This window comes from Nicotiana attenuata, unplaced genomic scaffold (assembly GCF_001879085.1).
Source record: "Nicotiana attenuata strain UT unplaced genomic scaffold, NIATTr2, whole genome shotgun sequence".
Classification (NCBI taxonomy): domain Eukaryota; kingdom Viridiplantae; phylum Streptophyta; class Magnoliopsida; order Solanales; family Solanaceae; genus Nicotiana; species Nicotiana attenuata.
In genome coordinates, this window is record NW_017670290.1 from 191,958 (window position 1) to 263,300 (window position 71,343).

At 37.9% G+C, this 71,343-nt stretch overlaps 5 protein-coding genes across 5 annotated transcripts; 2 read left to right on the forward strand and 3 right to left on the reverse strand.

Annotated features, from left to right (window-relative positions):
* Positions 1-8,296: 8,296 nt before the first annotated feature.
* On the reverse strand, positions 8,297-11,411 carry LOC109237322 (protein BOLA4, chloroplastic/mitochondrial). The gene is made up of 3 exons (XM_019403617.1): positions 11,105-11,411; positions 8,949-9,016; positions 8,297-8,828 (listed from the first exon to the last, which is right to left on the reverse strand). Exons 1-3 carry the CDS (start codon positions 11,357-11,359, stop codon positions 8,681-8,683), a joined length of 471 nt encoding a protein of 156 aa, XP_019259162.1. The 5' UTR covers positions 11,360-11,411; the 3' UTR covers positions 8,297-8,680.
* Positions 11,412-14,730: 3,319 nt separating this feature from the next.
* Positions 14,731-33,723, forward strand: LOC109237323 (dual specificity tyrosine-phosphorylation-regulated kinase 1A). The gene is made up of 18 exons (XM_019403618.1): positions 14,731-15,401; positions 19,687-19,886; positions 20,393-20,546; positions 20,640-20,749; positions 20,835-20,904; positions 21,001-21,083; positions 21,166-21,244; positions 21,322-21,362; positions 21,910-22,032; positions 24,702-24,852; positions 28,292-28,406; positions 28,518-28,600; positions 29,727-29,801; positions 30,283-30,357; positions 30,486-31,285; positions 31,635-31,796; positions 32,678-32,961; positions 33,101-33,723. Exons 1-18 carry the CDS (start codon positions 15,243-15,245, stop codon positions 33,175-33,177), a joined length of 2,841 nt encoding a protein of 946 aa, XP_019259163.1. The 5' UTR covers positions 14,731-15,242; the 3' UTR covers positions 33,178-33,723.
* A 1,417-nt stretch (positions 33,724-35,140) lies between these two features.
* Positions 35,141-41,355, forward strand: LOC109237324 (RNA polymerase sigma factor sigA-like). Its single transcript, XM_019403619.1, has 10 exons — positions 35,141-35,330; positions 35,995-36,807; positions 37,603-37,801; positions 37,924-38,016; positions 38,295-38,423; positions 38,513-38,566; positions 38,641-38,718; positions 39,137-39,199; positions 40,268-40,380; positions 40,894-41,355. Exons 2-10 carry the CDS (start codon positions 36,119-36,121, stop codon positions 41,000-41,002), a joined length of 1,527 nt encoding a protein of 508 aa, XP_019259164.1. The 5' UTR covers positions 35,141-35,330; positions 35,995-36,118; the 3' UTR covers positions 41,003-41,355.
* Positions 41,356-45,471: 4,116 nt separating this feature from the next.
* On the reverse strand, positions 45,472-48,117 carry LOC109237325 (probable folate-biopterin transporter 7). The gene is made up of 2 exons (XM_019403620.1): positions 47,540-48,117; positions 45,472-46,845 (listed from the first exon to the last, which is right to left on the reverse strand). Exons 1-2 carry the CDS (start codon positions 47,868-47,870, stop codon positions 45,788-45,790), a joined length of 1,389 nt encoding a protein of 462 aa, XP_019259165.1. The 5' UTR covers positions 47,871-48,117; the 3' UTR covers positions 45,472-45,787.
* Positions 48,118-53,118: 5,001 nt separating this feature from the next.
* On the reverse strand, positions 53,119-53,660 carry LOC109237314. Its single transcript, XM_019403609.1, has 2 exons — positions 53,541-53,660; positions 53,119-53,427 (listed from the first exon to the last, which is right to left on the reverse strand). Exons 1-2 carry the CDS (start codon positions 53,658-53,660, stop codon positions 53,119-53,121), a joined length of 429 nt encoding a protein of 142 aa, XP_019259154.1.
* Positions 53,661-71,343: the final 17,683 nt, after the last annotated feature.

Below are 71,343 nucleotides of genomic sequence, written 5' to 3' on the forward strand. Positions count from 1 at the left end.
CTGCGTCGACCTTTAAGCGCAAGTGGCGACCCTGCGGGCTGAGCTTGAGAAAAGATCAATTAGAGTTGCCGGCTTGAGTGGTGAGTTGACTGAGAAAGTGGCAGGGCCGAGGAGGCTCGGGTAGCAGCTTTGGCAAAGGCAGCGGCATTAGAAATCTCTATCGCGTCCTTAGGTATGAACGTGCAACTGATGCAAAAACGACCGCGCTAAGGGAGATGCGGCTTGATGAGCGAATTGGTGGGCTTGAGAAAGAAGTTTTGAGCCTAAGTGAGCAAGTTGCCGCTCTTATGGCTGAGAAGGCACGATTGTTGGCTCGACCTTCTTCCTCTCATGCTTCTGCTTTCCCCAACGTTCCTCGTGATTTATACGAGATGTGGATCCATGCTGAGGCAAAGCTGGACATATATAGGAACTTGATGGCGGCGGGGAAGGCTCCTGAGGCCGACTTTGAAGATGCCCGTGTTAAAGCACGTGATGCCAGGCTTGCCTGTGGTGATGACCCCGCCACGCCGGGGAACAGCGATGATGAAGAGGACTTGGACGGGCTTGCATCTGATGCTTGGTACGACGATAAGTATGTTGATGGCGTGGGTGATGGTGGAGATGGTGCTGCTGGGCTGGGCGGTGAAGGTGGCGATGTCGCGGGCGGAGATGATGTAGTGTGGTACTTGTGTACTTAGTTTTTGTTCCTTTTCTTTATTTTTTCTTCTTCTCTTTTTTTTTTAGGGGGGGGGGGGGGTCTTTCTGGACCTTTGTAAGATACTTTATTTTTTGGAATGGAATGACCGAATTTTTGCTGTATGTTCTTGGCTCTTTTCGCTTTTCTTCGAATGTTTTTCCTTTGTAAGAGTTATCGACTCTTAGTTGATTCGAATGAGTTCGAATGTTAATTAATTCGAGCGAAGTTGAACACTAGTTGATTCGAATGAGATCGAATGTTAATAAATTCGAACGAATTCGAATGTTAAATAATTCGAACAAAGAATGTGAGCTGATTCGAGCGAGGTCGAATGTTGATAAATTCGAACGAAGTCGATCGTGGGTGGATTCAAGCGAAGTTGAATGAGTCGATACGAGTGAGGTCGAATGTTGACCCAAGTGATTCGAGCAAGGTCGAATGTGAGTCGATTCGAGCGAGGTCGAATGTTGACTCTTAAGTGATTCGAACGAGGTCGAACGTGAGTCGAATCGAGCAAGGTCAAATATTGACTCTTAAGTGATTCGAACGAGGTCAAATGTGAGTTGATTCGAGCGAGGTCGAGTGATGACTCTTAAGTGATTCGCACGAGGTCGAATGCGAGTTGATTTGAGCGAAGTCAAATGTTGACTCTTAAGTGATTCACACGAGGTCAAATGTGAGTCGATTCGAGTGAGGTCAAATGTTGACTCTTAAGTGATTCGAATGAGGTCGAATGTGAGTCGATTCGAGCGAGGTCGAATATTGACTCTTAAGTGATTCGAACGTGGTTGAATGTGAGCCGATTCGAGCGAGGTCGAATGTTGACTCTTAAGTGATTCGAACGAGGTCGAATGTGAGTCGATTCGAGCGAGGTCGAATGTTGACTCTTAAGTGATTCGAACGAGGTCGAATGTGAGTCGATTCGAGTGAGGTCGAATGTTGACTCTTAAGTGATTCGAACGAGGTCGAATGTGACTCGATTCGAGCGAGGTAGAATGTTGACTCTTAGTTTGGCGTAATGTATGAATTTGGTAGAGATAAACTCGTGTGTTTGCGTATTTCGCTTTGTTTATACATTCATTGGAGAAGTTTACATGTTTTTGCTCTGTTCATGCATACATTGGAGAATTTCCATACAATGGAGAAGTTTATATGTTTTTGCTCTGTTCGTGCATACATTGGAGAAGTCCCAGTCTATCTAGTCCCTTCGTTGGTCGACCTGGAAAAGTAGTTGAGAGGTCGAGCGATGAACTTATACTTAACTTCGAGACGCTCTCTTCGTCGCCTCGTTAAAAACCTCCCCGAGAAACCCAATTGGGACGAAACTCGGGTAAGGGAAAAAAGAGTACGACTCGGGAGACGTCTATCCTTAAAATTTAAAGTATTTGAGGTGGGTGACGTTCCAATTATTTGATAGCAGTTTCCCCTCCATTGTTTCTAACTGGAACGACCCTTTGCTTACCGCCGTCGTGATTTTGTATGTCCCAATTGGTTCCCAGTTTGCCTTCTCGTGGGTCTTTAATTTGCTTGCTTGTGTTTTGGCTTTGAGTACATAGTCCCGACCTTGAGTGGACTGATCTTGGCTTTCTTGTTGAAGTACCGCTCTGCCTGTTGTTTTTGAGCTATCATTCTTATGTAAGCCATGTCTCTCTGCTCTTTGGCTTCGTCGAGATCTTGCCTTCTGCTTTCATCGTTGCTTGGCCCGCTCTCGTTTGAATACCTTAGGCTTGGTTCACCGACTTCAACCAGTATTACTACATCGGTACCATAGACTAGCGAATATGATGTTTCTCCTGTGCTTGTTTTCGGCGTAGTGCGGTATGCCCATAGCACTTCCGATAGTAGTTCCGGCCACAGTCCCTTGGCGTTCTCGAGCTTCTTTTTCATGATGTTCAATATTGTTTTGTTGGAGGATTCCGCCTGTCCATTGCCTACGGGATGATATGGCGTGGAGAGTATTCTTTTGATGTGCTATTTTTTGAAGAACTCGGCGGTCTTTTTTCCAGTGAACTGGGGACCATTGTCGCAACTGATTTCTTTGGGGATGCCGAAGCGACATATGATGTTTCTCCATATGAATGTGATTACTTCTTGCTCACATATTTGGGCGAATGCACTTGCTTCTACCCACTTGGAGAAATAGTAAGTTAAAACTAAAAGAAATCAAACATTACCTCATCCCGCTAGGAGGGGTCCGACGATGTCCATTCCTCATTTGATGAAAGGCCAGGGCGAGATGACTGAATGAAGGTGCTCGCCCGCTTGGTGAATCATGAGGGTGTATTTTTGGCATTGCTCGCACCTTTTGACGAAGTCGGCAGCCTCCTTTTTCATCGTGGGCTAACAGTGGCATCGGACGAGGGCTTGATTACTGGTGTGAGCACCGTAGTGGCCTTCGTGTACTTCTTCGAGGACACGCCGCGTTTGATTTGGTCCTAGGCACTTTGCTAGGGGACCACCAAACATTCTTTTGTACAAATCGTTATTGACGATGTTGTACCTGGCCGTTTGCATTCAAAGATTCTTGGCTTCTTTTTTATTGGGTGGTAGCACTCCGTCCTGCAAGTATGAGAGAATACGATTACACCAGTCCCAAGTCAGGTTTATGGATCGTACCTCGATTTGATCTATTGATGAATGGAGGAGAGTGACCACGTCCCCCTCTCCGGTTATGCTTTTGGTGGCCGCTGCCAGTTTGGCGAGGCCGTCTGCCTCGATGTTCTGCGCTCGGGGTGTTTGGTCAAGATGGAATTCGTAGAACTTGGGTAATAGTTTGCAAATTTCAGCCTGGTATTTCTGTAGTCGCTGCTCCTTAAATTTGAAAGTCCATGTGACTTGGTTGACGACGAGTTGCGAGTCGCATCGAAGGATGACTCGCCGTGCTCCGTACTTGAGTGCCAACATTAACCCTGCAATCACGACCTTATACTCGGCCTCATTATTAGTCATATTAGGGCACCGTATGGACTGGCGGACAATTTCGCTTGTTGGGACCTCGAGCACGAGTCCTAGTCCAGATCCTGATGCGTTAGAAGCAACATCGGTATACAAAACCCATTGGTCGTGTATTTTGGCGGAGATACTGACGGTTTCCCTTTCGACTTCGGACATTATCTTCGTACTGAAGTTGGCAAGAACTTGCGACTTTATCGTCGTTCGTGACTGATAGGTTATATCGTGCTCGCTCAGCTCTATGGCCCACTTGGCCAATCTGCCCAACAATTCGGGTTTGTGTAAGATACTCCTTAAAGGGAAAGTCGTGACCACCGAGATGGGGTGGCACTGGAAATAAGGTCTAAGCTTTCGTGAAGCTACGACCAGGGCCATAACTAACTTCTCGAGGTAGGGGTACCTCGTTTCAGCGTCGACCAAAGTTTTGCTAACGTAATAGATTGGAGATTGCTTACCTTTATTTTCTCGTATCAGGACTGCACTTACTACGACATCGGACACACCCAGGTAGACAAGGAGGCGTTCTCCGAGTTTTGCCTTAGCGAGCAACGGTGGTGAAGACAGGTAGGCCTTCAGTTCTTTTAAGGCGTTGGCGCACTTGAAATTCCATTGGACTCCGTTATCCTTTTTGAGTACGCCAAAAAATTTGTGTCACCTATCGGAGGACCACGAGATAAATCTTAACAAGGCAGTTATCTGACCGATTAGCTTTTGCACTTGTTTATTGCTGCTTAGATTTTCTAGGATTCCTTACTTTGATTTGGTCGGTATTGACCTCGATGTCTCGTTGTGATACCAAGAAGCCGAGGGGCTTTCCAGATGTCACGTCGAAAGCATATTTCTCGGGGTTTAATTTTATGTCGTACCTTCTGAGTATGTCAAAGGCCTCCCTCAAGTGGTCGATATGGTCTTCCTTTCTTTTTGACTTGACCAACATGTCGTCTATATATACTTCCATGGTCTTGCCGAGTTGATCTTTGAACATTTTGGTCACTAGCCTCTGGTACGTAGCCCCCGCGTTTTTTAACCTGAACGGCATCACCCTATAGTAGTACGTCCCCTGGTGGGTGATGAAGGTGGTTTTTTCCTGGTCCTCCTCCTCTATGACGATTTGGTTGTAGCCTGAGTAGGCATCTAAGAAGATTAGCAGTTCGTGCCGATTATGGCGTCGATGAGTTGGCCGGTGTGGGGCAGCGGGAACGAGTCTTTTGGGCAGGCTTTGTTCAGATCTGTGAAGTCTACGCACATCCGCCACTTACTGTTCTTCTTTTTCACCATGACCACATTGGAGACCCACTGAGGGTACTTCGATTCTCTGATAGAACCGTTCACTAACAATTCCTCGACCTCTTCACGAACCACGTCATTTATTGCAGAGTTGAACATTCGTCTAATTTGCCTTACTGGGGGGTAAAATGGGTCGACGTTCAACTTGTGAGTTTCTATCTCCTTTGGGATACCTCGCATGTCTGCATGAGAAAAAGCAAATAGGTCTACATTACTTTTTTAAGAAATGGTGAAATTTACCTGGATCTTGGAGTTTATGGACGATAAAAGCTTTCTTGCTGTGGCTGTTGTCGTCTAATTGGACGGGGTCGAGGTCCTCTACGGTTGACCCCGTGGCTTCTATGATTTCAGGGTCACTGATGACGTCTTTCCTTTCATCGCCATCTGACCCCGACTTTGTTAATTGCTATGGTTCCTTGGCCTTTCCTTTCAACTGTTAGGTGTATGTGCAGTCTTGGGCGATGCAGTAGCATTCTCGGGTCGTGCATTTCTCTCCCCGGATGCAGAATACTGCCCAGGAGGTGGTAAGTTTAATGACTAGGTACAAACTGGAGGGGACGGCTTTCATGGCGTGTATCCATGGTCGGCCTATGATGGCATTGTACACCGTATCCTGGTCCATGATGTGGAACGTGGTCTCCAAGGTGACGCCGCCGGCCAGGACGGGCAGTGTGATATCTCCAGATGTCCGCTCAACTGCAATGTTAAAACCTGTTAGCGTGATGCAAGGTGGAACTATCTTGTCCTCGAGCTCCATTTGGGTGAGAACTCGAGGATGGATGATGCACGCGCCGCTTCCATCATTGACAATAATACGTCTTCTATCAGTATCAAAAACACGTAAAGTAATGACAAGGGTGTCATAGTGAGGAAAGACCAAACCGTGGGTATCTGACTTATCAAGATGATACTTTCTTCGAGTTCGTCATACCGTCCGTGAGTGATTGACCGCTTGAATTTGTGGGTGGTGGTGAACTTCACGCTGTTGATAGATACGTCGTCGCCTCTTCCGATGATCATTTGAATGGTCCGAACTGGAGAAGGTGGTTTGGGCGGCCCCTGGTGTTGTTCTCGTCCTCGGGCGAAGTTGGCCCTCCCATGATCGCTCATCAGCTCTTTTAGGTGCCCTTGATGAAGCATGTTCACGGCCTCCTGCCTAAGGGCGATGCAGTCCTCGGTCTTATGACCCCGTTACTGGTGGAATTCGTAGAGGGCATTTGACCTTCTGGTGCTCGGGTCGGACTTCATCTTTTGTGGCCATTTTACCTTTGTGCCGAGCTTTTCCAGTGCGTAGACTATTTCTGCGGGGGAAACACAAAAATTGTGAGCTGATAATAAGGGGGCATACCTCTTTCATTTCGGTGGATTTTCGCGGCCTGGAAGGACCTTCATCGTGGTGTGGAGGAGGCATGAGGGTTCCTTTGACATAAGGTTGATGTCTTTCTCGATTAGGTCGGGATCCTGCTAGTTCTCTCCTACTGCCGTTTCTTCGTTCTTTCCTAGACTCCATTTGGACCGAGGTCAGACGTTGGGTAGGTCCGTTGAGATCGTCCTCGTCGGCTCTTACCTCGGCATAGTAGGCGTTGTGTATCTCGTCCCAAGTGGTTGGACGGTATTTCATGAGTCGGCTCAGCAACTTTTTGGTCGCCCGCGACCCACTTCTGCTTAGCCCATTCTGAAAAGCGGCTACCGCCATTCCTTCAGATACATTCGGAAGGGTCATTCTTACAAGGTTGAACCGGGCGAGGAAGTCCCTGAGCCCTTCGCCAGGCGATTGCTTAATAGCAAATATGTTGTTCACCCTTGCCTCTGCTTTTTTTGGCCCTGGCATGGCCGGTGACGAACTTGTCTGCCATTTCCTCGAACGTTTCTATGGAGCGCGCAGGTGGCTGTAAGTACCAAGTCAGGGCTCCGCCGGTTAGGGTCTCTCCAAACTTCTTCAGCAATATGGATGATACTTTTTCTTTTGCGAGGTCGTTGCCTTTCACCGCAGTGACATAGTGGGTCACATGATCCTCCGGGTCCATCGTGCCGTCATATATTTTCAAGTATGGTGGCATTTTGAAGGTTTTTGGTATGGCGTGTGGTGCAGTCTCGTCACTATATGGTTGCTCGACAAAACGACCGGCGTCTCTTTTTGGCAGAAGTTTTGGGGCACATGGTATTTTGTCTACCCTTTCTTGGTGCTCCTTCATTTGGCTATGGAGCATTTTGTTCTCGTTCTCCATTTTCTCCATTTTCCTCAAAATGGCTGTGAGGGTGGCATTACCTGCATCACCAACATTGTGAGTAATACCTGATGCAGGGGGAGCGTGTTGTTCGTCAGTTGCTGATGCGGCACCAACTCTTGTTTCTTCCCTATTCGACCTCCGAGCGGGCTTGTCAAGGAAGCCGGTAAGCGTATTTGTCAACCATGCCTCAAGTAACTTTTTCGCTGCTGGTGGTGTTTCTTCTGTCGTGGACGTAGAGGCACCCTTTCCGTGCGAGGTCATGACGCTATCGGGAGGTGGAGGCGAGCTGTTTCGCCTGGGAGAGGTGTTTGGTGTTATGTCTTCACCCTATGTTTCGTCTACTTCGTTACGGTGTTGAGGAGATTGGCGGTGAGATCGGCTATTGCCTTTCTCTTTTCCTCTCCATTGCCTGCCATGTCAGATTTGTGTAAACAAGGAAATACGAGATTTTGCAAAGTTTTGTGCGTTCTTTTTTTTAGATATAGAAGAAACTAAAATTTTAACTAAAAAATCTCACAGACAGCGCCAAATTGTTTGACAAGAAAGTGTTAAGCCTTTTAGCTAAACTAATATAGAGAACTTTATCGGATTTGATGTGAGAAAGCTTGGGACAAACAACAAATCGAATCTTGTGTAAAGATAATGTTTGTAGTTACTTGAGAGTAAACTTTTCTAGAGAGAGCTTATCATATAGAATATTACATATCTCTTTTCTTTCTCTCTCTCTTCCTACTTATATGGGACATATCCCTTACCTACTAGCCGTTTTGGCCGATCCGAATGCTCGACCTCAACCTTAGCTGCTCGGCTCGCCAATATTACTTCTTAAGCATGACCTCGACCTAATTGATTCTTGATTGCCCTCTTTCAGGTGAGGTCCCCTTGATCAGATTTTGACCCATACAATCGTCACTTTGACAAATATATCAAGAAAATTGGGTTTTACGCATATGTTAGCTGTGCCTAAACCATCTGATCACTTACCAGAAATGATTAGAAATTTTCGTCTTTTTCACTTCTAATCAACACTACAACAATACAGCTATTTTTCAAATGCAATTTCCATTGGAATTCAATGGATATCTAAAAAACAATCAAAAAGGAGTAGATATTTCGTGCTAATATATTGGCAACGACAGAGAGCTGATAATTTTCCAACTCCAAATTTCTGTATATATTCAGCCAGCAATGAAATCAATCTCTCAAGCTTCTTATTTTTCATCAGAATTTCAGAAACATTGCACAAAGGCCTTAACTTGTCTTCCTTTGGGTGGGGCATATTCGACTATTGTTCTTCAACCACTAGTACGGAAGAACTAGATTTTGAAAATGAGCCAACTGCTGTTAAAGATGGCAGGTATTCATGCCCTGTCTCATACTAACAATGTAAAGCAAACACTACTTTAGAGTTGACATCACTCAAAGTTATCTTTGTTCATTGTAACATATCTGATATCAATTGAAAAGTTGTCACTTGAAAATAGAGTAGTTGATGGAGGTGGTGCTTTGATACTCCTCGGTTGTGCCTTGATCACTTCCCAGCTTCGGTCGGTGTTTTCGTAGTCATCTGGTCAACTGCATGCACAGTGTTCTGAAGCTCTTCCCATATGGCTTTGTAGACCATCCTCTGCCTGTTCACAGCAGATTGTCCCTCAAAAGCTGAAGAGACTACATCAATGCTGCAAAGAGAAGAATAACAATGACATTACAGAGTTAGCAACAGATACACTCACCGCTTGAATTAGTAAACCAGCTTCATTTTCCATCCAATGCACCATCTAATAGTGAAGAAACCTCACCTGACATGCCGACCATCACCATAAGCATCTTTAACGATGACTGAATCCGCATTCAACTGTTCCTTGATCTGTTGACATATATTTAAATTTCAAATGGACCATTTTAGGCAGAAGCGAAACCAGCACAAAATACATGAAGGTAAGCGCATTGATGTCCCCAGTAGAAATGTAGCCTAAACTATTGGAAATATAAGAGCATGGAATTTATGCAGCTAAATGTGCATAGCCAAGCAAATTGTGCTATCTTTATTAATGTAATAGTAGGCTACAACCTTGTTTATGTAACTCTGACAAGAATGACAAACATGCAAAAAGGTCAATCATCAAAAGTTTCTGTAATGTCACATTTGAATGGAATTCTTGAAGAAAAATCTACTCCAACCAATATGCCCTTAGGCACGGCCACACATACATAGAGATCACGCTTGGAAATGGTGGACAATGAGCTACAGCAAAACTGATTGCGAAAGATGGGACAAGGAAGAGTAGTTCTTTACCAGAACTGAAATTGTGGACATGCTGCGCTTTAGAGCTTTTGCTGCTATATTTTAGTTAAAGTAGGTGCTAATATATGCCATAAAGAAGCAGCATTCTACAGTTCGTTCTTATATGACTCCGACGTTAATGGCATTTGATCAATATGAACCACCTGCGTTGCACCAGAACCAGTTTGCCAACAAAATAACTTATACTTACTATGAGGAAAAAGAAGAAAAAAGTAAACTATATCCGAGTAATTGAGAATATTGTAAACTAACATGTAAGGATCCTCTAGAAGGGATTCACGTAAATCCAAAATCCAGACCTTGCTTTCTTATTTGGTGCAATGAAGTCTTTCTATAAGCATAGTTCTATTAACTTTAATACAACACAGCGACAAATAATGTGAGATTCTCCTAATATTTGATAATTGCTTGCACAATAATCCTCTCCCCACCCACTAACACTATCGTCAACAAATGTACACTCCCTCTATATTTTCTCTTCTCTTTACATAGTTCAAGTAGTTTTCAGCATCTATATCTGCCTTCCTTTCTCATTCAGCCACTTCCCGCATCCAGGAAACCACTCAACCTCATCACAGCTCTGGTGCCTATAAAATTCAATTTTTCTCTTAACTCTTACAGTTCACTGCACATGGATCAAGGTGTTGCACTGCACCATGTCAGTAGCTATTTGATATAATATGCAACATCTGTGATCCTAGGGAGGTCAGTTCAACTTAACCGATAAAATTCCAGAGGCTAATGGCGCACGGTTTGAAACTCGGTGGATAATTGGCCTGCCCCTCTACCCTTCTCCACTTAAGTACCAAGCTTATGTTTGCAGCACGGTTAGACGCACGTCACGAGCTGCGCTCTTATCGCTAGACCAAAGTCCTGAGAGCAAGGGGTTTCATCGCATGCTTCACCGAACATCCAGAGGTTGCTTTATTCACTGTTTTTCTTGATCCTTCTTTTCTTTTCAAATCCTAACATCTTCAACTCTATGAAATACCATTGTAATAAATATCATAAATATTTTGTAGCTTCATGATGGCACATACTCATCATTATCAGTTCCTTCTATATAAATTATATTGTAAGATGGCACGTACTCAAGGATGTTTTCTACCCAAACTGAAAATCTCACTCCTCTACGTCCCTACCAACGAATTGAACCCCGTACGTAAAGCCCCTTGAATTTACACCTCTTTTTTCGTCCTTAATTTTAGACCTCAAGTTCTTCTTTTTGGTCTTTAAATCCCTCCTCCCAATTCTCGTTCTTCCTTTGAATCTTGATAGTTAACGTACTATTCTATTCACTCTACATTTTTTTTTGGGATCAACACTATTCAGTCACTGTACTTATCTTTCATAACTACTCTATCAAGTAGTGAGGCTCGTTTGGACTCGGTATTCAGATGCTTTAGAGTTTAACAAAAAAAAAAAAGGTAACGGCGTTAGTAGCAAAAAGAAATATGCTTCCAAGAACATTTCTCGGGGTCAAAGCCTCAGTAATCCATAAAGTTTTAAGCTTTAGAAAGAGATACTAGCAATGCCCAAGATATAGAAACCACAAAACAGATAATACAAGCCCAATTAAACAAAATTGCAGTTTTATGGTCAGAAAAGGGGCAATAAACTCATTCCTAAAAAAGGGTCGATAAAATTAACCTTTTTCTGCATAGACTCCATAAGAGGAGAATCAATTGAGCCAGTATCGCTAGTTGCACGAGTAGAGAAAGTCCGACGACCAGCGAAAAGCTCAATCTTTGAACCTATTTGGGGAACGAGCTTCATCGGCCTGTAGGAACGAGCAGAAATAGAAACGCATTTGAGCAATGAAGGTACACGTGGCTGAACGGAGCTGCTCAATCGCCGGATACACAGCGCCGCCACGTTTGGCCTTACAAACAACGCCTTCGTCATCTCTACTCTCTTTCCTGTTTGGCGTCAAAGCGAATTAACACCTTATTCCTTTTATCTCTTTTTTGATATCTTTATTATTGTTATTGTTTTTAAGAAATATAAATATATTGTTGAGTTAACTCGGACTAACCTTGACTTGTTTAACCATACAAAAAATTCATCTAATTTTTCTTTTTGTTTAGATTGAGATTTGAAATTTTGAATCCTAATTTTTTAGTTTCTATCCCACTTTGTCACATAATATTTAATCGTAATCATGTTTATACTAAATTAAATAATTTAATTTTTAAAATTAAAAATTAAAGTATCGTGAAAAAATCACTAGTTGTAAGTATGTTTTTTTTACAATCATGAGCTATTATGTCAATTGTCAAAGTTTCAAATGCTATGCACCTCTATTATTTCTCCAATTAAAAAAACAGTTTTGAACTTTTAAAAAATATATAGAACTAAGTACTGTTTCTTTATACACACAAATTATCTTTTTCAAAATTGTATCAGTCTATGTCTGCTTTTGACAAAATAAATAAATATAAAATAAAAATAAATTGTTTTATAAATTCTCTTGGCATCTTTACTTGTTCTTTTCCTCATTGTTTATTATTTAAAGACAAGAGTTGAAGCTTTGTATTTGGACGTACTATTTGTGGTTATACATTGTCAAGCAAAATAAAGAAACAATTGATGATATACACATTTTCCTCTAGTATACCATTTTTCAGAATTCAGAAATATATAATATGAAAACAAATATAGTTTTGATCAAGATAAAAACAAACATAATTTAAAATTGGATAAACAATAAAAATTCTTTTGCTTGTCTTTGAACTGTTATCATTTACAATAGGGATGTTCATAAAAACCCGAAAAATCGAACCAAACCGAAAACCAAACAAAACCGACTAAGAAAACCGATAATTTTTGGTTTGGTTTGATTTTGGTTTTGAATTTTAAAAACCGATCAAAAGGTTTGGTTTTGGTTTTAATCAAAAAATAAACCGAAAAAAAAACCGAACCAAACCGACTATAGGAGTAGCTATTTCAAATTTATTATTACACACACACACACACACACACACACACACATATATATATATATATATATTTTTTTTTTTTTATACAAAGTTTCAAAAATTCCAAATTTATTATTACACCTATATATATGTATATTTTTATACAAAGTTTCAAAATTTTTATGGTGAATGTTAATCGTTTGCACTTTTAGTACGGTTCTTTACCTTTAGGCCCCGTTTGGCCATGAGTTTTCCCAAAATAAATTTGGGATTTTTTTTCAAAACTCATGTTTGGCCATAAATTTTGCTCATATTTTGGCCAAATCCCAAATCCCAAATTTCAAATCCCAAAATCACCTATTGAGCTGATTTTGGGCCAAAATTCCAAAACTTGGGAATTATATACATATTTTTCTAAAATAAAGTTGGAAAATATGTTTTGAAAACGTATGTCCATAAACATTTTCATCTTCAAACGAAACTTCACCCAAATCAAATTTTTCAAAATAAATTTGGGATCTATAGCGAAACGCTAGCTTATATTCTAGTTTGGTTGGTAGTTTTCTTTGTTAAGTGTAAGAAACCCTTTCATGTTAAGAAAATATATTTTTAATTGAGTCCTTAAATTATTCATCACTATTTGATTCAATTATCATCAATATATTTTAGTAAATAATAGATTTCTCGAAGGGCAATTGATTTGATAGTGTTATGTGGAAAATGTGGTCGCTGGAATATGTATTTGGTAGTGTATGTCTTATATTTAAGAAAAAACCGACAAAATAACCGAAAAAACCGAAAACCCGACAAAACCCGACATAAACCGAATCGAGAAAAATCGACTTAATTAGTTTAGTTTGGTTCTAATATTTGAAAAACCGACTTACTTGGTTTGATTTCTCATTAGATAAAAACCGATCCAAACAGTATCTCTCACCTGGGGCTTGCTATTTCCTTTAAACTTTTAAACAATATAGCAAAGCTAATCATTTTTGCACTGTTAGGATTTTGTAGTTATGTTCATAATGTTGTCACTATTATAACATTTATGTAAACACCACACCCGTGTTAGAATTTTTTTTGGAATGTAATTGTTTGACCTTTTTAACTAGCTTTTTGCATGCTTGTGAGTTGTGACGTTAATTAACTAATGAATCTATGAAATTTAATACATGTAAATATAAAATTAAAGCATTTACATAGTCATTAGGGAGAGAAAAAAGAATTTCATAGTTAAATATAGTCTTACTTACAACAACAACAACAACAACAAAAAAGCTAGTGTAATCACACAAGCATATAGGGGTGTTCATGGTTCAGTTAGGGTCGGTTTTTCCCTAAAAAAAAATCAAACCAAGTAAGTCGATTTTTTAAATATTGGAACCAAACCAAACCAATTAAGTCGGTTTTTTATCGATTCCGTTTTTGTCGGGTTTTCAGTTTTTTCGGTTATTTATCGGTTTTTTTCTTAAATATAAGACATACACTAACAAACGCATATTGCGGCGACTACATTTTCAACGTAACACTATTAAATCAATTGCTCTTTGAGAAATCTATCATTTACCAAGATATATTGATGATAATTGAATTAAATAGTGATGAATAATTTAAGTACTCAATTAAAAATTGATTATTTTTGTCATGAAATAAATTCTTGTACTTGCAAAAGAAAACTACCAATCAAACCAGAATGTAAAGGCAAAGAATTAGATTATTATAATAGCAAAGAACTAGACTAAAAATACAAATGACTAATATGTACGATAAAATTTTAGAAACTTTATAATAAAATATATATATGTAGGTGTAATTATAATTTTAAATAGCTACTTTTATAGTCAGTTTGGTTTGATTTTTTTTCGCTTATTTTTTTTATTAAAACCAAAACCAAACCAAATTTGATCGGTTTTTAAAATTTAAAATCAAAACCAAACTGGTTTAGTTTTTCGGATTTTTATGAATACCCCTACAAGCATATGTTATAAACGTAAAAAGTTTGTTTCTGATACACTCTGGACTCAAGAAATAATGAAAATAAGCACCTTTATGTCTTACTTCTATAAGTTATAAAAGAAATTTAATAATTTAAAAAAATTCGGCAAGATAAATAGAACTCTTATATGAAATAAATACTGCAAGTAATTTACTATAACAGATAAAATTACATAGAATAGTGTAACCAATTTTTACAATTGAAGAAACATAAATTAATTCCTTTTAAACACTGTTATTTTTTGAATAATAAATACTAGTGCGCTATAATTGGAGAAACAAAAAGATAATAAAAATGTAAACGGCGGAGTAAAGATAGAAGAATAAATAAGTAGTAACTAAATAGTGCTAATAATAAAAGATTTACATTAACTTGTAGCTGTGACGCAGCCGGGTTTTTGCCCAAAGAAACAAAACAGAAAAATCCCAATCCGGAGCAAACTCCACCGAACGACGGTGGCTTCCTCTCCATTTGACACTTCTTCTTCTACCTCAGATTCACTCGCCCATTTCTATTTAATCGCTATTTCTCTTTTCGCCTCACTACTTTGATCAATTGTCACGCCGATACCCTCCCGCAGTCTTCTTTGTTATCTATCATCATCACCTATGAAGACCAGTTTTTTTTTTCGAAAAAGGGGAAGAGATATTTGAGTTAATCGACGTAGAGGAATAACTTGAAAATCTTGTGTGGATGGATCTATGAATGATAAAGATCATGGTTTGACTGTTGAAGAAATTGGTTGGTGAATGAGGATGGGATTAGAATCTTCTGGTGAAACTAATCCTCGTGATTTCCGGAAGATTATTGTGATGATTCCTTTGCTTTAGGGTTTCGTTTCTGTTGTAATTTGTAATACTAATAATAGTTATTAATGGATGAGGGCAGTAGTAGTTCTAAGGAACAGGCGGCAGAGGAAGCCTTATCATCATCATCTTCATGGCGACCCAGCCAGGGAGTGTTTGGTCCTTATTTTTCTGTTCTTCAGCCAAATGCTAAGCCCCAAAGTTTGCGGGTAGTTGTTAGAAGACCTGTAAGTGTTTCTTTCTCCAATATTATTTAGAATTCTTTACTTTGTTTACTGTATTCCACTTTGCATTTGAGCTTTATTTGTTGGGGGTGAGATAAAATTCCGTCCATTACTGCATTCTGGATTTTGAGTTAGGAGGAGTCAGTGGAAATACATTTACAGATAATAATTTTTCTGTATCCGTAGAATGTCCTAAGTAATTAGAGTTAAAAGTTTATCCTAAAGCTCGTCATATGGTAGTCTAAAGCTGTCCTGTTTATACTGTCTGGTTTCTTCAACCTCGGGTTAAATGACTAAGAAAGGAATCCATTTGAGGTTTTGAGCTAGTTCAATCTGGATAATTGGGTTGCTAGTAATAAGAAAGAGTCTTGGTCTATTTGTCTTATGGGTCGCATGTAACAGCTGATTGCTGAAGCAGTACCGCTGAGAGTTAAAAGTCCACTACATGGCTGGCCTGATCTGCCATATTATCTTGGGTGGACTGAAGATAACTGTTTGTTATATCAGCTCTAAGGAGGGGTGAGTATGGTAAACGTGTTTTTGGGATGATCAGTGATAAGGTTTATGACTAATTAACTGGAATGTTTGCTGTATTTACTCTTTAGACTGGAATTTGTAGCTATACCAGCGACCAATGGTGCTCTGACTCAGTGTTGTCAAAGGCGCGCTTAAGCCCTGAAGCAAGGCTCAAAACATGTTGAGCGCTTTGCCTCGCTTTGTGGGCGCTTTAGTGTCGCATCAAGGCTCTAAGGCATGTTTTTCCTTGCCGATGAGTGTAATCCTGAAAATGCGACATTAAACATTTGATATTTCACTTTATCGTAATTGTTTTTTTCAATTTCTTTGTCCATATATTTGTTATTCATGCTTATAATTATTACTCTTGGACTACATATACATATTTTTACTTTTTCTCTAGTTGCGCCTTTTTTCATTAAAGCCCACGCCTTATTTGTGCTTTGCGCTTAAAGCCCCAACGGACCTTAGAGCTTTTTTGCGCTTTTCGCCTTTGATAACACTGCTCTGACTCTTCTCCCCACAGCTTGCTTCTAATTATGATCAATGAGTTGAGAGGTGTCTCTACTCCCAGATAATATGCCCTTTAAAGGTGTCATATTGTAACCCTCACCCTGTCCTGGAAAAGAAAAAAAAGTATGCAGCTTTTGTCTGGAAAAAATTCACATTGTTAAAAAGAATATATCAGGAACTAGCATACAGAAAACAATAAAGTTTCAATAATAGAATCAATTGCATGCTTATTGAGGGAGCCCTTTCTTTAGACAAAAGATGACTTTGCAAACAGGTATACTCGTGTTAGCTGTTACTGATATCTCTCTTGAAGAGCGATTTGTTTGGGTTTAGTTTCTTAGGTAAGAGGGATAACCTCGCAATGTTTGGTTTCCACGGCCCTGGGTAGTGCTCTGAAGCTGTAGAACCATGCAAGGAACGTTAAGGGAGCTAGTTTCACAATAGTGTAAACATCTCTCAAAAGGAAGTAGACTTACTTTCCTGAGGTCCACTTGCCATCTAGAACAAGGAAGCACTTCAGCGGCCTTTTGAAGAGGATAAAGTGGAGCAAGCAGTGATGAATAATAACGGGAAAAAGGCATTGTGTCTGATGCTTTTGCTCTCGCTTTCTTTTGTCATTGTTGGAAGTTAAATGAGGATGTTATGGATTGTTGGAGCAGTTCTACCGCACTTGTGCTTTCAAGAGAAGCTTCGACTCTCTATTCATTGTCTTGATCCTTACGAGGTGCTATGGCCATCAAGAATTCTCGACTTATTAGCCTAAGGAAGTTTCTACAAGAACAATGCAAAGGTACTTGCTATGAGATTTAAAGGTGTTATAGATAAGGTCATACCTACTTCACATATGCTTTTCTGGTAGAAGTGAGATATTTTGGACTTTAGTCTTATGGCAAATGAAGTTGTGGATCCTAAATTGGATATTGGCAAGGTGTATGACCGTGTGGATGGTAAGTTCCTACTCTATCTCCTTCGCTTGACAGGGTTAGGAGATTAATACATCATTCCCTCCCACAGTCTCGATTTACACAATTTTGAATAGTAATTTTTTTTGCAAGTACTAGGGCTTAGAAGGAGGGAGGGTCCATTATCTTGGATGCTTATTTGTTTTTTATGGAGCGAGACTAATCCAAGCTTTTGGTCCCTGGTTTAATTTAAGGTGGTGTGCTACAACCGCCGAATCAACACGAGGATGTTTGAAGGGATCCGGTGGAGCGGGGTACGCAAAATTTAATGTGTTGGTGAGGAGGAAAACTTAAGGTTATCAAACTCCACATCAAACATTTGGATGTTGGAAGGATAATATAAAGATGATAGACTTTAATTAACGAATGATTTAGAAACTCGAAAAAAGAATGGAATGGTGGAAAAAGCATTATCTCTCTCGAAAGGAAGAAGAATCACCTCGATAAAAGCAACAATGTCAAGTATTCACACTTATATCATGTGTTTTATTCTCAATTTGTCATGCAAGAATAGAGAAATTGATCAAACTATTTATGACACAAATATAGATAAGAAGCTCCACCTTGTTTGCAGGAATAAGGTAAAGGAGAGGGGAGGATGACTGGGCATTTGGAGATCGGAAATCTTGAACATGACATTGTTAAAGAAATTGCTTTCGAGATTTGCGATAAAAGAGCGGCCTATTGTGAAGGAAGGTAATCTCGTGGAAGGAAATGATTAAGGTAGAGAGGTGTAGGGTTTAGTTTTTTTTGTCAATGGAGCACATTTTACACCTTAAACCTCATAGGTTGGGGGGGGGGGGTGTAGGGTAGAATTAGCAAAAAAATGAAACTAGTAAGATGCCATGATTTTGGGGAGATAACTTTTTGGACTTTGCATGACAAAATATCATGCTTTTGGAGAGAGGATGGGAATGGCTATTTACACTTTGCATGATAAGAAGACCTCGCTTTGCTACTTAACTTTTGCGTATCTTTTTGAGTGTTCCATTTCTCTACTTGGGTCTTATTTACGCATTACGCGCTTTTTCCTTGAAATGATGTTGGATCTCTATTAATCACCACTATCAACATTCTGGCTTTTTAGATTAGCTATTTATCTAGTTATCATTGTAGTGTAGCTCAATTAATTACCCATTATTTGTCATTCTCAAAAAAAATAAAAATAATTACCCATCATTTGTATCTTAACCTAGTTATTTTTTACGCCATTAAAATGTTTGAGGAAACTTTGATCACAAGTACTTGTTGGTTCAACGTTCTAGTGTTTATTAATTAGATTTAGGATGTTTAATCTAAACTAAGTTTGCATTAGATGATGAAGAGAAAATGTAAGCCATCATTTTATCCCAAGACTTTTTACTTAGGTATGAAAAACTTCGAGATAGCACTCCCTCCCTTCCGCCGCCCCTGGTATTATTGAATGTAAATCTTTGCACGAGCCTATGCAAACAGGGTTAAAAGCGGTAGATAGCCAAGGGAGTGGTCAATAAAGTGGGAGGAGAATCATGAGGTCTTAGGTTCAAAATTTCAGCAGAAACAAAAACACTAGGTGATTTCTTCCCATTTGCTTTAGCTATGGTGGGTAGAGTTACTCGGTACCAGTATTGGTGGGAGGTAGCAGATGCTCGGTAGAATAGCCGAGGTATACGCAAGTTGGCATGGACACTACCATCATAAAAAAAATGTACTCCCCCTTCCATTTTGTGTTACTATCTCCTTATTATTCCATTCACAAAAGAATGTCACCTTTCTATATTGGGAAATAATCTAACTTTAAACTTCCCATTTACCTTTAATGACATGCTTTTATAGCCACAAATATCTCGTTGCATGTTTAAGACCACAAGTTTCAAAAGTTTTTCTTTCTTAAACTTCGTGGCTTGTAAATTGAAATGGTGAGAGTAGTTTCTTTCTTTGCTAGAATAACATTGTGTAGAATATTTTATTAATTCACTTTGGTGTATCCGTTTCAGTTAAATGATATATAAGTTACATGGTAACTTGATGGCTGTATGTCCTCCAACTTATTCATTTATTTCACTTTGGTGTATCTGTTTCAGTTAAATGATATATAAGTTACATGGTCATTTGATGGCTGTATGTCCTCCAAATTCCACCTTTGCTTTTTTTTTTGGAATGTAAAATGCATCTAGTTTGTGAGCTTATGTAAATTATTTGGCATCTTAGCAATTGTGCTTTATCATTATTTTTTTTTAATTGTTAATTTAGCCCTGAAATCTAAGTTTAATCATCAATAAAGCGTTTTCCATCACACCATGATCTCAAAACTGCAGCTGGTGGCAAGGTTGACTAAAGATATCGTTGAGACATACCGCATCTGCAATCCTCAGTTCAACTACTCTGAAGAATTGAATCCAAAGAGATTCCTGACTTCCCCATCGGTTGGAGTGTTGAATGATGGCTTTGATAATGCAAACTCAGACCTCATTCTTTCAGTCAATCTGGAGTTGGTCAATTTGGACACAAAGAGAAGGTTGGTTATTCTTCCCCGTTACACAATTTTCTATCATGCATTTTTGGGTCCTAATTGCTTGATATGCAAAACCTTTAGAGAGGAGGAGATTTGTTTTATACCTTTCCCCTGCAAAAGCTTCCGATTTGGTTAAATCGGAATATTTTGCTGGTAGTTGTCTCATTATCGCTATTGAGTATTTTTTGTTGTACATTATGTACTTTCTGGTTTAGTGCACTTTATTTATGTAGCAGTGCTTCGGCTTTGCAGGCTTAACAAGAAAAATAAATATTTGATTATCTACTTAATGACCTGAATCTGCACGCCTTTCTCTTGTTTATGAGTAAATTACGGTAGTGGTGCTGTGTGATTAGTCTGAAGTGCTTTTCTTTCCATGGAGCAATTCGATGATCACTAAAGTTCTACACGCTCAAATTGGCATATTTCATTCTATTCGTAGTTTCCTTGTAAATCCTCTCATTTGTCACAAATTGGTCTAATTTCTGTACTGTTTTCACTGTATGCAGGTATGTTATCAAGGATATGCTTGGCCATGGAACTTTTGGTCAGGTTGCGAAGTGCTGGGTTGAAGAAACACACAGATTTCTTGCTGTTAAGGTCATCAAAAATCAACCAGCTTATTATCAACAAGCACTTGTTGAAGTTTCTATCCTGACAACAGTAAAAATCCCTCAGCTGGTTTTGTACTTTCAGTGCTAAGTCAGCAAAGTTGATCTGGATATCATTAGCTCCCTTTTTTCTTTCTTTTTCCAGTTAAATAAGAAGTTTGATCCTGATGATAAGCACCATATTGTTCGGATCTATGATTACTTTGTATATCGACGTCACTTGTGCATTGCGTTTGAACTGCTTGACACAAATCTGTAAGTTGCTGGAGAAGCAGCGTTTTAAATGTTTCGTGTGGTTTCTGCATTAATTACAGCCACAACATTCTGAGATTTAATGCAGGTATGAGCTTATAAAGTTGAACCATTTTAGAGGATTGTCGCTGAGCATTGTCCAGTTGTTCTCGAAACAGGTAATCAGTTGCTGGGCTGAAGGTAGAACTTCTGATGATGGTCACATCTGTTTGTGTAATAAAGATTATAATAAGTTTGCCTTCCAATGTGTATAGATATTGCGTGGATTAGCTCTTATGAAAGATGCTGCTATAATTCACTGTGATCTGAAGCCTGAGAACATTCTTTTATGCACAAGGCAAGCTTCTCTGATACCATGGTCGGAGATATTATTGTGCTTCACTGCCTTTTCATTTCATCTAGTTTCTTGCATCTTGCAGTGTGAAGCCAGCTGAAGTTAAAATTATAGACTTTGGATCAGCATGCATGGAGGATCGTACTGTTTACTCTTATATCCAGGTGACTGTTGCTTCTTTCTGTTAAAATTTACTTGATTGCGCTGATATCTCTATATTTACTAAATTCTTCTTATGCAGAGTCGGTACTATCGGTCACCTGAAGTTCTTCTGGGATATCAGTATCCTTAAGTTTTTAATTAGATCCTACTTTCTCTCTTCACCTTTTTTTATAGAAGTGCCTGCCGGAGGCTGAACTGGTGCAGCGGTGGAGAATTTTTTGTAGTAACTTTCATTGGCTCTCAGTTAATAGTGGAAAAATCATTCGTTCAGCTTTATGTGGCAATATAATTGGAATGCTTTCCGTCCTTCTGTCTTAAATATGCTAAGTTTCTTATACTTTGTCACCAGAATCACAAGCCATCAGGTTGGGCATTCTCTAATTAGCTAGATCAATTAGGAGAAGCATGTCATGTCCTCCCTTAACCTCCGCAACTATAAATTCATTGATTTTGGAACTTTTGCTACAATGTTTAAAGTGAGCAGTTTTTGTCCCCAGTAGACTTAGTCATCAAAAGATATATGTCAAAGAGTTTTCTATTTATGCAGTCTTTTAACATATTGCAACAATCATAAATGACTGGAGTTCACATTTTATTTCCTAATATCGTACCTCATTATTTGAATTTGTTATGGTTTTAGTGTATTGTATACCTTAATCCTTCTCAGATATACCACTGCTATTGACATGTGGTCGTTTGGGTGCATAGTTGCTGAATTATTTCTAGGACTTCCACTGTTCCCAGGAGCTTCAGAATTTGATCTTCTGAGAAGAATGATTAAAATACTTGGGTAAGCTCCCGTGCCTTAGAAATCTCGTATTTCGCCTTACAAGTTCTTTCCATTTTTTTAATAAGGAAAAAAAACTTTACGGGTTTTTGCTTCTTTTTTTTTTGTCTTTTGTTTTATTCTTTTTACAGTTAGTTTCTAACAAGAAAATTATACAGTTATGGTATCAAACTTGGATACTCTATAGCTACTTTAGGTAGCTGATTCTACAAACTGTAGTAGTTACCTTGTTTTGATGGTTCTATGTAACTAGTAAAAGGAAGGTAAGGTTTCTCTCTGAGAAGTTTGAACCAATCATACTGATAGTTGCATGTGATGGGTTGATGATCACGCCCAACTATGCCTTATAAAAAGGACAAAGCGGTCGCTGCAAATATATTCCGGTTAACAAGTCTGGAGTCGAATCCCGAATTAAGCTATTAAACACAGCTATTGGACTCACACAAATTCTCGTAATCAATCTTCAGAAATGTTTAAGTAATGAATTGGATGTTTACTAACTAATAATATTACGTAATAAAAATGCAAATAATACGAACCAACTACGAACGGGTTGTAGACAAGAATTGGAATGATCTAAGGTTCTGATTTTCCCTGTTATCGGAATCCTTTCCGCTACGTTTCCTATTAATTTGCCTAAGTCTTCTCTATCGATTATGAGCACTCTGACTATCGTAACTCTTTCCCGAGTAATTACAACAATATACTAGACATTTCCCGAATTACGCTAGCTAGCCTTAAGTATAGCTCACTTAGATCGCACCAAGGTTTCGTTATCCCTAATCCCACCTTTAAACCCTTCGTATTGATCCCTCATATACGTTAGGAGTGATGTTGTTCAACAACTACCTAAATATGCACTCTCTCCCGAGTAATACATACTAAATAGGAACAGTTAATTGAGGGCCCTTCAATAAACATCAATAAGCATATAGTTGAACAAATAGAGAGAATACTATGGCAAATCTATATTAACGTAACAGGATCCTTCAACATGTTCCATCAAAACTCTAGATCAGGAGTTTAGCTACTCAAACTCAACAACAACAACAACAACAACAACCCGGTGAAATCCCACAAGTGGGGTCTGGGGAGGGTAGTGTGTACGCAGACCTTACCCCTACTGTGGAGGAGTAGAGAGGTTGTTTCCAATAGACCCTCGGCACAATAAGATGAAAACGAGACAATGTAGCAGTAACAGCAAAGGTTATCACAAAACAGAAAATAGAAATCCTTAAAAAGTGCAAAGTTGTCCCTTGAACTTTTGTCACAGTACGCAAGCATTAGCTTAACATAAATTTTAAAGATTACCAATTTGACATTCTTTACTTCTTTCCTCATGAGCTCGACATCTGTTGCTTGACCCTGAAACCGAGCAATTAGCTACTCATACTCATAGTAACAATATCCAAAGTAATTTGCATAATTAAATTAGAGAGTAAAGATAAAGGGATGTAGAAATCAATGATTCTAACTCCCAAGTAGTGTTCCACGAGCTATTCTTGTCTCCGGTTGCAAAAGTCCTTCAAAGTGGCGTTTTTGGGTCTATTTATATGTTTGGGACAAGCCCTAAACGTGTAGGTCAAATCCTAGTCAAGCCGGGAAACAATTTAAGTCTTCAAAACTTGGACTGGACTTGGCCCTAGGCCTGGCGTTGACAGCCTAACGCGAGCCTCAGCCTGGCTTTTGGCTGGCCTCGCCAGGCTAAAGCCTGGTTGAGCCTATCCTTAGGCTGGCATCGCCAGGCTTTGCTGGCTTTTGCCTGGCCTCTCCTTTCCACTGTTCTCGAGCGCACTTTCGACGTTTAATTATCCCTTTAGCTCTACTTTCATCTCCAATTCACCTACACATAAATTAGACTCCATTACGCGCAAATAAAGTGTAATTTATCAGTAAAGCAGGTAAAGCAGGTAAAATGCAAGGCACATAATGTGCTAAACCATGAATTATAGCCACACATCAGTTGACACTGAGGGAGCTGGTCGAGATCATGCTCATTATTAGCGCTTAGCAGACTTATGAGTAGAAAACATTATTGATTAAGGACTGGCTAGAGAGCCTGAATAAGAACAAAAGAAAGACCTTGACAAGGCATTTGCAAGTCTTAGGAACTCACGAAGCAAGCTTATGCAGCTCAACAGAATCAGATCTAAAGACTAAATTAAACATAGGGTAAATTTTGGATGGAGTTCCTAGGAATGGCTTATTTCAGGGGACTGCTCCTGTCTCTACTCTCTAGTAGAGGTTATTTTTGGAGATTACATAAATTGGTGAAGATGCTCAAACACTGGAAACCCAAGTACATTTGTGTGGGATCTTTTACATGTTGACCTTGCACACTTGTGGGATCTCAAACATGTTAGTTTACATGCTCATCTGAGTTAGGTGCCACGAGGAATAGTTATCTTCTTGAAGCTTGCACACCAAGACCTTCATCTCTAACTGATTAAGATTTTTGTTCCCCGTCCAGCAGTGCAATTGCTCTGTCTGCTGACGCCTTTAGGCTTTATCTTCTTATAACAGTTATATCTTGCATGCGAGTTGATTTGGTCCTTCCTTGGTTATGAAGGAAAAAATTTGGGTTGCTCTGCTGTTCATTATGTTGCATTATGTAAGGTTCTCATATATCAACTCCTGTGGCTTAGTTGAATACTATTTTAATTTTTGTGCAGGGGGCAACCCCCTGATCACATACTAAAGGACGCAAAAAACACCAGCAAGTTCTTCAAGTTTGTTGGGAGCATTAATCATGAAGAGTGTGGATCAGGTCCTATGAGCAGATCTAGTGTTTATCAAGCTTTGACAGATGAAGAATATGAAGCTGTAAGTCAATGAAATTCAAAACTAATGAATTATGAAAACAGGGTCACTCCCATGGTGCTGGAAATCATACATTACTTTTACTTAAAAATTGGAGTACTTTTCTTGGTCTCTAGTCTCCTAGAATAATTTGTATTTGCTGGTAGCGTTTAGAGATTAAGTTCTTTTTTGATATGTTGTCTTTTGGAAATGAAATTGTAGCCAGGACTTGGAAAAGTTTTTCTTTTGGAACTGAAATATCTAAAATACCAAGATCAAGGAAGAACATTAATAGAAAAAACAAGAACATAATTTTGTGCATTACATTGGTAATATGTGGCACCTTCACATGTTTACTTGTTGTTTTGCTGGAAAGAATGTTGTTTTACTTCTTGGTTGTGTTCATGTGGTACCCTAACTGGGCAGCGTCTGTGAGAGTAGATGCAGATCAGTTTATTTTGCTGTCATTTCTGCACTCAGTAAATGTCTGGATTGTATTATATCTTCTTTACTGCTTCTGACTCATTAGAGTTCTTTGATTAGAGAATCTTTCAGCAATTCTGCTTTTAGGGAATTACACGAAATTCAGCCCCATGATGTGCAAGTCTAGGAGGTGTCCATTTCATTGTCACCTACTTAGCTGGAAATTCAGTTTGTAAAGGTAAAGTTGGAATCAAAATTCTTGAAACAATGGGAAAAGCACTACATACGAATTAAATTACCCGAATGAATAAATCAGAAGCAGGAAGATGGAACCTAAAGTCTCTCAGTTTATCTGATGCTGGATTATGGAACTTTTGACCAGCATCCTTACTTCCATTGCCACAATGTTGTGCTCGTGAAGGTTTCTAGCAGGTTACAGAGTCTGGTGGCAGCTTACGAAAAAAGTGACAGTCATTATCATTCTTGTCAGTTGAGTAAGAATGATGTCTAACATTCAACATAGCTGGAAAAGTAGCGAAATTACCAGGCGTTGGATGATAAGTGTTGAAATGTGTGACAACTTCATCAAAACACTTAAATTGTTAAGAGAAACACATTTATTTACTTATTTTAGGTCTGCAACTATCAGTATTGAGCTAAAAACCTGACTGGTATTGGCAAATTGTTACTTTGAGGTGAACTATTTTGAATGCTATATGCTATACCTTTAAGTGATACCAATAGATTTCCAGGTTGAAGGGAAGAAAGTTCTTCAATGCCTATGAGATTTGTGTTTACAAGCAAATTGAAAAATAAGGAATGAGAATTTAAGAGGGTAATCTAGCACCAAAGGGTGTTTCTTAACTTATGTTGCTCGGGCTCTCCGAAAATGTCAGTGGGTGTGTGTCGGATCCTCCAAAGTAGTGCATTTTTGGAGGATCTGACACGAGTGCGGCTATATTTTTGGAGAGTCCACGCAACATAGGTCTTAACGGTCAATGAAGTGGGTAAAAACTATGGGAGTCAAATTTCAGCAGAGACAAATTCTAGGTGATTTATCCCATTTGCCTAAACCTTGGCTGGTTGAGTTACCCAATTCTTGTGCTGGTGAACTGGTGGAAGGTAGCTGGTACTCGGAAAATTATCAAGGTGCGCGCAGGCTGGCCCCGACACCATCATTGTAATATATATTGAGGCCGATCCATGATTGAGTTTATGGATTTTGGATTCTAGAAAAGGCAGGTTACTGGGTTTTGGATAAATTATCTATACTTATTTAGTGGATTTCTCATCACAAACACAGGGCTTGGCCAAAGCTACTGGATTCTGCCGAACCCGTAGCTAGAACTTTAGCTCCGCCTCTGAATATATATGTACACACGCGCACAGTTATCTGAGAGGTCAACCTATATGTGCTCAGGTTTACTGACATCGTGGTAGGGGGCTTACTTTTTTAGCTTAAGTGATGTCAGTAATGTCTGAATAATAGAAGTGCTACCTACTAGAAGAAACTGTGATAGACATGCTCAGGGGGATTTATTTCATGCCTGCAAATTCCTTAATGAGAAGTACATAGAGAGGGAACTCTTTCATCATTTCACAGAACTCTTATCATTTGCATTTATTGAGATAGTGCATTTGTTTTTGCTACTGCATAAAGAACAAATGTTCAGGTCTCTATCTTGGTTGGAGAGAGATTTAACATGAAGAGACAGATAGGGATTTCTCACTATTTCCAAAGCTTCCCCTTACCTAGACTTCTAGCTGGACCCTAGTACCTTTACAGCTACTATTAGAGTTGCTGACATGAAATGCATGAAAAATGGATCTTGATGATGTCTGCTTTTGAAACTATTTGTCGGACGAACTGGAATTTTTTGTACAAAAAGACCTGCATCTACCTGCAGGAAAGAGTGTGCTGAACCATGTAAACTGAGGTTATTTTAGAAGTGGTTAGATGCAACAACCGGACTTTAGCATCATATTTGGCGCTGATGTAGCATTAGTGAGTGTTATGATCTTTAACCTGAGATTAAAGCATTTGCTTCCTTTTCTTTCTTCTCTGTATAGGTGGAAGAGAAAACAGTTTAAGCAAAGTAACCTATAAAAAAGATACAGTAATAAAAAAGGATATGCAAAGAGATGTATACATGGAAGGTAGGATGTTTTACTATGGCTTCCCCGTATTGCATGTTTTTATTTTAAAACATCAACTATTTTCTTTTTTTCTTGATTTAGTTTTTTTTCGTTTTTGAATTTGAATATGGAGAAGAGCCTTTGAGATATTGGTTCCTTTCATACATCTAGCATTTTGGCCGGTTCTGTTAGACCTTTTCTTTGGTTGGTTTTCACCTGGACAATAACTCATGTTATAAGATATTTCAATGCGTAGGAGCTCCAGTAAACTATGAAGACTTGAATTTAGAAAAGATACAAGTTGCTTATCAGTTTGATAGTCATGAGGATGGCTGTTGTTGAGTTTAAGCTCTTTTTCCTCTAATTTCAATAGTGCTCTGTTGCATGTGCAACAGCTCCAAGTCGTTTCATTTCATTCCAGAATCTGGCAGTGTAAACATCGTTGAAGTAATTCAGGATCTGATATTCTACCTTTGCAACTGATATTTGTAGACTTAATGGAAATTTTCTTCAGAGAATAGCATTACATGAAATTAGTTTCTGGGGAAGAGATTTTACTTCTATGATCTGCTTTTCAGAATCTTCAATTGCTACTTTTGTCCTTCAGGGTACATAGCAGCATATTAATCCAAACAAGACACTTATCTTCTTATTTGTGTTGGATGCTATCTCTAAGCTCAATTATAGTACGAGATGTCCCAGGAAAAGGTCAACCAAACAGCCTCTACTGAAAATTCTGATAGTTTTAATTGCTAACTATAGCGCACCACGTAGCGATTGATTCTTTCCTTCTATGAATGGTTATCTCAGTTCTCAATGCGTCTTTACAAGTCATATTGCAAGATAGTCTTCAAATGCTAGCATATTGTCAGCTGCTAATGACATATTACTGCATCTCATTCAGAGAGAGTCAAAAAAGCCAGTAATCGGGAAGGAGTATTTCAATCACATGAACCTTGAAGCAATCGTCAGAAAATATCCTTACAGGAAGAATTTGGCAGAGGAGGATATTTTTAAAGGTTAGAATTTTTACTTTTCAAGGCATAAATACTGTATAGATAGGTAATCGTGAATGTTGTTTACATATTTCCGAAGAGTTTCTGATGCTTTACAAAACTTCATTGTTGCAGAGAGTCAAATACGATTAGCACTAATAGATTTCTTGAGGGGGCTTGTGGAGTTTGATCCAGCTAAGCGATGGTCACCTGTGCAGGTTGCTTATTATCTACTTGTAGAAAAAAATATGATTTCTAGTTTCTGTTAAATGCCTTTTTTGGTGAAAGATCAATATTTGTGAACAATGTGAAATCATTTGAAAATGGTTCTTGATACAACAAGTTGGGCAAACCAACTCTTAATTGGTGGTACCATAAAAAAAGCAGTTGACCCTATTGAGTCGGAGAACTCTAATGCTTTCTCACATAAACTCTCAATAGTTCCATCCTCCCTCTGATCATATAATTGTGAATTCGTGGAATAATGAGCACCACAGCTACAGTAAAGTTGTCCTAAAGCAGCTACTTGAATGCTTTTATTCGTAACACAGGTAGAGTTGCATGCTCTCTAACTGGTAACTCACTCTTGAGGTTGTTACTGTGATGTCCTTGGTATAAAGTCATTCTGTCATCATGCTTTTGGAGAAATCTTGGGTGGGACCCTGTTTAAAGAATAATTAATAAGAACTTTCAGTAAGGCCTTTCTTTGATGAAAACAACTCATTTTTAACCTGATAGGTTAAAGATCATGGTGTGTTAGTTTGATTCTTCTGACTTAATCTGGATTTCATGTACGTCACTGGGTAGTTAAACTTAAGGCAAATAATTGTCTTAGGGCCAAAGGTGGACACAATATTAGAAGATGGATTATAATGCCTTGTTAACTTTGTAGCATGCAGGATATTCTTTCAGGGTGACATCAGGCTCTAGGTTATTTCATTTAATGTCTGCAGAACCCCCTCCCTTTGGAAATGGAGTTTATTTTCTCGCTCAATATCTCTATTCTTTTTTATTTCTCAGATTAAACAGAAAAAGCTATAATAGCCACTGATATAGATCTTCTGCTATATGATAAACTACTTCATTTGAACTCTATTAACGGAGAATGGAAGTAACTGACTTTCACAATTTTAAGAAGTTTCATGCATCTTACTCCTACAAAAGCAATAATAAAGTATGCAACTGTGATTCAAATGTTGTCAGATAGCACCATTAGTAATGGAATAGAGAGGAAATTACTTTCCTTAAAGTTGATCGATGATAAGAGACAAATTAACAATCACCCACAGCATTTATGTCATTTTTCATATTACATATTTTAAGAGATTCAAATATTGTGTGTAGGCATCAAAGCATCCTTTTGTGACTGGGGAGCCTTTCACATGTCCTTATAGACCTGCACCAGAGACACCTCGACTGGTGAGTGGATCATCTTTTAGGCTACCAGGAATTTTGTTTTGCTATCTATTTGATCTCGAGTATTATATCTATCTCATATGCTTGTCAGTCCATACTTTACATTATAAGAAAAATATGATTGTCAGTCCAGTTCTTAGGAGTAACTATGTATGTCAACAGGAATTCTGAATTTCTGCTGTCTAGCTTACTTCATTGTTATGCCTGTGCTCATCCTTGTTTTACATGGAATCTGGATTGCTCTGACCTGAGCTTTTTTCCCCTCTCTAAGCCTTAGTATGATTGAAGTTGACAATTTCATGATGGTTTCTCTATATACTGATCATACTCTTCACTTTGCTTCCAATGTACGATGCACTTTTGGTAAGGATTATTTATTTAAAATGGACTTTCGGAAGACGAGGGCGTATGGAATCACATGTGTTCTTTTTTGTTTGATAATGTAATCACGTCTGATCTTCTGACTGATTATCTTTTCTTGTAGCCTGTTTCTCAGAATGTTAAGGTGGATCATCACCCAGCTGGAGGCCATTGGTTTGCTGCTGGTCTATCCCCTAATGTGAGCAAACTGCTGTATATATACACAATTAAATATGCCTACTTGTCATCTTCGTTTACGTTATCAACATTCAAAGGCAAATATGGGTTTCCGTAATGTTATGCAAAGGATTTTATACTGTCATGCAGATTCCAGGCAGAAATCGAGTGCCCGTGCAGAGCAGCCCTCATTATCAGGTTATGCAGTATGCACATGTAGGTAGCTATGGTAGTCTAGGAAGTCATAGTAGCTACCACGATGGTGCTGGGCTTAGTAGCAGTTATGGAAGTTATGGAGATAGCAGTAATCTTCATGCATTTTATTCGCCTGCGGGTCCATCAGGCATGCATCTCTATGCACAGAATGGTGTATCAATTCTTGGAAGCAGTCCAGACACCAGGAGATTTAAGCAGCTCCCTCCTGGGAATGGGCTTGGTGTCAGCCCAGGAAATTTTGTTCCTATGTCTCTTGGAACGAGCCCATCACAGTTTACTCCTCCTAGCATGTATAGTCAGATCTCTGCTGGTTCTCCAGGAAATTATGGCCCTTCATCACCATCAAGGGGTAGTTGTCATGGATCACCTTTAGGGAAGATGGCAGCAGGTAGTCAGTACAATAATAGAAGAAAAGGGTGGGGATATCCTGGTAGCTATCAGTCTCAAGAAATATCATCATCCCCTCACTGGCAAGGGCAGGTTGCAGATGGAAATAACTCCAGCCAAGCCAATTCTCCTGTCTTTGGTGGCTCTCTATTGCATCTACACAGTAACTCAAATCCCAGACAGCAAGGATCAAGCAGTGCGAGTGTTGGTTACTCTAATGCGCATAATGTTACAAGTTCATCAATGCAAGGTGGGCATATTCAATTCCAGAAAACTCATGGTGTACATGATAAACCTGAGGGTAGTAACTCATTGCCTGATCCCGGCGATTGGGATCCCAATTACAGGTAAATTAATGGGATGCATCATCTAACAAATCCAAACAGCTTAGAAATTGGATTCTTTTTTGAAAAGAAAATATAGAGAGTTCATTGGCAGAAGGTGGTAGCTGTATCTTTGCTATATCTCTTTCTATGTTTTTGACATCTCAGGCTCTAACACATCAATTTATTCTATTGATTATCAATGTTTCCCTTTTTATCCTTTCAATAGGTGTAGTACAGTAAAACATGATTGTCTAATGTACTGGCTTTAAGTTGAAACCTCTTTCATGAAGTTCTCTATGGATTGTTGGGTTAATCCCTAGCTCATATAATGAGTTGTAACATGTTTTGTTTTGCCTCGTTTTTGAATCAGTGAAGAACTGCTTCTGCAAGAAGATAGCTCAGAAATGAGCAACTTAACGAGTGAATTCGCCAAGGGGATACATCTTGGTCAAGCTGCAGTCTCCCAAGAACCATTGACTGGAGTGAGAAGACCAAGCCAGATCTCTAATCTGAATCCCAGTATGTCTCAGAGGTAAGTTTTAATTTTATATTTTTCTAAAGGAATAACCTTACATGTCCGCACATCCCTTTTCTTTGTTGATATACATTTCTTTCCTTAAGAGTCTTATGTTATGTGACAAAACATATCAGGTATATCTCTCATCATGCCTGCTTTGGGTAAAATTGAAGTTGTATCAAGGCAGTTAAGACTTTTGTTTGTTTCCCATAAGATACTGGAGGCTCTGATCGCCAGGCACTCACATCTAATATCTAATTTTGATGAATAGTTGAAAACAATTTGATAGCTGTCCGCACATCCCTTTTCTTTGTTGATATACATTTCTTCTTAAGAGTCTTATGTTATGTGACAAAACATATCAGGTATATCTCTCATCATGCCTGCTTTGGGTAAAATTGAAGTTGTATCAAGGCAGTTGAGACTTTTGTTTGTTTCCCATAAGATACTGGAGGCTCTGATCGCCAGGCACTCACATCTAATATCTAATTTTGATGAATAGTTGAAAACAATTTGATAGCTGAAATTTATGCTTCAAGATGCTTTTTTAGGACACTCATGGATTTTCTGCTTCCTTCTTCCTAAATTGTCTTAGTTGACTTTGCATGGTTTTCAGGTTAGTTTTGAAATTAGTATTGTTTAGTATTTTTTTCAAAACATGTAGGGTCAACTTAATGAGTTTTGGTTTTAAAGAGAAATTGTACTGAAAAAAAGTAATAGTGGGTCTGACTTAAATCTTATAGAATATGATATGTACGGGAATTTCTTTATTTGGGATATGGACATTATTTAGAACGCACACTTCTTTCTTTGTTTATTGTCCTTTCTTTTTGTCCATTCCTGCTTGTGCAAGTGCTCTTGTTTTCATTCTCTTCACTATTGCTTGCATGATTTAGACCAACGGGGCAAACTCAAGCATTTTTACCTGGAGAGGTAGGAAGCCCTCCTTCAGGTCATGAGCCGCATGCTGGATTCATGCACACAATGGGAAATCCATCATATTTAATGCCTCATTTTGCACAAAGTTCTCCAAGCCGCTTGGGACAGCAACCTCTTTATCGATTTAACCAGGGGAGACCAGCTGTTCATTACAATGAAAGTCATGCCAAGGCGCAGTCATCTCATTCTACCTATAATATGGATGCTCCAAATTCTGCTCCAAGGAATGGTGCATCATGGGGTAAAGATTCACTAGTTTCTCTCTCTCTCTCTCTCTGTTTTTTTTTCTCTTTCTCCTTTTGTATTTGTTCAAATAGCCTCTTAAGAGTTGATTAGATAGGTTTTGACATGTTTCCAACCACAACCTTGTGCTGTTGTAGGCCGTAGAGGTAGCAACCCTATTCCAAACATTCCACCAACTTCCAGGACAAGAAAAGACTACAAGAGAGTTGTTTAACTTTTTGTAGTCTTCATCGGCGATTAGTTCGATAAGCAGTTCAGACAAGTGAAGCAAAGCGGGTAAGCCTGCTTTAGTGGCTTACGTTACAAATCCTCATCGACGTCCTTTTGTAGTGCTTGCATAAATGTTAATGGTTATAACACCACCATGATCTGGTCATGCCTGTTTGTCATCACCATGCTCGATCTGGGAGCTCGAATTCTGCTGTTTTCTCCAGTTCCAAAGGGCCAAAAGATGTGGACGTCAATTCCCTGGATCTAATTTATTGCAAGAAAACTCTAACCAAGTTGTCTGTTAGTATTGTTGCTCCAGGGGATTAAGGGGGATTTATTAATTATTTATTTGAGCAAAGCTTGGTTGTGTTGAGTAGGGTGTTGAATCATGGTTTAAGGTTTATTTTTTAGCAATCTCTTTGTAAGCTAAGACAGGAAACCTGATTCCTTGTAAGTTGGATATTTATTTCAATATCCTCTTAACACATCAATGTGACTACTCATAAATTAAATGGAATGACGTGAAGAAGTGTGGAATTTGTGTTCTTAATTGGTTTACCATTGATATTCATTGAAATATAAATCAATCTTCATAGCAGAAGCTAATTATGACGGTTGTAGTAGGCTAGCAGCTATTTAGTTTTTTGGTATTCTTTTTCAGTGATCTATTCCTTTTGATTTGCATAAAAATAAAAGTAAGATTCTATTTGAGATTTATTTTTTTGATTTTCTATTTCAATAATCCCCCGTATCACAATAGAAGCTTGTTGTTGGTTAGCACTAAATTTGGAATAAGATAATACTTTTAGAAAGACATTGCGGCTTATCCTGATATAAGTGGAATGCTAAATTTAACAATGATTTGGTAGAATTAAGCAATATGTACATTTCACTTTCTGAAGATCTCAGTTAAGCTTCAAAAATTGGACAGGTTTGGAATATACCTCGGATAGTCGATTCAATAAATATGAATGAATATCTCTCATTAGACAAGTGATTTTATGGTGTACCTCACACAAACTATGTCAGATTGTGTGAGGCTTCTTTATATCTCATACATTTGTGGACCCATATCTTACATATTTGGTCTACAAAATTTTGGAATCACACACGTAAAAAAAAAAAAAAAAAGGCCTCACACAACTAGCATCAGTTGTGTAAGGTACAAAATAAAAATTTTCCTCATTAGACGATGACAAGAACGAAAACGTGGCTGATAGACTGCAGGTGACCTCGATTAGTGAAATACTTTTTTTTTTTTTTTGGGTGGTAAAACATGTTGAGATAATGATATCCAGAAAACCAGGCAACTATAGTGTCCTTTCTAGGACTGGGGAATTTACTTAATACCAGTAATTTTGTAATGTGAATTTAAACGTCTATTCGTAATATTATAGTATATTTTAAATTTGGAAGCCATAATTTTTATTTAAGAAATATTTTTTTAAAAAAAGACAATCACATGCACTAAGCTTTCGTTAAACATTGGACCTGAGGAAAGGTAGAATTCAATTGAGTTTATTATATGCAAATTTACTTTATATTTTTACAAAAAAACGTATAATCTATTGGTTACGTGGCAATTAATTTTATTGTTGCGCAATGTATTTTCAGTAGTTAGCTTTTAAATAGTGATAATGATATGTAGAATGAGATTGAGGGAGAAAAAAACATTAGCAGGATCTAGAACTATTGATTGGAAAGAGTTGGAGAGAGAGAGAAAGCTTGAATAGGAAATAGGACAAAGTAATAAAATATTTTTTTTTTTTAACAAAAAAAAGTAAAATGGAAAAGCCAGTGGAAACGTGTGCCGCTGACAAAACAAATAAGAAGTCCTACGCCACACGATGTGGGACCCGCATATCTATTCCAGCCAATAGGCAATGGCTATTGATCTCTACTGACCCCACCCCCATATCCAGAACTAAATGCACTCTTCTCCCCTCGCGTTATTTTCATTTCCTCCATCAATTTAATTATCGAAACAAAAATGACCAAATAAAATTACGTAAAATACAAAAGAAATAACGAATATCAATTCTGTTGCAACAAACTCAACTTCTCCCACCGCCATTGCAACAGCATTACTGTCACTTACTTCTCTTCATTCTCTCTTATCTGTATTTTTTCTTTTAGCGATTCAACTGCCAAATCCAGGTATGTAGCTGCACTGATCACTTTAACATCTTCATCTTCTTCACTTTCCATTTGATTTTAATAAAAGGTTGCTCTAATTTTCTTATCGTACATAATTTTACAATCTGTTCACCTCGTAATGCTCGCCTTCTATACAAATCTGTTAATTCCCTCGTAATGATCGCCTCGTGTAGAGATGCAAGCAGTTATTTACATTGCGTACTTGTTATTGTTGTAGTTTGTGTTGTAATGGCTGTTATAGTAGTTAATTTTAAGCTTTATTGGAACTTTCAAAGAGCTCCGTAGGAAGATTGTGTATGTGAGAATGCACCTTAGCTCTGTAGGAAGCTTTATTTATTTCATACTAGCCTGGTAAACTACTAGATGGTTGAAATTTCATAGTACAACTTTACTGAGGCTTCTAATTCCCCTACCTAAGTATGGAACAAGTAGCTAGCTCACTGAAGCTAACATATATACCATTGCTTTCTGCTATAATTTGTTTTCCTGTATTTACCGCGTATATCTGAAAGAAAACAAGACCAGAAAATGAACTTTTTGAATGTTCAGAAAACGTTTAGTTGTTGTTTGTCCAAATTTCTGCTTGCTTTCCTTGTTTTTTATACTAATTCTCTCTATGGTTGTTATTTTTGAATTTTTGAAATTATCCTTGTGACTACTGCAGGAAGCTGCGAAGTGATTAAGGAGATTAATATCAACATAGCAACTTGGTCATATGTTGTTGTGATTCATCTACCTTGTTAGACGATCGTGTGATGGTCTTGGATTTTTAGAAAGGCATAGCCCTCATGATGGCCACAGCAGCAGTTATTGGACTTAGTGCAGGAAAAAGACTCCTAAGCTCTTCCTTTTATTATTCCGATCTTATTGAAAAGCTAAATTGTACCAGTGATCATAGTTTGCCCTGCCATCAAGTTCCTTCTGTTAAGAATGTGATCAATGCGAAGAAGTCATCCGGTTACAGCCACAGTTGCGTATCCAGTCGAAAACCACAATCTGCCAAGGCTCTTAAAGAGCACGTGGACGTTACAGCCGACCCTTCTGATGTGCCATCCTGGTTTGAAATGTTTGAACAATTGCAAAATGAAAGCGATGATGAGGACGATTCGGTGGAGGTTCTCCTCTTGCTGCAGAAGTCTATGCTTGAAAAGCAATGGAATCTTTCTCTTGAGCAGACACTGACAGCTTCTCCACAACATGAAAAGAAAAGTAAGAAGATGCATATTACTTGCTCAGGGACATCTGCTAGGCGGAGGAGAATGGATTCTCGACAAAGAGTTCTTGATCGACATAGTTCAGCTACACCAACCAGTGCAGCCAAGCCACTGAGATCAATTATTGGTCCAGAGCTACTTCAAAATCGTTTAAAAGGTTATGTTAAGGGTGTAGTAAGCGAAGAACTGCTCACACATGCTGAAGTGCTTCAACTATCCAAAAAAATTCAAGTTGGCCTTTATTTGGAAGAGCAGAAATCCAGGTAACTAACTTCATGCCTCTTCTCTTAAGTGTAAACCTGAGATTACAAGCTGAGCATATCACGACTGTACAGAACCTAGTGCACAAGAACAAAAATGAAGTAAAAGAAACCTGTCTGGATCCATCCCGCTTTATTTAGCTTTTTAGCCAGGCAAAACACACACTCATGAAATTAATAGTAGTTGTTATCAAATTCAGAAACAGTCTATTTCACAGATTGTCTGACTGATCTCTTTACTTCTCTAAAATTATTTATTTCAAAAACAGAAAGATCTTCCTAAAATTTGATGTCAGACTGTTAGCACCATTTGTTGGACTGTGCTGTATACTTCTCTACACTTATTTATTTCCAAAACAGAATGGTCTTCATAAAATTTGATTTCAGACTGTTGCGACAATTTAGTAAAGCATGTGAGGAGGAAGGTTGTTGTGCCTTTAGAAATGCTATGCCCCTGTGGGATTGAATTTAGGGGGTGATTACGGTTCATGTCCTGTCTTATCATAAAAGAAAAAAGTACACCAAGCTGGAATGCTGAAGGACAGTGTACTTTGCCTGTGTAACTTATTTCGTTTATACACTTCTAAAGTTTCTGTATCAAGAATTCTAGCTACTTCCTTATTGTTAACATGTTTCAGTTCAGGAGTAGTTAAGCTCTTGAGATAGTATGGGGGTTGGAATTAGTGTTTTACCATATTTGTGGCTCCACTATTCTATCATTAAATAGGAATAATCTTAACTATTGAAGGTTGTAAAGATGTCTCACACAGTGTCTTTTAAAATCATGGAAAACATCAGGCTTAAGGAAAGATTGGGATGCGAGCCTTCTGATGATCAACTTGCTGTTTCCTTGAAAATGTCACGTACTGATCTACAATCTACATTGATTGAGTGTTCCTTGGCAAGAGAAAGGCTTGCAATGAGCAATGTTCGTCTTGTCATGTCAATTGCTCAAAGATATGATAATGTGGGTGCTGAAATGGCTGACCTCGTTCAGGTGACTCCAATGTTGTGCAATCAAAAGTTAGACATGCAAATTTCTTGCACTCGTACATTGATCAATATTGTTTGAAATCAAAATTTGCACCTCTGAAAGAGAAGTCGTTAATTTTCATACAGGGAGGCCTTATTGGGCTGCTTCGTGGGATAGAGAAATTTGATCCCTCTAAAGGATACAAAATCTCAACTTATGTTTATTGGTGGATTCGCCAGGTATGGTCTTTGTTTGTCCAGAACCTCAACCAACAACGTGACATAAAAGATTTCAACCAACAAATTATTTCCCATGCTTTTCTTATTTCTAGTTTCTCCAAAACAATTAAGTTCATGCTTATTGAGGGGCTTCTGTCTCTGGAGTCTGGATATACTCTCTGATTTCTTGTCTTGGCAAGAATTGTCAAGCCACCTTCCACTCGTTGAGGTCTTTTATCTGGTCACAAGTTTGTATTAGTGTCAGGACCATTCCTAACTCTTATTTGCCCTATGTTCAGGGTGTCTCGAGAGCGCTGGTTGAGAATTCACGAACCTTAAGATTGCCAACATATCTGCATGAAAGACTCAGTCTAATCCGTAATGCAAAGACGAGACTTGAAGAGAAGGGAATAACTCCATCTGTAAATGTAAGTTCTGTCAAATTTTGATATATTAGAGAATTTTTTCATGTCACTTACGCGGTTCTCTTCTTACTGGCTCATGTTCCACTCTCCAGAATATAGCTGCATCCCTAAATATGTCCCAGAAGAAAGTCAAAAATGCAACTGAGGTATAATAATTTTGTGGCTTAAACTTGTCCTGCTCATTTTTAAGAAAATGTTGCTTAAACATTTCTTCTTACAGGCAAGCAGCAAGATGTATTCACTTGACAGGGAAGCATTTCCCTCTTTAAATGGTCTCCCTGGAGAAACCCTTCATAGTGTAAGTCCAAACTCCAAATGTTCATATATTGTATTTAACATTGTGGTTGACAACTTCTATGGATTTTATCAAATAATTCAAGCACCGCCTTGCATCTCAAAAAGTGCACATTGACGATCCGTTTGATATTTGAGTTGATAATTACAGTATTGGCTATCAGAAATTTAGATTTAATTCTCAAAAAATTGTGACAGAGAATGGAAATAAAAGTTACTCATTTTTGGGGGGAGACTTTGGGCATTAGAATTACTCACATAAGGTGAACTGTAACTGTATCATACTATCCAGCTACTGGGGATTTGAACCAAAAAGAGCCTGAGGTCATTGAGGCCACGTGGATTCTTTTTATCAGTCAATACTTCATTACTGCGCATTGTTTCATGATCTCGTGTCTTTCTTTATCTTTTCTTTTGTGCAGTACATCGCTGATAACCATCTGGAGAACAACCCATGGCATGGTGTCGATATATGGGCACTCAAGGTAATTTAGTGAAGTAGAGCTGTCACAAGTAAAATGGTTAACTATAAATGGTTCTTAATATCTAACCTGGGGGCATAAAACAAAGAATTCTCTATGAGAAAACTACTGGAATATTTATGTTCTGATTTACCTCCCTACACCAAACCAATGAGAAAAAAAAGCAGTCGTTGCACCCTAATTGATGTATCTCCAGAGATGGTCTTACTTCCCAATGGAATTCAATTCTAGTATTCTTTGCCAAGCATTATTTCCATTAGATATATCTTCCTTAACTGTAAGGCAGTTCTGAGTACATCAGCTCATAATGATGGGTAAATTCCAAACCTCTCATGGAAAAATAAGTTCTTACATTCTTCTTACTTTTATGCATAGCAGTTAATTGTGGCCTTCCCATGCTGATCCCGTTATCGAGGCTTGAGTTCCATATATATTGCTGGATATAAACTTGTGATCAGAAGCGAATCCCGGATTTGAAGTTTATGAGTTCCTACCTATGTTGCGCGGACTCTCCAAAATACTGCCGCACCCGTGTCGGATTCTCCAAAAATACACTGCTTTTGGAGAATCCGACACGCACCCGGCGATATTTTCGAAGAGTCCGAGCAACATAGGTTCCTACAACTACCTCAAGTTAATACTACAATATTAACTTATTTCACAGACAAATATTTATAGAAATTTAGTGGATTTCTTAATATAAATACAGGGTCTGGGAAAAAGTTACTAGGTTCACGTGAACCTGTAACCAAATGCATTAGACCTGCCCGTGCTTGTGATGTCTCGGGAGTCTCTTCTAGATTTCTAGATGTCCAAGTGTCATGCTGCTTTTGGTTTGATCATCTTCTTGTTCCATTTCCTATTGGAGGAAGGGGTAATCTGTCAGTTAGAAAACCAGTATGTAAGGAGAAACTGACTAGTAACTAAAATGTTTAAACTTTCATCAGGTTTGCTTCAGAGGAAAAAGTACCATTATATGCTTCTACCAACTCTTTTAGCAATGTCTATATGATTCAAAAGTTTATATCACTGGTGAAGAAATATCATCGCTAATGTTTATAAGTTTTACAGGATGAAGTAAACAACCTCATTTCATCAACTCTTAGGGATAGAGAGAGGGAGATCATCCGACTGTACTATGGTCTGGACAATGAATGTCTCACCTGGGAGGATATTAGTAAAAGGTAAGACTCAAATATCTATGGTTGTTAACTTTTAATTAGATATTACTTGTCGCATCAATACATTATGTTGATGGTTAATGAACGTTTGCTCACATGTTTAACTAGGGTTCTTCTTGGATATTTTAGAAGTCTAAAGCTCTTATCTTAGTTTAACTAGGGTTCTTTTGGGATAATTTAGAACTCTAGAGCTCTTATCTCTTAGAAGCCAAAATGAAATGGTATTACATATGAAGCACATAAGGTATTCAGGTTGCCACAATCGCCATGTGAATAATGAGAAACAATTAAGTACATAGTGGAATGTAAAGAAACTGCACAGACTGATCAAGCTTCAGAATGCGGACATATTAAAGTATGGAAGTTTGCACAAGCCTCTACCCGTACTAGTACTGAAATTCACCATGCTAATGTTGCTTACACTATGGAAATTCATGTTTCCTTTATTGACACACATTTCCTGAGTGCATACGCACCAATGAGTTGTTCTAAATGCTACTTTTATTTTTTTAACAGGATAGGTTTGTCCAGAGAAAGAGTCAGACAGGTGGGGTTAGTTGCACTTGAGAAACTAAAACATGCTGCAAGGAAAAGGCAACTAGACGCAATGTTGATCAAACAGTGATTTGGAACATTTGCTGCGACTATAATACAAATTGACTGTACATAAAATGTGAGAAACTTCCATCTCCAACTTATTTTTTTGATAAGGAGAACGTACAGATAAGGACCCGACGACATTCTTGACCACCCGTCAACACCCCTCTCCCCAAAACCAAGCCCAAAATTTGTATGTGAAGAGACAGAAAGATGTAGCAAAATTTTTTGTGTCGGTATATTTTAGGATGCCTGACGTGCAAAGAGCAAAGAGTTTGTTTGCTGAGATAGGAGATAATTACAAGCAAATGATGTGGATGTTTCCACTTTGATTTTATGCTGATAGCTTATTGTTGATAAGAGAACATATATGCTTCCCAATCATACGTATAACAGTACTAGTCTCTGGACACGCGCATTGCGCGTGTTTCCCATATCAATGAATACTAAATTTCAGATAATAAAAGTTACAAATTAACTAAGCATTTGAATTTAAAGTATGTCATGAACATAATTCGAATTCAGTGGCTTAATATTTGAATATGAAAGTCGTAAACCTGCAATGAACAATTAAATTAAGTTAGCCAAAAATATTTTTTTCAATTATTATAATTTTATTTTATGAGTTGCAAGCATATTAATTGGCCATTTTGTGTATGTTCCCTTCTTCCCTCTTAGTTAATCTATCATTAGCAAAGATTTGTGATGATAGTGATTAGGAGAGCAAACTATGCCATAAAAAGATTGATGCAAGAAAATGCAGTACCAAATTAAATTAAGAATTAACTTTGCAAACCTGCATACTGTAATATTAAAGGTCAATACATAGACATATAACAAAAGATGTAAAATAAAGGAAATATAATCAGCTCCACCAATAAGAATAAAGCATATTATAGACACTAGTCAACCCGTAATAAAGATAAGTCGCCAATTGAGAACATAAGTAGATAAAAAATACTTGAACAAGCTAAGAAAAATATGAATGTTGTGCAGGGGCATGACTGAGTCCCAAAAATAATATTTCAATCATTTCCCATATTTGACTAAACCTTAACATTCTACTATTAAGAGAAACATCTATTCCTATACTATAAGTGAGGAAGTGAGGATATCAAATACCTGCTTCATCATGAGGGCATTTTTGTCATTTATGTGTTACAGCAGTCAGCACCCTTGCAATTTCCTTTTGGATGGAGTGTTAATTGAGTTTGGCGCACTTGATCAAAGGTGCTCATGGTATGGACATTGAATGAGTAGCTCATAAAAATACATCAATTCAGTGAACTTTTGAAGGGGTCATATATAGAAATTGTTCTTTGCTGTACAAACCTAATCTCACTCGTGCCACTTGAACTGATGGTAAGCATTTCCTATAATTTTGCATCCAATGTTAGTTTTTAATACTTAAAATCTGAAAAGGTAGAGATTATAAGAAGATGGGAGAAGAGAAGGCTATTGATAATGAGAGTTTTGTTTTAATTACAAGTAAACACAAGATATAAATATGGATTGTATGGATATTAATTAATTAGGAGAAGAGAAAGAGACTCAATAACATAAGTATTATTTATAACTCTATAAAATTTTTCTACTTTTGTACATGAATCTAGTAAAAGAGTTTTCAATCAACCGTATTTAGAATAGAATTTAGGATAAAAATTGAAAGGTCAAATTAAGAGAAAACGAAGAAAATAGAATATGAAGTGGTAAAATTTATCTCTGATAGGTACATGCATGACAACTAATTGAAGAGACTCAACACCATTATTGATTAATTTTTACTATTTATTATGAAATATTTTACCTTTTTATTATTTTATAGAATGTAAGTTGCATTTTTGTACAAATTTTTTATGTAAGCTGTATTTACTTGACGGACAAAATTGTAATTCAATTTTTCTTGAATATTTTGGTAATCTAACTTTAATTATATATAATAAATAAATAATATAAATATAGATATAAACATAATTAATATAAATATAAATATGATATATGATATATGATTAAGGCAGAATACATAGACAGACACTTAAACTATCAAAGAAAGTTCACTTGAACACGTCAACTAAGTCATATTCCACCGAAACACTTTTACTATACTTTTACTGCACCAGTTTAACACAAAACACTGAAATGGCAAAAAAATTGTAGTTCACGGCTCTTAGGCGCGTGATTGGATCTGATTTAATATTTTCCTTTTCTTTTTATATTCTTCTCCCCAAAAGNCTTTCCTTTTTTATATTCTTCTCCCCAAAAGTTCCATCACCACCCTCTCTCTCCTCCTCCACTATTCCCCTTCCTCCTCCACTGTCATGAAGAAAAATAAGAGGAAAACCTTCCAAATATTGTAGGAATTTCGCTGGTACATAAAAAGAGAAAATTATTGGCCCCTCCATTTATGTTGCTCTGTTCGATGATGAATTTGGGTAACATCAGTTTGAAATTCTTGTTACCCGATTCTTCAAAAATTTGAAGCTTTAAGAAAAATTAAAAATTTCATATTATTGCTGACAATATCAGTTAAAGATTAAACTTGAAACTTAAAAGCTCTATTAACACCCACTCGAGTTTAAAGCTTTAAATTTCGAATTGAAATTTTTGGAGGTTGTGTTTTCATCCCCACTTGATTTGTTCTTTTAATTTCATAGATGTGGGTTGGTTGATTTTGACCCGAGATAGTTTGTGGTTATTGGAATTTCTATGGACAATTTTGTTCTTGAATTTCAATTCAGATATGGGTTTTTATTCCACATGTTTAGGTGGTGGCTTTCTTGGGGAGAAGTGAGAAATGGGTCTGGCTATCAGTGATGGACTTTTGCAGCAGGGCCATAAAAATGTCTGATAATGTGATAGATGGTTTAAGCAAAAAAATTGTAAAAGAGAAAGTAAACAAGAAAATAGAAAAAAGAAATGATTCTTCTTCCATTGTCGTTTTTTTTTCTTTTGCTGACTTGTCTCTTTATTAGTGGTGTTAATTTTCATGTCAGTGGCAAGTAAAGGTGTTTAACGGGTTGGCCGGGCCGGGCTTATATTTTTTGGACCCGTACGGGTTACAGTCCGGGCCGGTTACGGGTTGGGTCTTAACGGGTTTAACGGGTTCGGGTTCATCCGGGTAAAAATTGAACCATAAGGGTTACGGGTTGAGGGGGCCGGGCCGGGCCGGGTTTAGTATAATTTTAATTTTTTTTTTGGATTTTGTATAAATATTATAAGTTATAGTATTAATACAAAGTACTAACATAAAGAATACAAGGAAGATGGGAACAAATTGCACTTATAAATTGCAAGTGCTATATTTATTTCAAAATTACAAAATTAAAGTTTGTATTTAAAAAGTAAATTAACAAATAAATAGTAAACTAAATTTTCATGCATAATAAATTAATAATACTTCAAATTAATCTAACAAACTAAATCATTAAGCATAAATACGTCTAATAATTTAAAATAACACAAATTGTCTTAAAATCTTAAAATAACACATATATAGCATATTTTAAAAATAATGCGTTACCATCATATTCTATGATTTGAGCATTTATAGTTTTATACCCTAAATATATACACTATATGTTAAATTCCAACAATTTTAAATTATGTTAATTAGTATACAATAATTGGTATATTCATGGTATATTCATGGTATATTTATAGTATATTCATGGTATATTTATGGTATATTCACGGTATATTCATGTTATATTCACGTTCCGGGCCGGTCTGGGCCGGGCCGGTTAACCGGTTTAACGGCAATGTTCATCTAACGGGTTTTACCGGGCCGGGTAACCCGTTTCAAAAATTTAAACCGTCCAAACCCACCCCAACCCCCCTACCCAGCCCAGCCCAACCCTCCTTACCGGGCCGGGCCGGGCCGGGCCGGTTCCGGGTTCTACCGGTCTGGGCCGGTCCGGAATCGGGCTGACCCGGCCCGTTTTAACACCCTTAGTGGCAAGTAGCATTCACGCACTTAGCCTTGCCTAGAGTTGTCAAAATTGTGTTTAAGTGGAACAGAGGAAATATAGTTGAAGTGCTTAAATGAAATATAGCTAAGTTGAGGTGTCCATATGAATTTTGGCGCTAAGTTAGAGGGGCCGCATATGGGTTTGGCCTATGATTAATGTTGTAAATTTTTTAAAAAAGGGTATTAAGTACAAAATATCATTTAATGGGAGGTAATTTTAATTTTAGGTAGAGGATAATTTGGTCATTCAATTTTTGAAGGTTATTATGGTAAATTAACTTCACCTAAAAGCGTTCATGCTTATAATATAGTATATGATGATGATGATTACCAGCTAAAACTCAAGTATTCAGAATTTCAAAGCGTTTCTTATCATTCAATTTTTTCCTTTTCTTAAAATAATGGTGGTGTCCAGATCAGTTTATGCACACTTCGGCTATTTCTTTAGAGCTCCTGTTACTTCTCAGCAATATAGTACAGGGTAACTCCGTCCACCAACATTTAAATTCATCTCAAGGGTATAGAGCTTCTTTAAACTGAAGACAACATCAACAAGAGGCTAATTGGAGCTAAAGCCATAAACCAATTAAATTATTAAATAGCGAATGCTAATATAAGACACAATGCTAAACTTTGAATAGCACTAACCGAAAACCTAAACTATGAACTATTCACTTATGTAAACTCTATATGTATTATGAAGTGAATTTCTTCCCAAAGTTTTGTATTGAGATCCTCCTGGAAAGACAAGTGTATTCCCAGGAAATTGGCCAAGGCCGAGGCGAGGGGAAGGAAAGTTTGAACTACTGCTGAGCTGAAATGACTAACACTCACTGCTAGAGCTCATCAACCTTCCTTTGATTTGGTTTTCGGTTTGACACCATCAGGTATGCATGATGACCAATAAAGCGGCAGAAGTGTGCATACTGACTGTATTAACAGGGCATGTCGTAAGCCCGAGAAGTCATTCCCTGTCACTTGGACAAATGATGACAGTGCAACACCAAAATAGCCACTTATAATAACAGCCAGTGCTATGGCAGACATGAGAAATGCCATGACAGATCCTTCATACCCCGGAGGGCAGAGCTGTGCCATAACAACAGTGAAGGGTAAAATCTTGAAGAAGTAGAGAACCTCCAGAAAGCCAGAAAAAAGCACCACATACAATGAGTCGGGAATACCAAACATCCTGTATACCCCCTTTACGAATAAGAAATCCGAAAACATCAGAACAGCCATAGTAGCCTGAATTGCTGAGATTAGCTTCCTAGGAGACGTTGATTTCAGGTTCTTGTTATAGATTATACCCCACAACAGCATTGCTGCCTGCCCGAATACCTTAGATATACCCAATACTGATGATTCAATACCTAAATGTTGTGTCTGGTAATAGAACATTGTTCCTGTTAAAGCTGGAACTACTGCATAAGAAGCTGCGAACCACAAAATTGAATAACAAATCTCTGGCTTCCGCAATGCATCTAGAAGCTCTGAGAGTTGCTTTTTGATTCCAAGATTAGATGGACTCTTGGGAAGGTCCAAGGAACTTTCATGAATAAAAATCGTAACCAGAAATTGAATAGTTAAGAGAATGCCAAACATAAGGAACATCACTTGAGCGGAAACACGATCAATGGCAATACCGCCTGCAAGGTTACCAAGTACTCCACCGACAGAAGAGGCGATCCAGACAAATGACTGGAGCTGACCTGATGAAGAATGTTGCTTATTTTTGGATGAAGAACTAGGTGGTTTTCCTAACTCCGCAACAATGGCATCGTTGGCAACCTCAACTATTGAAGCACCCAAGTTTCCAAGCAAGAGATATAGAGTGATTGTAAAAAATGAAATATTTGAAGGAGAGAGGAATATAGCAGTCCATGACACTGCCTGCAGAAAAGCTGAACAAAAGTATAATCAAGTGAGTTCAAATGCACATTAATTTGTGTGACTACAGTAAACTACAATAAAACCGCAAAATGACTTGCTTCTGGAACCCTATCTTCTAATCAACCTCCATTACACAATGTACAAAACAAATAAAGAAGCTCTTCTGTCCTTTGCCTTTTACTACTTTAGGATTACTGCCTAGAATTGCCGAATCTCGATAACTAAATTATCAATCAAGTACCAGTTCCCACCTTTGCAACAGAACAAGGATGCTGCAATTTCATATTCAGTAAACAACTAATCTTTTGTAAATCACAGAAAACTCTAGAAAGTAAATACAACCTACAGAGTGGTGAACATATAAAGGTGCAATCTTTCTTTTTTCTTTCTAATTTAGCATTTCGTGCAACCTTCTATTCCTGTTCAGGAAAAAATGGAGGCAGCTGACAAGGGTGATATCTTATTCATATTATACAAAATTCATTTTCATAATCAATTTTTCCTAGGTATGGGTAAGGTCTGCGTACATATTACCCTTTCTAGACGTTGGATTCCAGTGGGTTGTTGTTGTTATAATCAATTTGATTGTGAAGAATGGGAAATATCAAGTTGCAAAAACACTATGTACATGTCACTAACAATAAAGCCACTAAAAGAGAAGAAAACAGGGCAAGTAAAACAAGCAATAAGAGAATGTGTGCATACCTCCAATAGCAATATAAGGAACACGATGCTGGCCAAAAATGTAAAAAGAATCAGATAGAATTCCATAAAAAGGCTTAGCCACCATAGGAAGATTAGCAGAACTCTGAAGAATCTGAAGTGTGGAGGGGTCCACCTTAAGGCCATCTTTGAGGAAAAAATTAACAGCCATCCAAGGGAAACACCTGAATCCTTGCACCAAAAATCCTAACCCTAACAACAATTTCCTCATCCCTTCACTCTCATTGCCACCACTACTACTATCATTATCACCTCCTCCGCCGCCGTCTCTTTTTCTTCTCCCTCTTTCTCTGATACTCTCAGATGATACCATAATTATTTTACTCCGAAACAGATCTACCTGACTTGATAATATATATATACTATGATTAATTGTTGCTACCCAAAAAGGTGATACCTTTGATCAGATTCAATGGTTTAAGGTTTTGACAGCAATTTTGCAGAAAGAAAGTGAAATGGGTATGATTCCAAGATTCGTTGTGCGATCCAAGACAGTGGCAGGTAAAAGCAAAATGAGATTTTTCTTTTTTTTGTTGGTGGTGGTGGTTGGGGGGGGGGTCTGTAGGGGGGTGGCAACTGGTAAGATTTCCCAAAGTTTCTGGATATAACAACGTGGCGAGTATTCACGTCGAGTATGCGTAGGAAGATTCGTATTTTATTGTCTGCCTATTTTACTTAGTTGCGTATCTTTTTCATTTGTCTTTGGGGCATAAAGTAAGAGGAGGTACTAACAAGATTCAATTATTCATTTGTGGACACAAAGTTTGGTAAAAAGTTAAAGTTTAAAGCATGTTACCCCACACTTTACATATTCACATGGTGGCAACTGCCAATCTTAAATCGTCTAAAACGGCACATGTAATAGTCACCTTTCGGATCGTTTGGTTTAAATACAAATTTTGCAACATTAGTAATATGAGAACGGAAAAGAATCAAATATACCCCTAAACTTTAGGGAAATGGTCTATATATACTCTTCGTTAGAAGTTTGGCCCAATCAAACCCCTGACGTTACACTTTCTACACAAATATACCCTTATGGCCAAACAGCAGCCTAGCTGGATATTTTCTCCATTCAAAAAATGACACATGTCTCATTTAAAATTATCTATACATATTTAATTTGAACCCAAAATCCAGATACAACAACCCATCCATACCCGACCCGTTAAATATACCCTTCTCACCCATACCCCAATTACTCCTCCTTCCTCTCTACTGACCAGACCTGCATAACCCCTTGCTCGTCACTCTTTATCTCTCTATCGCAACCTTCTTCCTCCTCCTAGAAATTGGTGAACTAACAACTCTAGACTTCCGTTGCTTCTTCATGTTCCCTTGGGTGTCAATAATTAGAATTCATCTCAAATTAAAATCTTTGAACAATCTTGATGATTCTTATAACCCATAAAAGTTTTTAACTTCAAAAGCAATAGGAATCTTGAGAAATTAGCTCTACTGAAGTTTGTTTACGGTAAGAGAAATGGTTCAATACCACCTAAATTTGAAGCTTGATGTTTGAAATTTCAAAACTCAGATTTGAACATCGTTGATGATTATTTATGAATTGAGCTTAACCTTGAAGTCTCACTATTGTTTCGTTAGTTTGTGGAAGAAATCTCAAAATCATCATTGTTAGAGTTTTAAGAAAAATTGAAGCGGGCGAACTGAGTCTCTTTCATTCATACTTATTTGCTCTCGTTTCTTTCGATAAGATATCAAATTAAGATATTTAGGTGGTCATCTCTCCAGTATTCAGGTGAGATTTTCAAGAGTGGTTTTGGAAAGGGAATAAAAATTAAAGAGGAAGAGATTTTTAAGAGTTCTTTTAGGGGTGTTAAAATATTAATGGGTCGGGTATGGGCGAGTTGTTGAATCTGGGTTTTTGGGTTCTAACTAAATTTGTATGGATAATTTTAAATGCGGAAAAAGGGTCAAATATACCCCTGTACTATTGGATATAGTATTTAGAAAGGCTCCGTTATACTATTGGTACTTTTGACTCCCTACCGTCACAGTATTGAATATTTCTACCCTTTCATTAACGGAGGGGACACGTGTTCAATGCATGTGCAATTTTCAGATCCAACTTAAATACCCATCTCACAATTGACTACCCGACCCACCCATTTCAATAACCCAATACCCAATTAAATGAAAACCCCACTTAAATAAAAACCCTTCTCATTTTACACCGGTCAGCCCTAGTTTTGTCTCTCTTTTCTAAGTCCGAGTTCTTTACTGAAGTTTGGCGATAGAAGGTTTGCGCATGAAGTTTGGCGATTTAGGGTTGGACGAGTTCAAAGGTACCATCCTTCTTCATGAAATTGTTCACTTTTTTGTTTTTTTAGTCGATTTGTTATGCTATTTTGTTGAATGTTCTAGCTGGTATAGGGTTTGTGTTCTAGGGTTTCGAATAATTTCTTAAAGGTGGTTTAGGGTTTCTTATTTTTGTATTGTTTACATTTTATGTTGTTATCTATATAGTCCCATATAAATTTGGTGACTTTTTGTTTGGTAGTAAAGAAATGGGTCCTTTAAATCACTTGCATGTCGGGCATTTTTGGGGTTATTTGTTGTGTTGTGAATTCTTTATAAGGGAGGGCCCTCATAGTGCCACTGTAAATGCAGATTCTGTCTTTCTTTATTGTTGGGGAGGGGGGGCCTCACATGTTTATTCCTATTTTTTTATGCCTCTTTTGCTAGAATTCTTTATTGTTTTCTAAATTTTTTTTTTGTCTTTTCTTTGTTGTATGTTTGCAGAAAGTCAGTGATGGTATTAATTGACTTAATATTTAAAGTGACTGGATTTGCAACCCACAAGTGATATACCCAAAGAAAGTGCAGCACATTAAGAAAGGGTATGACCCAGACCTTCTATCTTTTACTAATTTAGTCAATGAGTTTGTAGAAAATCTGGGGTATGTAGGGGTTCAACAACTAATAGTTGAAGGCCTTTGTGGTACACTTTATGAGATTGTAGGGGATGAGGGTATTAGATATTTGTTGAAGCTAATTTGTAATGAATATAAAGTAATCAACTTGTTAGCTGTTGATGAATGTGATCCTCCCTTGCATAGTATATCCAATATTGTAGACCATAATGTGGATGAGGTCGGCACTGATTGCAGCTTGAGTGATATAGGGTCTGACTCTAGTGCTGATTCTGATGGGTATGATTCTGAAGAACTGAAACTGTTAAAATCACAAAAAATAGGGACATAACTGAACAACTTAGTGAGTATAAGGAGTTGTATAAGGGTATGACCTTTAAGGATATTGCAGAAGCTAGGAAGTGTCTTAAGTTGTATTCTTTGGCCAATAAGAAAGAACTGAAATTGGAGAAGAGTGACAAGATTAGGGTTAGGTATACTTGCACAAACACAAAAGACTGCCCTTTTGTTTGTTTAGTATCCAAGGAAGGGGATGCTGGGGTTAAAATTAAGACCCTAAATCCAGACCATAGTTGTGGCACTTCATTTGATAATTCTACTGTTGACTATCACACAATAGCTTAATATTTTAAGAGGAAGTTACAAGATGATCCAAAATATAAGGTAAGGGAGATGAGGGCTGACTTGAAGAGGATATTTGAGTTAAATGTTAGTCATGGGAAGTGCAAGAGGGCAAAGAGGATGGTATTGGAGACTCTAGAGGGCAATTTTACTGATGAATACAATAAGCTTGAGGCTTATGCTATTGCATTAAGGGAAAGTAATCCTGGAAGTGATATTGTTATCAATCTTTCAAATAATGCACTTGCTGAAGGGAAAAGAAGATTTCTTAGGATGTAAATTTGCTTTCAAGCAATGAAAATGATTTTTAGTTTGGGGCTTAGACCATATATTGGTGTTGATGGTACATTTTTTAAGGGGAGGGCCAAGGGAATATTGCTAGTTGCCGTTGGTCAGGATAGTAGCAATCACTTCTACCCTTTGGTATGGGCAGTTGTTGACAAAGAAACAAAGGAAACCTGGATTTGGTTTATGGAATTGCTAAAGAATTCCTTGAACCTCAAAGATGGTGAAGGGATCACTTTCATGTCAGACATGCAAAAGGTAAATATAGACCCACTTACAGGAATGCATTGGTGGTTTAGCAAGGAGGCATACTTATTGACTTACAAAAACAAGTTACGGCCTGTTCCTGGAGAAAAATTTTGGAAAATTGAACCTTCCCAAGCAATGGAACCACCAGATTTTGTGAAGATGGCTGGCAGGCCAAAGGTTAAGAGGGACAGGGAGAAGAATGAAGCAATTAAAAGGCAAGGAGGGTGGTCTTTGTCCAGAAAGGGTAGGGTGATGACTTGTAGTAAATGTGGACAATCAAACCATAATGCAAGGACCTGTGGCATGGTAATTTACCCTAATTATCTAGCTGTGTTTAGCTTTATTTGTGTTTGTGTATATTACCTGAATTATCTTCTTTGTTTAACAGCCATCAAAAGGGAAAGGCAAGGCAAAGCAACCTCAAAAGAAGCAAAGTTCTTTAATAGATGAGGAAACAGAAGAAGATATAAGCTTATCAGCACCTCCAGTATCTCAACCCAGTCAAGGCACCGAATTTACCTTTATGCCAACACCTACAACTAGGAGAGTTGGGCAGTCAAGCAAGATTGTAGATGCTAACATCCCAGAACTTGGCAATGATGAAGATGCTGCTGTTAGGCCTATGCATATCTCAGAAATTATGACAAGATTTCAAAAGAGGCAAAAAATAGCTATACCAACTGGGACAAGATCAATTAACTTCACAGGTGACACCAATGGTGTTAGTGGGCCCAAAGATCTTCCATATACACCACCATCACTTACCTGGAAGGGACAGTCTGCTACAACTGGGAATCAGCTAGAGAAGCAAAGGCAACAGAGGATTGGGAAGCTGCAAGCAAGGAAAGGAAAATGAACCTCAAGTTTGGGACTATTTTGTTTTGTTTTTGGGATGTAATTAGTGCAATCCGACTATACTTTTGTAGTATTTAATGGTCTTTGATGTTGTTAGTACTGAAACTTGAAATGGATGTCATTTTATAACTTAGTATTGTAAGTTTTTGGGGTTATAGAATGGCATCCAATTATCAAGACATGTATTTACTGCTGTGACAGTACATTTTAGATGGTTAATGTTGAATGTCAATGATGTCGCCTTTGTTTTGCTAATTCTGCTGTTATGCTAATTACTGCAATTGGTATAGTTACTGCAGTTAAAGCCAATTGTGTGCTAATTACTGCAGTTGGTATTGTTAAGGAAATATGCAGGTATGTTCTGTAGTTCTGCAGTTGATTTACTCAAAATATGTAGTTGTGTAAATATGCAGTTGTATTCAGCAGGTACAAATATGCAGTTCTGCAGTTGTGTTCACTTGAAATATGCAAGCAACTAGTGCATTCAATACCTTTTTAATACACACTAACTAAGAAAAACTGAACGCAAAGGACATGAAATCAAAAACTTCATTGCAATTAACTTTATCCGAAATACAAAATAAACTAATGAAATCAAAAGCTTCATTACAAAATACTACATAATGTCCACCAACACAATTCTACATATTCTGAGCTTCATTTCATCAAGAAAGCCGTAACAAATTCAACAAATAGCGCACATGAAATTATAATGAACATCTTCAACTTCAACACTTTTTCTTCCAACTCTCTTGCTTTGTTTGCTTCAATAATATTTATAGCCTCTAATGCATCCACTTTTTGCATCAGTCTGTCCCTTTCAATCTTGCACGCATCCAATGCCTTATTCAGGGTAATAAACTGAACTTGAGCAACATCAAACTTCGACTTGAAATTGTTAATAACAACCAAAGCTCTGTCAGGTAAGACTTCGTCTTGCCACTCCCAAAAACCACATGATTCATTCTTACAAACAAAATCAATACAAAATAGCTCAGAAAACTAACAAAATTGGAACTTTGTAACAAATGTCAAAATTATATAAACGGCATATAAATCTATAGATATATATGACTTACTTCATGTTTCACGCACTTATAGAATCTCCTACCAGGGTTATAAAGAGTGGTTGAAGTGAAGTTGTTGGCAATATCACCACAAAAGCACCTTCTTTTCGAAGAACAATTGGATTCAGACATGGGTGGTTTTAGTTATCGAGCCTAAATTGATAAGGGAAAGAAACAAAATCGAACAGATACAGGCGAATTCAAGTTCGACTATGGAGGAAACAACAAAATATGGAGGACACAATTTCAGTGTAGAGAGGAGTTAGATTACGAATAAAACTGATACAGACGAGGGTTTTATTTAAGTGGGGTTTTCATTTAATTGGGTATTGGGTTATTGAAATGGGTGGGTCGTGTAGTTAATTGTGAGATGGGTATTTAAGTTGGGTCTGAAAATTGCACAAGCATTGAACACGTGTCCCCTCCGTTAATGAAAGGGTAGAAATATTCAATACTGTGACGGTAGGGAGTCAAAAGTACCAATAGTATAACGGAGCCTTTCTAAATACTATATCCAATAGTACAGGGGTATATTTGACCCTTTTCCGTTTTAAATGAGACATGTGTCAATTTTGAATGGAGAAAATATCCAGCTAGGCTGCCGTTTGGCTATAAGGGTATATTTGTGCAGAAAGTATAACGTCGGGGGTATAATTAGGCCAAACTTCTAACAGAGGGTATATATATGTGGACCTTTTCCGATATGAGAATTAGTTATAGTTTAATAATACGGAAAAGGCCTTAAAATGCTACTCAACTTACAGAAATGGTCTATCAGTGCCATCCGTTAAAAGCTCGCTATTTTTATGCCACCACCGTTAAACATTTAGCCTATCTATGTCATTATTTGGCTAACGGTTGAAGTTTTTCTTTTTTTAAATATTTATAATTAGTGAATAGACCCCACATTTTCACGTGTCTGTTCATTATTGGTCCGTCTTTACCCCTGTCCTACATTAGTTATAACCCTGGTTAGGTGTCTTTACCAATACCCAACCATCAATTGCAAACCTAGCCTTTATCTATACTATATTAAAAGCACGAAGGCCCTTAGCGAAATATCGTTCGTCTTTTTTGCCCTTTAGAAAGAGAGTTCGCACTGAATAAAATAGTCACTTGATCATTTTCCTAATATTTGAAATATTTATTTAGTTAATTTCCTAATGTATAGGAATAGTCAATTAATTATTTTTCTAATATTTAGAGCTTTGATATTTGATTTCTTTCCATTCTAGGAGTTCAATAACGGGATTCTAAGAATAGTCAAAAATAATATGCACACTATTTTTTCGATCATAATTTTATCATTATAGGAAAGCTTAAATCTTAGAGAATTCATTTAATTTTTCAATTCCTTCGTTAGAAAAGTTTAGTTCCTTTCGATTTCTTCACTAAAAAAGTTTCGATTGAATTTTAATCCCCTCAGTTGGAAAGTTTCGTTCTTTTTCAAACCCTTAAAGATATATTATATTTTAAAAAAATAGTAATTTAGTTATTTCCTAATTTTAAGGATTTTAAAATTAGTAAAAATTTTGATTATTAAATCTTTCCTTATTTAAATATGTATTTCTTTGTATAACGATACTGAAAGCATTAAATCTCCTTTTATATATAAACTACTTATATTTAGGAGTTTGAGATCATTAATGAATTTGCCACTTTTTTTCTAAAACAAAGTTCAACGTTAAAGTCTTTATGAATAGAAACAAGCTTAAAGCCTACGAACACCAAATTATGGCTTCTAAAAATCCTACAAAATCCGGTGGCTTTGTGTTCACCTACATACAAAATTCACCAAAGGAAAACTTTTTCTTTTGTCATTGATTCCACCAAATGATTCAAAGTAATTTTTCATACATTAAATCTGTATTAATTTATAAATCTTTGAGAAATTGTGATAAAAAGCATATGGAGTAACAAAATATCCATAATTTTAAATTTAACATTAGGTCGCATAAATAATAACATTTTTTAAAAGATATAGTTAAAGAACATTCTTTTTAAATTCACTCAAAATCGATAGATCAAATCCTTATGTAAAATTGAACGTTCTTTTAACCTTAAAACAGTCATTCATTCTTTAACATTTGTACAAAAAATAAGTACACATCATACTCTTTAATTCAATATCAAATTTTAAAAATACTTAATTAATAAAAGGATACTTAATATTTGCACGTCAAATTCAAATGATACATCTAATTTTAGAAGAAACAAAGATATTATTATTACATCCTTATAATTTAATTTATGTATATCAAGTATAGTTTTTTAATTAATTCAGTAACGTAATCGGAGGCACCAAAACTGGAAGTCCAAAATTGCCACCATTTAATTTTAAACTATAAAATAATAAATGGAAATATATATTGCGTGTCAATCGGTAATTGTAAAACTCATTATCATTATTTAACTTTTCCCTTATATTTCAAAGTTTTTACATTAAATTTGAATTGTATATAAATTTTTAATATTACACATATCATACGAATTGTTTTCTTATTTAAATTATGTAAATTTTTATTTTATTACTCAAACATAATTTTAATATAATTGTGGACAATAAATTTGCGCCGAAAAAATAAAATCAAGACCGAAAAATATCGCAACAATCGTAGTATTTTATTTCGAATATTTTGAGTGTTACAATCTCTATGAATCCTCTGATTCTTCTTTTCAGTAGTAAATAAATTCAAGGGCCTTTGAGCTTGATCTTGAATCTAAATTTGTTTCCACGAACGATGATCTTGTTCTTGAGCTCGAGCTTGAGCCTGACTGCTTGAACTTGATCTTGATTCGTTCTTCGTTCTTGAGCTTGAACTTGATTTCTTGAATTTGAACTTGATTGCTTGAAGCTTGAAACTTATAGAGAAATTTGCGGCGTTTGATCCACGAGCTCTCTCTTGCTTCTTGTTATAACTTCTGGTGTCTTTTCTGAGTTATGAAGACCCCTATTTATAGTTGTGGAAGGGAGGAGTCATGATAAGAACAAATACTTTCCGACAAATCAAATTGAAGTGTGACATGACCACATTTGATTGGCCAGAACATGTCACTTGCACACGTGGCGCAATTTCATTGGCCTTTCAGTGTGACTGGGCATGCCTTGTCGTTTTGACACGTGGCATGATCCTATTGGCTCTTTCGCTTGACTTGGCGCGCCACGTCATTTGACACGTGTCACCAAACTGGGCCTCTAGGAATATGACATCTTGGGCTTAATGAAGTGGGCTCGTTACTTTGGCACAATTAAATGGGCTAGCCCAATAGATTAAGACTTATTTATTTAATCCATATATATTGGACTTATATAATTAATTCAACTAGTCTCATGATAAGCGCGTTGCGTGTGTACCTTGTCTGAATTGGTTAATAACTTTTTAAAAGTCATATAAATTTTTCAAGTCCTCGATCATTCGCCAATATCTTTAAAAAAAAATCATCAACCAAATATTCCTCTCAAAGAAGCAAAATAAATCTAATCATCAAGATATTGCTACCAACATACCCTATCACGAGTTTACGACGAATTACATGCTCAAAGGAGCGCAAACACTCAATTTAACACTGACATAGTCTTCAAAGAAGAAACCTCTATCCTAGGAGTATTTCCTAAAAAATTCTTTGCATATTTTACTTTAAGAAAAATCAGTTTCTTCTCCTCGATTTTGTAATTTTGAAATATACTGCTATTTAGTTGGTTTCAATTTTTTTCTTTAAAAAAACTAGAATACCAAAATATTGAATTATACATATGTAAGATTATTGGAATTTGGTTTCCTTTCTTTCCTTTTCGCTATTTTGAAATTTAATTAATGTGACTTAGTTGGGTTTAAATTTTAAAAGAAAGATAAGAATAACCAAAATATTGAATTATTAGTTGTGATGATAATTTAATGTGTGATTTTAACTTGGACTCCACAAAGACTTGGTATCAAAAACAAATATACGTGTACGACTCTAGTGGTGAAGAAACTCGGGATGTAATAGAATTATGTTACATGCACGTGTAATTGCTCATTTTTCAGGTAAGTATTAATTGTGGTGATACATTAATGATTGTTCTGGTTGAAGTAAAACAGAATTGTTACGGGATGGAATAGAATTTTGTTACATACACTAATGTTTAATTCTAACTCGCGCTTGAAAAACTAATATACACAAATTTATTCAAATCTCCAAATTTGGAATGAAATTAAAGAAAATCAAACATCTAAATTTAGTTGCAATTACAATTTTATCCAACATATATGATATTTATGAAGGGTAAAAAAGGCGAACGACATTTCGCTAAAGGCCTTCATGCTTTTAATATAGTATAGATAGATTATATTAGCCCATATATTTATTTGGACCAATATATCTTGAATTTAAAATATAGACCAAATTAATTTTATGAATTTAAATCCAATAAATTTCGTATGCCTACAAATGCCCCCTACTTCAAGACTTGTTGACCTTAAATGACTAGGCTTGAAGTAAAACATTAAATTGCTAGAAATAGCTATGAAGTCTCCACATCACAATTTGTTTCTTAAATATATAAAGGTTGCTGACTTCCCACGTCCAAGGATTTGTTTAGCAAAATTTATGTTTTCTGCCAAGTTAGGTAAGCTTTGGATGTTAAGCTTCATGGAAGGATTTATTTACCAAGCTCAAAGCACTCACTATTTCTAATGGTCCACGTGAGTGTATAAACCTGCACTTCTTTTCCTTATACTTCTTTAATAAGGAGACAAAGGAAGTCTTCCTATAATGACTTGGTGTAGGGCGACAAGGACAGCTAACCGCCAGTGATCTCAATTCCAAATAGCAATTTCAATTGCTTTTGGATTCTTGCGAAGACCAATCCTATTACGAAGTAACAATGTAGTAGCCGAATCCGACATGAAAAACAATTGCAATATCCTACATCGGTATTTGTCCTCTCGCAGCTGCCTTTTGAGATCTATATAAACCCCTGTGCTCATAATCGTTGAGCATCAATTCGCAGTTTTCGCAAGACACTTGAGTCTAGTTTTGTGGACTCGGAAGCATTGACGAGAAGGTAATTTCTTCTTCTTTTCTTGTGCTTTTCTTCTTTTGTCATTTTTTTTGGTAGGTCAAGCGAGAAATATATGTTCTTGTTCAACGAGATGATCCATGCATGAAGAAGACAATCTTCGGGTGTGAGGGGATGAGTACTCATCCTTGCCCGACTATCGGCGAGATTACTCTCAATGTGGCTCGACTATCGGAGAGATTACTCTCAAAACGGCCCGGCTATCGGAGAGATTACTCTCAATGTGGCCTGACTATTGGAGAAATTACTCTCAAGGTGCCTCGACTATCGGAGAGATTACTCTCAAAATGAACCGACTATCGGAGAGATTACTCTCAATGTGTCTCGACTATCGGAGAGATTACTCTCAAAATGACCCGACTATCGGAGAGATTACTCTCAAAACGGCCCGACTATCGGAGAGATTACTCTCAATGTGGCCTGACTATCGAAGAGATTACTCTCAAAATGGCCCGACTATCGGAGAGATTACTCTCAATGTGGCCTGACTATCGGAGAGATTACTCTAAATATTGCTCGACTATCGGCGAGGCCAACTTAAGGTGCAAAGGGACTCATATGTCCACCTTAAGATTGGAAAGTTATAGTTCCTTTTAAGGACAAACTCGCGAAGAGGCCAACTTAAGGTGCAAAGGGAGTTATATGTCCACCCTAAGATTGGAAAGTTATAAAGCTTCAACTCGAAGACGACATCGACTTGAACACTTGGAAAACTTTGAAGATTTGGCGGACTTTGCAGACTTCAACTCGAAGATTCGGAGACTTAAACAATTCAACTTTAAGACCGGCGAATTTGAAGACTGAAACTTAAAGACCGACGAACTTGAAGACTTCAACTTTGAGACTTGGAGGGCCTAAATATTTCAACTTGAAGATCGGTGAATTTGAAGACTTCAACTTGAAGACCGACGGACTTGAAGACCGACGGACTTGAAGACTTCAACTTGGAGACTTGGAGGGCCTAAATATTTCAACTTGAAGATCAGCGAATTTGAAGACTTCAACTTGAAGACCGATGGACTTGAAGACTTCAACTTTGAGATTTGGAGGGCCTAAATATATCAACTTGAAGATCAGCGAATTTGAAGACTTCAACTTGAAGACCGAAGGGGTTGAAGATTTCAACTTAGGGACTTCAACTTGAATACACTTGAAGACTTTAACTTGGAGACTTCGAGGGCTTAAATATTTCAGCTTCTCTTTTGCTTTACATTGTTCGACTTTTATCTTAGTCGCATAATTTTCAGCTTTACGTGCTTGTAACAAATGATTCATATCTTGTCGTGGGAGAGTCCAAATAATGAACCGTTTGATGACTTCAATATCTAAAATATGTCCAATACAGAATCAAAAACCTTCAGAATCGTGCCGGATAATATTTTGAAACCAACTTTAGATTTCACCATGTTAAAAATTTCAGATTTGCGCAGTCTCACCAAAAAATTCATATCTCGGTGTAGAAATATAGAAATTGCAAACCCTTTGATTTCAAGAAAACTAGACTTCAAGACCTAGAACATATCCAAAATTCTCAATCAAACAACTTCAGAATCGTCCCAGATAATATTTTGAAATCAACTTTATATTGCACCACGCTATCAATTCCAGATTTACGCAGTCTCACCAAAAAATTCATATCTCGGTGTAGAAATATCAAAATTGCAAACCGTTTGATTCCAAGAAAACTAGACTTCAAGACCTAGAACATATCCAAAATTCTCAGTCAAACAACTTCTGAATCGTCCCAGATAATATTTTGAAATCAACTTTACATTGCACCACGCTATCAATTCCAGATTTGCGCAGTCTCACCAAAAGATTCATATCTTGGTGTAGGAACGTCAAAATTAGAAACCGTTTGATTTATTGAAAACTAGACTTCAAGATCTAGAATATATCCAAAATTCTCAATCAAACAACTTCGGAATCGTCCCAGATAATATTTTGAAATCAACTTTACATTGCACCACGCCATCAATTCCAGATTTGCGCAGTCTCACAAAAATTCATATCTTGGTATGGAAGCCTCGAGATCGGAAGATGTCTTACTTGCCATCAATCAAAATTTAAGAGCCATATTATCACAAATATCTTGAGTTCAAGTCTCACTGAATTTGAAACGTTGTGCCAGGCAATCTTTTCCTTATACTTGTGTTTCCTTTTGATGTCTCTCTTCTCTTCCCCTTTTTTTAAGGCAGAGGGCGGACTTGGAGACCAACAAACTTGAAGGTTTGGCGAACCTGAAGACATAGAGAATCCCTGGACTTCAATGCAAATACTTGACATCCTCCTAAAATCGGCCCATTGAAGATATCAATTTACCATGGAGGGTTGCCCCCTTTAAATCAAATGAGGACAAAGTTCAGTAGCAGGATGGCATTTCAGCTTGATCTTACATTCCTTCATACTTCATTCGAACAACAGTTGGGGCAATATGTATCTTTTGAACTTATGCGACTGAACTTAGAATGAAACTCTAAGCTGCCTACGTATCGGTGAAGAGGATCAAGTCATACCGTAGTTCAGACTGGATAGATTTTTTTTCTTTTTTTTTACATCCTAACTTTTGCCTAGGCCGCCTCTTTCGAGATTTTCAACCCAGCGGACTTTTTTTTTTGGGCCGTACACAGTTTATACTCTTGCGGGCTAGGAGTGTAGCAACATACAGTTTAGGCTCGTGCGTCAAGGAGCGTTGCAACTTCAAGGATAATACTTCTTCAAAAACTTGCCATTAATATGGCCGATTCTCATACCATCTGCATCAACCAGCTTGTAAGCCCCACTTGAGTAAGATTCTTGTACGACATATGGCCCATCCCATTTTGAAGTGAACTTCCCTAAAGGTTTATGGGAAGTAATTATGGGTCTTCGTACGGCAAGGACTTGATCTCCTACTTGAAAGGATCTCGGTCGAACTCTTTTATTGAAGGCGCGAGATAATCGAGCTTGATAACATTCAAGACTCTGTTGAGCTTCCAATCTCTTTTCATCAAGAGCTTCCAACTCTGCTAACCGAAGTCGAGCATTTTCTTCATCAGTGATCCTTTCTTGAATAGCCAGTCATAACGAAGGTATTTGACGCTCAAGTGGCAAGACGGCTTCAACTCCATACACGAGTGAATAAGGAGTCACCTGTGTTGGTGTGCGGTGAGTCGTCCTATATGCCCATAGAGCTTCTTCCATACGGTCATTCCAATCTCGTTTGGATTTGGAGACGACTTTCTTTAACAAGTTGCATAGAGTCTTGTTGAATGCCTCAGTTAGACCATTGGCGGCAGCATTGTACATCGAAGAGTTACGTTGCTTGAATCCAAAGAGATCACAAATCTTGTTCATCAACCTATTATCGAATGGCTTTCCATTATCCGTTATTATGTAACAAGGAATGCCAAAGCGATAAATAATGTTTACTCGGATGAAACTTGCAACATTTTCCTTCTTTACTTCCTTAAGAGCAACAACTTCAGCCCATTTTGAGAAGTAGTCAGTTGCAGCCAAGATGTATAGGTGCCCACCAGAGGACTTTGGCAGTGGTCCAACAACATCCAATACCCAAGCGTCAAATGTCCAGGATGCAACAGTCGAGTGCAACACTTCAGGAGGTTGATGAATAAAATTCGCATGGAATTGACAAGCCTTGCATCTTCGAGCGTAGTCCAAGCAATCTTTTACCATCGTTGGCCAATAATATCCCATCCTTTTTATATGGAAGTGGAGCGTTGGTCCAGATTGGTGTGACCCACATACCCCAGAATGTGCCTCTTGCAAAACTTGGAGAGCTTTTTCTTCTCCTAGGCATCGCAAGAGTACTCCCTCGAACGACCTTCTGTATAGAGTATCCTTGTAGTAAAGGAAGCGAGGTGCACGACGACGGATTTCAGTCCTTCTCCTCGGATTTTCTGGAAGTATCCCATAGCATAAGTAGTCGATAATGGGTTGTCGCCATTCTTCTTTCTCAACTTCAGAAACAGCAACAAGATGCTTGAGTCAGTTTTCTTCACCTTCAGCCTCATTTGGCGACGGTACTACCCATTTTTGGCAGATGGTAACTTGTGCTTGGTCAGGCAGGGCTAATGATGAAGCTAGAGCAGCTAAAGCATCAGCCTTCTTATTTTCTTTCCTTGGCACATGCTGAATAGTCACACATCACCGAGCCACCCTATCAACTTTTTAGCGTAATCATGATATGGGCGTAGTTCGGGCATCTTAACCTCGTAACTACTCAAAAGTTGATTGACCACTAATTGGGAGTCACCAAAGACTTGCAATTGCAATTGCTTCATTTCAACGGCCATTTCAAGCCCAAGTATTAATGCTTGATACTCAGCAACATTGTTGGAACAGAGTTGTGTCAAGGTGAAGGAGTAGGGCAAGACTTCACCTTGGGGAGTGAGAAATACTACGCCAGCCCCGGCTCCCCCACGATGTGCAGCACCATCAAAGTACATCTTCCATGGAGGTTGAACTTCAACGACCATTGCATCCTTGTCAGGTAGTTCATCAGTTAGCTCCCAGTCATCAGGTATCGGATGATCTGCCAAGAAGTCCGTCAATGCTTGTCTTTTACAGCCTTTTGAGGGATGTACAAAATCTCAAATTGTTGAAATTGGAGGTACCATCTCGCTAGTCGATCACTAAGAACAGGTTTTGATATCACGAACTTGATGGGATTTGCTTTAGAAACAAGACGAACAACATGAGCTTGAAAGTAGTGCTTCAACTTTTGAATTGAGAAGACTAGCGCCAAACACAACTTTTCAATTGGAGAATAATTCAACTCGTTAGGTGTCATCATCCTGCTCAAGTAGTAAAGAGAGTTTTCTTTCCCCTCACTGTTTTCTTGGGCCAACAGTGCTCCAACAGACCTTTCCTGCACCGCAATGTATAGTATCAATGGCTTTCCTGGTATAGGAGCTGCTAAAATTGGAGGCTTCATCAAGTAGGTTTTGATACTTTCGAAGGCATTGCTACAAGCTTGGTCCCACTTGAAAGGAATGCCTTTCTTCATGAGGCGACTAAACGGTTGGCACCTCCCAGCCAGGTTTGATATGAATCTTCTAAGGTATGCTAGCTTTCCTTGCAGACTTTTCTATTCATGGATATCTCGAGGCTCAGGCATTTTCAAAATGGACTCCACTTTGGCTTGATCAATTTCGATCCCTCGATGTCCGACAATGAAACCAATGAACTTTCCAGAAGTAACTCCAAAGGCACATTTCAATGGATTCATCCTAAGTTGGTACCTCCGGAGTAATTCAAATACCATCCTCAAGTCTTTCATGTGGTCGCCCTTCTCTCTTGATTTCACCACCAAGTCATCAACATAACATTCGACATTCTTGTGGATAAGATCGTCGAAAATATTCTGCATAGCCCTTTGGTAAGTAGCACCAGCGTTCTTCAAGCCAAAAGGCATTACCTTGTAGCAATAAATACCCTTTGGGGTACGGAATGCAGTAAGCTCTTCATCTTTTGGTGCCATGCATATTTGGTTATAGCCCGACGAACCGTCCATAAATGACATTGCCTCGTACCCAGTAGTAGCATCGATCATCAGTTCTGGAATGGGAAGCGGGAACTCATCTTTCGGACACGCATTATTAAGATCCCTAAAGTTAACGCACACTCGAATCTGGCCATTTTTCTTCCTTACAGGGACAATACTTGAAGCCCATGTTGGGTACTTAACTTCACGAATAAAGCCAGCTTCGATGAGTTTGTTAACTTCTGTTTCAATCAAAGGAACCAAGTCCGGCCTAAAACGCCTTTGAGCTTGTTTAACAGGACGAGCACCATTTTTGACTGCAAGGTGATGGACTGCTACTTTTGGGTCCAAGCCAGGCATCTCTTTGTAACTCCAAGCAGATACATCCCTGAACTTTTTGAGTAATTCAATATAAGCGCTCTCTTCGTCAGCTTCAAGTAAAACACTTAGGTAGGTGGGTCTTGGTTCTTCATCGGTGCCAAGGTAAACTTCTTTTAAGGCATCAGCTGTCGTCTTCACTCCTTCTTCAAGTTCAGGTGGAGCATCTTTTGCATATTCATCTTCTTGAGGGTCCCGATCATTGAAGGATATGTGATAACACGGCGAAACATCCTCCAATTCCGCATTATCTTCCATCGAAGATGGAATGCCATTCTTGATTTGTACAGTAACATGATACGAAGAACCTACACTTTCTTCGTCTTCATCACGTTCCTTAGTGTCACACCTCCTTTTTTCTTACTACACCCACGTGAGGGGTATAATAAAGGAGTTTTTCCACTTAAAGGACAATCGAAACGGGATTTATTATTAAAATTTCAGAGTCGCCACTTGGGAGATTAATGGTGTCCCAAGTCACCGGTTGAATCCCGAACCGAGGAAATTATTGACTCTGTTAACAGTCCGCGAACCAGAAATCCGGATAAGGAATTCTGTTAACCCGGGAGAAGGTGTTAGGCATTCCCGGGTTCCGTGGTTCTAGCACGGTCGCTCTACTGTTGTAGTTGATTTTATCTGATTTCCAAAACATGTTCTAGCTTATGTGCTATTTATTCTTACCCTGCTTTTATTTTTATTTTAATAAGAATTGCAACGTTGTGAAAATGCGTTTCGAACCACGTCGCACCAGTGCACCCGTGGTTGTCAACACATTTTGACTCCGTTGAGATTTGGATTTGGGTCACATAAATGTGCACCTGAGTTTTAGGAAGGTAATTTTTATTAGAACTGTGCCTAAAGAGACTAACGCGTTATTATTTTGGGGAGAGCCGTGAAATTCGCTAAACGGCCAATCTCGAATTCTACATATTTTTAATAAATCAATTATTGAGGGCCCCGCAATTTGTGCGGTTTATTAAGCGAGGCTCGTCTCATTTATTATTTAAAAGACAAACCTAATGCAATTATGATTTTTCTTCTTTTTTTATTTTTTGTTTCTAAGAAAAGTCCTAATTATTTTATTACATGGATTAGAGCAAACCTCAACCCTTATATCTATATGTGACCAGTTATAAACCACAGCTCAGGCCCAAAAGCATAAAGACATTCAAAACCGGACCTGGGCTGCTCGTTATGGGTTGTTCATTATAGAGACTGACGCTTTCAACTTTTTGAAAAGGGCTGTTAAGCCCAAATCGTTATACCCAACAAGGTATCAGTTCACTTAGAACAATTGCCCACTGAAATTGTTTCAACTTATTCTACTCAAAAGGATATGAATACTTCAATTCTATATATATTTTTTACATTATGCTCAAACCTGTACGTATTAAAGCATTATTCAACACACATTAATCAAACTTAAGGTGTGAAATCAAGTCTCGATTATTAACACTACAATTAACGTTTACATCCTTACTTTTAACAATTCGAGCACTAAATCATTGATATAGATGCACAGTTCCTGAATTAGTTTCCAATTCTAATTATATTCTGATTCCAAACATTTAAACTAAGTGAATGAACTACAATTACTATTATTTCAAGTTTAACTTCTGAAAACAGATTTTATGAATTAATTACCAACCTATTACGGAAATGATAGCAAAAACAGTTCAATTGACCTAAGACAGTCTCAATTATACAGTCCATTACAAATTAAACAATCTAAATCAATCCTTAAACAAACAATTTGAATTTAAACAACTAACATATATTACAACTTAAACAAATTAACACTAAGTATCTAAACGTCATTTGAACTTGATTTCAGCTACTGGAATGAACATAAATCTGGAACACTACTTGATTTCAATCCAATTGAAAATTACATCAGTGATTTCAGAATGTGTACCTGGATTTAAGCAAAGAAGGAAAAGGAAGTCAGTGAAGTTTCAGCAACTAACAGCCACAACAACAGCAATAAAATCCAGCTTGACCCAAACAAACTCTCAAATATCCCAGGAGGAAGTATAGAAAGGTAACACTCAATAGGCAACCAAACTCAGCTTAATTGAACTAAAAATCACTTGAAATTGCACTTAAACACTTCTGAAAATTTCAGCAGCTCAACAATCAACCAAAATCAAATCAATCCAACTCAAAATTTGTTCGAAAACTCCANACAATCATCCTCTAAGGATGCTACAGATCGGCACAAGGCCCCAAACACGGCAATAAGCCCAGATATATTCAATACAGGGTGCGTATCAGTCGCCAATATAGAAATATTCTTGTTCGGGATGGACTAAGTCTCAATCCCCAGTCATAACTAATCCCGCACCTGCCATGGGGTGCGAGTCACGCCCTACAATAGCGTCACAATGTGATAAGCCGGGGTTTCAAACCCTCAGGCCATCATATACACCAACTACTCACCTCTATCCGGCCGTAGAATGGTCCGCAATGCCTTTTCCCTTCGTATCGACCTCCTCGCGCATCGAATCTAGTCAAAATCACAACGAATATATAAATATGGCTTAAAGAAACATAACCCAATCAAAAATACTCGAAAAGTACCAAAATTCATGAAGTTGGTAAAACCCGAGCCCCGGGCCCACTTCTCGAAAAATTCCGAAAATCACACCAACGGATTCCTCATCTCGCCACGAGTCTGTGCATATAAAGTTTACCAAAATCGGAGCTCGTTTGGCCCTCCAAATTCCATTTTTACATCACAACTTTCCAAGCCCTAGCTTGACCCGTTTTTGATAAATTTTCTACAGTTTACATGTAATTTCTACCATAATTTCGAATATTTAGGCCAAGGAACTTACCTCCAAGTGATTCTCAGTCAAAACCCTCGAATTTCCTTGTTCAAAGCTCTTAAGAACGTCAACAATGGAGGAAAAATATGAAAGGGTCGCGGATGAAATATTATTTTAAAACCCTTCTGTCGCCCAGCGATTTTCGCTTCTGCGGTTCCGCTTTCGCTTATGCGGGACCGCTTCTGCGGCCACATTTCCGCTTAAGCGGTTTTCACTTAGAAGCCCGGACTTCGCTTATGCGACGCGAAGTCCGCTTCTGCGGTCCCTTCAAAGCGGCACCTTGTCCGCTTATGCGGACCCGCTGGTGCGAGCTACCTTCCGCATCTGCGGAATTTTTTCCTAGCCGGCCACGACCGCTTCTGCGACCACGTACCCGCTTCTGCGGTACCGCTTCTGCGGTCCATTTCCGCAGAAGCGGAAACACCAGATGACAGAAAATCTGACCTGCAATTACACCTCAAAACTCTCGTTTAACCACCCGAATTCACCCCGAGGCCCTCGGGACCTCAACCAAATGCACAGATATTTTCTATTACTTCATTCAAACTTGCTCGTAACATAAAAACACTAACATAAACACCAAAATCATCGAATTACCACGGATTCAAGCCTAAGTTAAACTAAAACTTCCGAAACTTGCATTTGATCTAAAACCCGACCTAAACACCTCAGAATGATCTGAAACTTTGTACGCATATCCAAAATCACCTAATGGAGCTACTGCAACTCTCGGAATTCCATTCCGACCCTCGGATCAAAATCTCACCTACCATCCGAAATTCGCCAAAATCCAACCTTAGCCAATTCAAGCCTATTTCTACACCGGACCTCCAAATTCAATTCTGATTGCGCTCCTAAGTCACAAATCATCCCCCGAAACTAGTCGAATCATCGGAAATCCATCCCGAGCCTTCTAACTCATAAGTCAACATTCGGTTGACTTTTCCAAACTAACCTTCTCATAAAGAGACTTATTGTCTCATTTCCAACCGAAATCTATCCGAATTACTTCAAATTCTCCAAACACATATAATGAAACATATAGAAGCATAAAACGGGGAAAACGGGGCGGTAACTCCCGTAACGACGGGTCGGGTCGTTACATCCTTCTTACGCCACCCTTCTTAGTTTTCTAATATTTGGTGCACATGTACGCGTGGCCCACTTTCTATTAGATGTCATACCAATTAGAATGGGGCTTGGGTCAGCGACAAGGCCGGGCAGACTTTCGTGCTCCCGGTACGTTGCCCCTACCTCGACTCGAGTTGTCCGCTCGGGTAAGCCCAGTCTAGAACACAACCCCAGGTTTAAACCTAGAAGAACATAACCTCATGCCAGATCCCTAGTAGGAATGTTTGTTTGCATCACGTGCATTTGACTTAGGGAGCTCAACACAAGGGTTGGGTCCGTCTAGGACAGGTGTACCCAAAACTAAAAGACCATCCTGATGCATCCTATGTGCTACATGTTGCATTTCTTCAAGGGTAAAAGGGTCATTTGGCGGACCAATGACGGCTGAGGATAAATGAAAAGAAAAGAGGGTGAAGTGTGAAAATAAAGCAAGTAGGGCCTAGTTATATTTATCTTTCACAATTTTTTTTAAGAAAAAGACCAAAAAAATGAATTTTCAGACACTTTTATCAATTATTGCAAAGTGAGTTTGGACCGTTGGATTGCAGGCAATGGACGGTGAAGATTGATTGACACCTAAAACAGCGTCGTTTTGATTTTTGGAATGGATGGACCGGACGAGGGTTATAGGGCTGGGTCAATGAGATGGGCTTGGGGTGTTTTGAGGGGTTTTGGGCTCAATTTAGCCCAAGGCTGATGGCCTGATTTATTTAAATTCAATTAATCACCTTCTTTTTGTATTTCATCTTCATTTTATATTTTTTTTTGTATTCTTATCTTGTATTTTCCTGATTTTATAAAAATGTAAAAATTAAAACCAATACTTAATATAATTCGAGATTAAACTATTCAACTCCTGAAATTACTTAAAATTCTATTTAAAAGATAAATGCAACAGTTAACAATTAAAAGTGCAAAGAAACTATTTTTTGTGATTTTCTTTAATTTTTGTTCTAAAACAAATTAATACCTAACTAATACTAAAAATGTGAAATTAAATACCTAAATGCAAATGCATATTTTTGTATTTTTAATATGAATTATCATGCAATCAATTAACACCAAATTCAACAAAACCCACAAAAATTGTAAAATCATTTTATTTGAAACCTTTGGAATAATTTGCTTAGGGCAAAAATCACGTGCTCACAGGTGCCCCTCTTTGCCCGGAAACACGAAGAGTTTTCGTGCAAAGACAAGTGAGCGGTAATGAGCGATTTTTGCCCGTTTGCATATTCCGTGTGAAGCATTTTTGAAAGAGCTGACCGCACCTTGCTTCAGAGGCTGCCTACATATCCCCGGCTAAACAGGAATCAGGTCAGTGTAGTTCAGGAATGTCTGGTAGCTGGGACTATCAAGAGCTGTGATTTCACTGCTGTTGCTGCTGCTACTGCTCGCTGACCTCCTTATTACACCGTGGTAAAACAAAAGAAGCTAGCCTAAGCTATGATCTATGAATTACAAAAGATCCTATCTATGCCTTCAAACTTGCTCTTGTGTTGCCTTGAACTTGTATCTTGTATTCTTCCGATGGGATTCTTGTTGTTGTCTTGAATTGTGATTGGCGATGTTTTTGCCATTCCTCCGAATGATGCTTGATTGTTGCCATTTGAAATATGTGTCCATTTTCCAGGCGGGCTCCTGGTTGCTGACGCTTGAAAAGTATTCCCTTGTTCTCCAGGTGGGCTCCTGCTTGCTGAATTTGAAAAATATTCCCTTGTTCTCCAGGTGGGCTCCTGCTTGCTGATTTTGAAAAGTATTCCCTTGTTCTCCAGGTGGGCTCCTGCTTGCAACAAAATAGACAAACAAAGAAAGCTTTTTCTGCCCCAGTTTGGTGGCTGGGTACAGCATGTTATCAAATATATAAAAAAAAAATTGAAAGCTAAAATTTGAATTGTACTTCCCTTGTTCTCCAGGTGGGCGCCTGACTGCTGAAACTTGAAATGTATTCCCTGTTCTCCAGGTGGGCTCCTGACTGCTGAACTTGAAAAGTATTCCCTTGTTCTCCAGGTGGGTTCCTGATTGCTGAGCTTGAAAAGTATTCCCTTGTTCTCCAGGTGAGCGCCTGATTGCTGAATCTGAAATGTATTCCCTTGTTTTCCAGGCGGGCGCTTGATTGCTGAATCTTGAAATGTATTCCCTTGTTCTCTAGGTGGGCGCCTGATTGCTGAATCTTGAAATGTATTCCCTTGTTCTCTAGGTGGGCGCCTGATTGCTGAACTTGAAATGTATTCCCTTGTTCTCCAGGTGGGCGCCTGATTGCTGAACTTGAAATGTATTCCCTTGTTCTCCAGGTGGGCTCCTGATTGCTGAAACTTGAAATGTATTCCCTTGTTCTCCAGGTGGGCTCCTGACTGCTGCAAAACAAACAAAGAAAATTTTCTGCCCCAGTTTGGTGGCTGGGTACATGGGTAAGTGTTAAACTAAATCATTCTACCAACTATTATAAGGATTTGAAAGCTAAGTCCTATTATCCAGGGAGGTCCTGACAACTTCTAACAATTACGAGCCTAAGCTATATCTTCTAAAGGTATTACTCCCACTACATTTGTTGTCTTAGAAGGTCTTAAACTATTTCCCATTATCCAGGCGGGTCCTGACAACTACTAATCAAAAGACAATGTTAACCTAAACTATATCTACTGAAGGTACGACTTCCACTGTATTTTGTTACCTAAGGAGATCTTAAAACTACGTCCCATTATCCAGGAGGGTCCTGAAAATCACAATTCAAGTCTTATCTTATTGTGCCAATTCTACGGCTAAATTATACTATCCTACAATTAATTTCGCTACCTAAGGAGATCTTAAAACTGTGTCCCATTATTCGGGAGGGTCCTAACAACTCCTAATTGAATCCTATCTTAAACAGGCAACTTTGAAACCAACTTATGTTCCTTGGCGTACATTTATGCTAAATTATGCTACTCA

Bases quoted from the DNA above. Each gene is read 5' to 3' on its own strand.
- LOC109237324 (XM_019403619.1), top strand. From the start codon at position 36,119: ATGATGGCCACAGCAGCAGTTATTGGACTTAGTGCAGGAAAAAGACTC. The intron at 38,567-38,640 runs GTATAATAATTT...TTCTTCTTACAG, and splicing joins AAGTCAAAAATGCAACTGAG to GCAAGCAGCAAGATGTATTC. The intron at 38,719-39,136 runs GTAAGTCCAAAC...TCTTTTGTGCAG, and splicing joins CTGGAGAAACCCTTCATAGT to TACATCGCTGATAACCATCT.
- LOC109237323 (XM_019403618.1), top strand. From the start codon at position 15,243: ATGGATGAGGGCAGTAGTAGTTCTAAGGAACAGGCGGCAGAGGAAGCC. The intron at 21,084-21,165 runs GCAAGCTTCTCT...TGCATCTTGCAG, and splicing joins AACATTCTTTTATGCACAAG to TGTGAAGCCAGCTGAAGTTA. The intron at 28,601-29,726 runs GTTGCTTATTAT...TATTGTGTGTAG, and splicing joins AGCGATGGTCACCTGTGCAG to GCATCAAAGCATCCTTTTGT.
- LOC109237325 (XM_019403620.1), bottom strand. From the start codon at position 47,870: ATGGTATCATCTGAGAGTATCAGAGAAAGAGGGAGAAGAAAAAGAGAC. The intron at 46,846-47,539 runs GTATGCACACAT...ACTTTTGTTCAG, and splicing joins TCCTTATATTGCTATTGGAG to CTTTTCTGCAGGCAGTGTCA.
- LOC109237322 (XM_019403617.1), bottom strand. From the start codon at position 11,359: ATGACGAAGGCGTTGTTTGTAAGGCCAAACGTGGCGGCGCTGTGTATC. The intron at 9,017-11,104 runs GTTAATTTTATC...ATATGTCAACAG, and splicing joins TGGAGTCTATGCAGAAAAAG to ATCAAGGAACAGTTGAATGC. The intron at 8,829-8,948 runs GTGAGGTTTCTT...TTCTCTTTGCAG, and splicing joins GGTGATGGTCGGCATGTCAG to CATTGATGTAGTCTCTTCAG.
- LOC109237314 (XM_019403609.1), bottom strand. From the start codon at position 53,660: ATGTCTGAATCCAATTGTTCTTCGAAAAGAAGGTGCTTTTGTGGTGAT. The intron at 53,428-53,540 runs GTAAGTCATATA...TTTGTTTGTAAG, and splicing joins ATAAGTGCGTGAAACATGAA to AATGAATCATGTGGTTTTTG.